This window comes from Apium graveolens, chromosome 1 (assembly GCF_009905375.1).
Source record: "Apium graveolens cultivar Ventura chromosome 1, ASM990537v1, whole genome shotgun sequence".
Lineage (NCBI taxonomy): Eukaryota > Viridiplantae > Streptophyta > Magnoliopsida > Apiales > Apiaceae > Apium > Apium graveolens.
This window is the reverse complement of record NC_133647.1, coordinates 179,923,267-179,995,355: the sequence shown is the minus strand read 5'-3', so window position 1 is coordinate 179,995,355 and position 72,089 is coordinate 179,923,267. Positions and strand designations below refer to the sequence as shown.

Below are 72,089 nucleotides of genomic sequence, written 5' to 3'. Positions count from 1 at the left end.
TATTGCAGTATCATGTATTGACTACAGTTTATTAATCATTAAACATTAACAACTACGGATCACGAGTAGATCCAATGTCTAGCAGCTAGTTAATTTGTGATAGTCCATTATGACACATCCGTGGTTTATATGCATCTACCTTTTTTAAACGGAAAAATAGAGAGAGAGGACCTTTTGTTCTTCTAGAGGAGGGAGGGGTTTTTTAGATGAGAATTACATCTAAAGGCCTAACTTTTGTAAACAAAAAAATATAGTTCAACACCGCTTGGCCTTGTATAACTCCAGTAACGTGTATAGATGTGGCAGTGACGTGCTAATGCTACAACTTGAGTGAGCTCGTAGCTAGCTGTGCTGTAAGTTCTCAAGTTTGCAGTATAATTACGGGGAATTGTGGGTTATTACAATGTCCAGGAACAAGTTAGCTTTAGTTTTTCCACGCGACACAGTTGCACTTACGCGCAACTACTTTTTTTTAAAAACCAATTTATACTTTTGTAAATAAGCTAAAATACATAACAGTGACGAAACATGCATTCTTCCATTATAACAAATCTGAAGTTTACATGCAGCTACTTTTTAAGATATACTTCTTTAGGTTCTTCTGAAAGAAGCGAGAGATTTTTGGATGAGGACTAAATTTTGAATGCCTAAAAATAGTAAAGTAGGATAACACAGTTTGGCCTGATCAACACATTGATATTGCAGCCCTAATAATTGGTCCAACATGTCAATCTTTTATAACAGCTCAAATTATGAAAACCACAAAACCTTCACGTTTTCTCAAATATAAGCATAATTGGCAGATAGTGCGTATAGCGTACCACTCCATTAAGATATTAGATTTTCTAACACTTAGAGATACTGTCCTTTGAGGGATAGCAGATAAGGCATATTTAGATATTCAGAAGGATATAGCAGTAGCCTTAACTTCATTTTTATCATTTGTCTGCTCCCTACCTGTTTTACACTATTCCAATATTACTACATATTACTGGTCTTAGTAGTCTTTACTAAATTTAGTACCCTTAATATGCAACAATTCGTGATTTAAAAAAAGCAAAAAAAAAATTATGAAAAGGTTTGTCATTAATGTTGCATGGACTAACAAGTGGCAAAGGAACTTAATTCTTAGTAAGACTATGTAAAGCCTCCTAACAGCTAGCTAATGCTACCAATGTGCCTAAAAAAATTGTGAGGTTTCTTGAGGCTTTTACAGATAGAATCCTATTCAATGATGGACCTTTTTGATACTGAGGTAGCAACAATACAAAATGACTTCAGATTTTTCACCTAAGAGCAAAATGCAAAAACATATTTTTAAAAGTCATTATGACAAGAAAAGATGGATGTTTACCTACACAAACACATATATGTAATGTAACTATGAGCTCACTAACAATTTCTCAAATATATTTAAATTAGAAAGCAAAGATAAATATTGATCAATTCTTCAGAAATTTAGGCACAAAACAATATAAAGACTCTATATTACAATCAGTAATGAGGTAATCATCGAGTCTTACATTTGTGGTGCTCTTTGGGCATAGCCAGATGTTCAACACCAGAAACCGCAGAAAAGACTACACATATAAGTAAATGAATTCAGTTTCAAACAAGAACTCAAAATTCACAAAAATAACCTCCTAAATGAAGTTGCGGATAAAGAAACTTACCAGAAATCGCCGGCGTAAGAATCCCATCTCCAATAACCATACAAGCTCCAATCAAAGCCAATATAAGCAAAATCCTCTGCAACACTCTATACTTCTCTAAAGTCGATTTTAGCCTCGACCCAAGTTTACTCGGGTCAGGATTATTACTAATTTCTTTCTTGTACGAAGATAATTCTTCATCTGCTAATTGATTATTAGGAAATGAACTCACCCTAGCATGTCTACACAAAAGTGAATAAAGTGCAAAAGTCCCTCCCTCACCATTATCATCAGCTTTCAACACTATAAACACATACTTAATCAGAGGAACTAAAGTAATTGTCCAAAACACAAACGATAAAACTCCGTAAATTTCTTCATTTGTTTCAGAATGATCAATGTCTTCAGCAAATGTACTCTTAAACACATACAAAGGAGAAGTACTCAAATCACCATAAACAATACCCAAACTTTGATAAGCCAATGTCAAAACTGTTCTCCAAGATTCTCTCTACAATAAACATAACAAAATATAAACTTCAAATAAAAAAAACATCAAATGGGATTCTTAAAAACAACCTTAAAAACACATAATTAACTTAAAACAACCTTAAAAAACATACTCAACTTGAACACACCCTTACCTTAACAAGATTCTTGTATGTCCCAGTTTCAAGATCCATGTTAGCTTGTCTTAAAACTCTTATGATCCCATTCAACAAAGACCCTCTTGCAGTCCTGCAAACTAAAGAACTTTCCAGAAAATAAATACACACAACATCAGAATATTAGACACAAAAGTCTCTATATACACAAGAAAAATGTTGAAGAATAATACTAACAGTTGAACAAACCTACTAGAAAATTAAGCAAACAAGAAAAAGCCACAGAATTTGTGTGAGAGTTACCGTGGACTAAGATTTGAACTTTGAAAAAGTGTAAAGTTACGAGTACACCAAAGTTTTTTTCTTTTTGTTCTTCTCAGTTCATATAATAAAACTGTTGTTCTTCTCGGTTCATATAATAAAATATAAACATATTTACCCAAATTTCAGAAAATATTTACAAATATACAAATCAACCTCCTATATCCCAATCTCATATGCAGCCGTTGGGATCATTATTTACCGATTTTTGCGGGGCGATGAGGATGTAACGGTGGTGACAAATGGTAACTAAATTTTCTGAAATTCAGCAAGGTTCTTAACTTGATAAGATTTATCTTAATTATTACTGTAAGTGATATCATAAACTTCTTATATGTTGTGGTCCCTATCTATACAACAACTGCTTATATTTATTTATTTCTATTATTTTTGTCAAGACTACTTACATTTATTTTAAGATAATCAAATGATTGGGACGGGAGAGTACAGTAAAATGAAATGTCAATGAATTAAACCGAAAGTCGTGGCTCCATTTATGACCAAGTCACTATTTATTAAATACTTAAACCAAGATGATAAGAAATTTGATTCTATTTAAAGTTAGGGTGTTTCTGATGTGTATCCAAGGATATATAATAATTATTAATTTAATGATTTTTATTGATAAAATTATTGTAATACAGAAATTCTTTATATTTATGATTAGAAGATTAAGAAAAATATTTTAAATTTATAAAATTTAATATTTATTGTGTGCACATATTAGAAAAAAGTTTGAATAAAAGTAATGCAAACTCATGAGTCCCTTTTTGTAATTGTCATTTTTTAGTAATTCAATTGATCAATTTTTTACCAAAAAATAAAATTACTAAGAGCGCGTTTGTGAAACTAAATATCATTTAAAATTCTGGATTTGATCAAATAAGATTTTTGAGAATTTGGATTTGGATTACATTTGAAATTCATGACATTCAAATATTAATATAAATATCAGAATTTGAAATGACAATTCTAATACTGTCATTTGAAATGAAATGTAAGTTTTCAAATATCCTCTTATGTTATACAAATAAATTGAAAATTATATATTAAAATAGATTAAATATACTTATTAATAAGGGCTTATTTTATTCAAATATAAAATATTAATAAAATTCGGTTAAATTTTGATTAACTTGACAACACAAAAGTAAGATGTGACAACTAAAAAAATTATGAAGCGTATAATTACAATTAAATTGTATTAACTATTAGGTACATGTACGAAGTAATAAAAAAAGCAAGACAAAAAATATAAAAATGTCCAAATCATCAGATTTTATCTGTTTAATGTCGGTACCAAATGACAAATTGATTTGTGTAAATTGAGTGGTTGTGTACAGAACAAAAAGACTTAATACAAGGCGGCTAATTCTAAAGTCTTGAGAAATTAACAATGTTGCTGACAAGGAGTTTATATGGCAGGGATAATCAAAGTCAAAGATCTTTTTATAAGCACTTTTTTATTGTGACGAAACGGCATCTCACCTTTCACCAAATCAAAACCCAAAACTTATATCGTTTGTCTTTTGAACCACAATGCTGCTTATCTTAACACCGCTAGTCAAACCAACGTTGGTAGAACAGCCTAAACATCGATAAAGTTTGTTCTTACAAGTATATTCGAGATTCCCAGTTTTATTTATGTTCCAAAATTATACGCTTATTCTCAACTTTTGAATTTATTTTATGTTATTTTATATTACGTTATATTTTATGTTTATATGATCGATTATGAATTTATTATTAGGAAATATAATATTTTTAAGCGATTTTAAATTCTTTGGGGTCCTCCATAAAAAAAGGATGGCTAATGATTTTGTAATTATTTTGTTTTAAACATTCCAAAATTTACAAATGACACCCCTCATGGATATGGGAGATTATTATTTTATTTTTAACATTCCAAAATTCACAAACGGCACCCCAAATAGATATGGGAGTTGATATGTGTTCATTCTTGATTTATGACTGCACACATTTTCTTCTAAATAAGATTAAAATGTCATCGCATAAAATTTTAAATTCAAATTATTTTTTTTGCAATATAAGGTTAATTTTGTTTCGATCACAATAAAGTAGGGGAGAGCGTGGGACGGGTTCGGCATAAAACCGAAATTGAATCCGCAGACCTTCGGGTTTTAAAATCTAAAACCCCAACTGTAACCGAAGTCACCTCTTCAATTTTGGTTTTAAAAATCTCGGTTCGATTTTTACCGAATCGGTTTCGGTTATCAACCGCATCCAATAAAATTAATAAAATATATACGATTAGTAAAAATTTTAAACATATAAATTATAAATATAAAATAAATTTGCTCCGAAATAAGAATACAAAATTTTTATAATTTATTATAAAAATCTAAATTAATTCTTAAATAACAAAAATTTAACATAAATTTTGACAAGTGAGCAGCAACAATACATGGCCGCCGACCACAAACCCATTGGCGGCCGTAAGTCCATTAATAAATTTCTGCAAAATGACAGCAACATTATAAACTACATAGTGTTAGTTTAAGTTGCCCAAACTATTTTTTTATTGTAATTAACCCACGACCGCTATCTTCTGGGTGTGCTATGTTAAATCTTAATTAAGATAAACCGTATTTAAATGACATATTCTGACTCATGAGATATAATTATAAATTCTCCTCCCTGAAATTCGAACATGTAAGAGGATAGTTATCCCCTGTTTAATCAACTGAGTTAACCCTTGTAATCAACTGAGTTAACCCTTGCGGGCGTAGTTATTCAGTTCATTTCATTACGTAATCAGGCAAATGGTTATGCAGTATTACAATTTGGCCTCCATTGTGTGTATTTAAATAAATGTATTTATTAATTTTTAAAAGAGTTATTTGTAAAATGCATCTCCATGATTTAGTTCAAATGCATTTTTTGCCTATATTTTATATAAGTGCACTTTGCATCCCCTAACTATTTTTGGCGTGACAAATTGCACCTTTTTCGTTAGTTTTGTTAAAATTTTCAGGGGTATTTTAGGAAATTAAAATATTTAATTGTTTTTAAATTTTTATTTAAGGTTTTAACCCTTTAAACGATACATTCTGAAAAAAATTAAAGAATGAAAGTTGTAGAAAATGAAAAGATCTTACTGAAATAAAAAGGTTCAAAACTGAAATATTTTTTATATAATTCTTTTTAATAAATTTATTAAGTATAAATTTAATTTAATTTTGGCTTCGTAAATTTTTTGATAATTTTTTAATGTTATTGTTTTAAAAAGATTTTTTTCGTTCTCTACAACTTCCATTCTTTAAATTTTTTTGAAAAGTATCATTCAGAGGGTCAAAAAGCTTAAATAATAATATAATTATAATTAAATATTTTAATTTTCTAAAATACCCCTGAGAATTTCAACAAATTTAACGCAAATGGTGCAATTTGTCGCGCCAAAAATAGTTAAAAATAGTTAGGGGATGCAAAGTGCACTTATATAAGGTATAGGTAAAAAACGCATTTTGACCAAATCAGGGGAATGCATTTTGCAAATAACTCTTTTTAAAAAATATATATATATAGAATATATTTTATTTATTTATTTATTTTTAATTATCGGTTCGAATTGGATTTTTTCAGTTTGGTTTTTACCTATAACCGAACCCGGAAAATCGATTTCCGTTTCGATTTTTAATTTTACGGTTTCAGTTTTGGATCAAATTTTTGCGGTTCAAATTTTAACGATGATTAGCGATTTTGGTTTCGGTTCTAAAATTTGCAATTTTCTATTAAGGGTTAAATTGAGGGGATACGCAGTATCAGTTCTTCTATGCGGGTGAATTCCTTGTGCGGGGTTTGTGAATAATAATTCCCTACCATATTTAGCAGCACATGGAAACGGAAACGTAGATTTAACTGAGGACACCATTTACATTTGATTTCCACTGAATTATTAAATGAAAAAGTATTTGAAAGAAAAAGACAATGCATGTACAGAACACAGTAACTATTTTAATCAAAGCCCGCACGCAATGACACATCAGGGGAGATAATTTAAGTCGATTATCCAGAAAGGGAATGGGGAGCAATAAAAAAAAGGACGATTAACAAATTAATTAGTGTCATTAGTTAGGCGACCAACCTATTAACATACAAATGATGTTTTTGACCCGAATACCGGTGTGCAACCCGGTCCTCTTGTCATCATGATTAATGGCATCATCGAAACAATATTACTACTTCCGTCCCAAAATATTAGTTCGTTTGACTTTTTACGCGTAATTTAAGGTATATAAAAGTCAAAATTCTGTATACTTTTTTTAAAAATTTCTTTTCTTGAATTTAAATTTAATATATATACTTTTATTCAGAAAAAGAAATTTTGAAAAAAAATATGGAACTATATTTTTTATTCACCTAAAAATACGCGTAAAAAGTCGAAGAGACTTGTATTTTGGAACGTAGGGAGTATTATTTTATATATCTCAGTTTCGGCGACAATATCAAATATCATGAAAAGGATTGAACGAATTCTTAAAATCTATACCTGTAATTAATTGTAATTAAGAGAAAATGTTACGTATAAATTTGAGATGTGATAACGAACGTGAATTTTTTGAAATTAAGGAGGAAGATAGTTCTTACGACATAGGTAAGTCTGTGAAAAAAATCATTAGTCAAAATATTGTCCAATTTATTTTTACTTACATTTATGTATCAATGTATCAATTTATACCGCATATAAGTCGGAGGTCTTTTGAGAAAATAACATTTTCATGATTTATAATGAGTGTAATGCTACGTACTACTATAGACGCTCTTTTAGCCAGTATATACCAGATACGATTGATTGATTCACCTACAATTTGTAAATTACTTGAATACGTGTAGTCAGAGGCGGAACCACCGGGGGGTTGGGGTCATCCGCCCACCCAAACCTTCTGTGGCGTCCTCTTATTTATAAGCAAAGTTGAAAATTTTGCTTTTTTTGATTTTTTTTGTTCACCTAAATTTTTATTGAATATTATATATTCTTATGTATATTTTTAGATACACCTTATTTTGATCTTTTAAAATTAATTGTAAATATTAATTTTGATAAATAAATGTATAATTAAAAATTTATGTCATTTTTATTAACGTAAAAAATGCAAATAATGATGAATATTTAGTTTATGTCAATTTTCAAATAAAAAATATGTGATATAACTGAAAATTGGTAAATTTAGTGGTATAGTTATTAATAAAACAAATATATATTTAATAATTATTTTATTAATTTTTTTAATAAAAGAATTGTCGTAAATTTATCCCTCCTACAGTTATGCGTGTAGTTGTATATATGTATGCATAGTGGTGCACATACGAGCTAAAAATGGTAGTTTAATGTTAATGGAGCATTGCCGAATGATTTAGAAATTGTGGGCGACTTGTACGTTATCAAGTATCAACTAGCAAGCTTGTTTCGCTTAAATTTTATCACGTTACCTCACAGTTTTACATCAACAGAGTTTATATTTGAAAACAAATTTTGTAAGCCTACAAAGAATTTTACTAATTTTGAGATATTCAAGACCAAGCGGTCATGTAAAAATATAAATTATAAAATAGAAGAATACGTCATCAAATTTTATTGTATTAAAAAAGATAAAATAAAGTTTGTTAGCAAAAGGATAGTCAAGGCATATGCTGAAAAAGGGAATCTAATAGAATTGATTAATTAGATAAAAAAAAAAAATTCCGAAATACCGCATGCTCAAGGCTCCAGCTAGCATCATCACCTAAGGTCAACCAGGACATGTGAACTATTAAATGAAGTCAAATTTCTGAAGAGGCTCTATGCGCATAAAGTATCATCTGAAAACAAAATATATACGTAAATACTAAATACCTATCATGTCATGATAATTTCCCAAACGGAGATTTTTCCAGGACTAGAATTTGTTCATCTCACATGACATGGCTGTCTACTATGGTTTATATATTTCATTAACAAGGAGGTTGTTATGCCCAAAAATTGATATAAATAATATTCAGATTAAAATTAATAAAATGAGCAGAATCGAAGGAGAAGCGCCTGAAATCTAGAAAAAATATAAGATTGACTTTCCATGAATAGAAGGCGCGCCCAAAAATCGCGCCCCATCGATTGCGTAGCTGATTAACTGTTGTGGTTATCATGTATTAAAGGCGCGCCCTCCAACATAGTAGAGGAGTCGCGCCCAATTATCGAAAAGGAGGAGAGGAATTTCTTAATTGAAACATGTTCTGTGGTGAGCCTTAGGGCACGTCCTGAGAAAGGAAGGCTCCTTGGACGGATTACTTGGACATGATTGCTTTGACAGACCTACACTTTGGCTTGGTCAGAATTAGAGCGAGCCCTAACGATGAATAATTCAGGGCGCGCCCTATGATGTAGAATGACATAGGAATAGATCAAAGGCTGATGACACAGGGCGGCGCCAACATACAGGAATGTGAGGGCGCGCCCTGAACTTCTACTTGACATATAAGTACAATCTTGACATGCTACTTGGATGAACTCTCTGGAAGATTCAAGGAAGATGGAGAATGTTATTACTGACCTATTTGATGCAGGTACTCTATTGAAGAACTCCTTCCTGTAGCATATCTACAGGAAAGGCGGTGTCCGTGGTCAGACACCTCCAGAGGTATGCCTGAATTGAAGGCCTCCTCCTGTAGTCAATGGGTGTCCTCATTGGGGATGTGGGGTGAAATCTGGTGTGTGCTTTGGGAACTCTGTCTCTGTAGTCAACGGGTGTCCTCGTTGGGAGACTTCGGAGTATCCTGCACTTTGCACCCAAAAGTTTGGGATCACTTGTCCTGTAATCTGGTAGGGGCTCCTTATCGGGGGACAAGGATGCGTCCAACATTTGGGGTGAACCACGGCTATACCTGTGTCCACGGACTAAAGAAACAGCTGGTAGCGGAGGGTTATCCTTGGTCAGGGAGATGTCTCATCCGTGAAGTCTCGAAGCCGCGGACGAGCCTTGGGCCTTTGTGGTTGGGTCTCATCGGCGGACATTCCTAAAGCTAGTAGAAGTCAGTTTCCAGTGGGTTTCCCATTGGGTCTCGGGATAAGAAATCTAAGTCCATTAGGTTTCTTGTTCCCCAAGAACTATGTGGGCTTGATCCCCTATAAATAGGGGTACGTAGGCACATTGTAAGGGGTCAGAAGCGAGAGCGCAAAGGAGCCACCACTAACCCTAAGCAATCTCAGCCCCCAATAATCACCACCACCAAACACTGTTCATCTTTTCCGACGAATACTGTTCATCGGATCCACCAGTTACTGTTCACGTTTCCGACGAAAAACCGTCATCACAGATCTTGTTTCCGGCTACTAACCTCAAGTTTTGTTGCTCTCAACTTCCTCCGTCAACAAATTGGCGCTAGAAGGAGGGGCTAATCAAGATCTACATCTGGGAGGAAGGATGTCTCAATATCATGATGGAAGTTTTTATGATGGAATTTCTGAAGAAGATGTTGATCATGGCTATGAATATGAACCCTACGTTCCGCCAATGACTGATCGTCCCACGCCGGACGTTGGAGGACATCCACCTGTGCTCATCAGCAACGCCGACTTGTTGGAACAACTGTATCGCATGGGCGATGCTTTGAATGGTTTCGATTCAAGGTTGAGCACTGTGGAACGGCGCAAGGCCAGGAGGGGTCTTCGCCACAACCGAGCGACTCATGCACCTGGAAAAGCACCCATGACTGATAGGTATGTCTCAGCCGGCCATGGCCGCACTGAAGGAGGGCGTGTGCCGATAACCCCGCGACGCCTGGACTATTCTAATGACACGTCCCCGATCATCGAGCTAGTGGAAGAAGATGCCGATGGACGGGAAATCCTGCAGACAGACACGCGGGGAGCCATCCATCCGCACCGGTCTGGACGTAGTCTCGAGGAACGCCGACAGGCAGAGTCTATACCGGAGAATCAGCAACGGGGCTTCGCAGCTTTGAAAGATCGCTTGGGAATTCGCTTGGGCGATGATGATTTGAGAATGGTGTTACTTGAATGGCAGAAATAAGCTGATCGTGGAGATGTGACGCCCCATGATCCAACGCGTGTGTCCCTGAATTCCCAGTATGACTCTCCGGAGTGCTACATGCAAGCTATGAAAGGCTTTAGAAAAGACTCCCACGCCGAAGATACTCCGTACGTAGATCGAGAGAAAAGCATTGAGCAACCAACCGAGGAAATCCGAGTCCACTATTATGTTGAGCAAGAAGATGAACCTCCCTCCGGGTTGCCCCCGACAATGTTGTACTTGGAAAACGTAATCAGAATTGAGATGTTGGAAGAAGAGGAGGCGATGGATACCATAGTCCAAACAGATTTCCATGGGGAACGTTTAGAAGGGAGATTCGATGTCTTGCAAAGCCTCGAACAGGGTGATGCCCTTCCCCCTGAAGGAGCACCTTTACCCGCAAAACATACTAAAGAAGTTGATGCCTCTACTACGCAAGGCGCACCTCCTAAAGGGGATGCACCCTCTCTACAAGACAATGAGATCTATAATTTGCCAGATCTGGATCCCCGGATACCAATGCCGACGGAAAAGATGGGGCCAGCAGAAGATACGATTGAAATCCTTGTTGATGAAAAAGACCCGAGTAAGGTTTTGAGAATAGGGTCCCAGTTGACACCGAAGTTAAAGGAAGGTATTTCAATATTTCTGTTAGCGAACCTTGATGTATTTGCATGGAGCCATTCTGATATGGTGGGAATTGATCCAGAAATAATGTGCCACCGATTGAACATCGACCCCAGGCATAAGGGGGTTCGACAAAAACGAAGGGCCGTAAGCGGAGAGAGAGCTATAGCCCTGGCAGAGGAAGTAGAGAGGCTCCTAGACGTCGGACTAATTCGGGAATCTTTCTACCTAGAATGGCTAGCAAACCCGGTGTTGGTAAAAAAGCCCAACGGCAAATGGAGAACGTGTGTGGACTTCACCGACCTGAATAAAGCATGCCCGAAAGATAGTTTTCCCCTACCAAGAATTGATCAGTTGGTCGATGCCACGGCAGGGCATGCTCTGCTCAGCTTTATGGATGCATACTCCGGGTATAACCAGATCCTTATGTATGAGCCTGACCAGGAGCACACCTCTTTCATCACTGATAGATGGCTCTACTGCTATATCGGAATGCCATTTGGTCTGATCAACGCCGGCGCCACTTATCAAAGGTTGGTAAACAAAATGTTCAAGAAACAGATTGGGAAGACTATGGAAGTGTATGTGGATGACATGCTCGTAAAATCGAAAAGGGTGGAAGATCACATCGTCGACTTAGCTGAAATGTTCCATATTCTGAGAAAATATAGGACAAATCCCTCTGGGAATCCAAGAAATCCCAAGTATTCCGGAGGTGGAGGTGCTTCAAATGCAAGAAATCCCACAAGAAAGCTGGATGACTCCCATCCATAACTATATTCAGACAGGAGCTGTACCAGAGAACAAACTACAGGCTCGACGCCTTCGGTACAAGGCCGTAAAGTACGTCGAATATGACGGGGTACTATACAAGAGGGGATTTAACCAGCCACTGTTACGTTGTGTGGACATGGAAGAAGGAAATTATATTCTCAGAGAGGTGCACGAAGGGATTTATGGCAATCACTCGGGGGTGGTTCTTTAGCATTAAAAGTGCTCAGACAAGGATACTACTGGCCGACTATGAGGGAAGTTGCTTTCAATTTTGTTCGGGCTTGTGATCGTTGCCAGCGGTTCGCCAACTATTCCAACACCCCGACATCCACCATTACCTCATTGACAAGCCCCTGGCCTTTTGCCATGTGGGGAATTGATCTCATTGGAGAGTTACCCAAAGCAAAGAGGGGTGTAAAATACGCCGTGGTGGATGTGGACTACTTCACCAAATGGGCAGAGGCTATGCCACTAGCCATAATCACGACAAAGAAGATAAGGGATTTTGTGTTCAATTCCATAGTATGCAGGTTCGGTATTCCCTACAAACTCATCTCAGACAATGGAAAGTAATTTGATAGTAAAGAGTTAAGGAAGCTTTGTGAAGACTTAAAGATTAAAAAAGACTTCGCCGCGGTTTATCATCCGCAGAGTAATGGTCAGACAGAAGCCATAAACAAAATCATAAAACATACCTTGAAGGAAAAGTTAGAAGAGAAAAAAGGGGATTGGCCAGAAGAGATGCCCATGGTCCTTTGGTCTTACAACACGACACCTAGGTCGACCACATGTGAAACCCCTTTTTTGCTGACCTATGGGTATGAGGCCATGGTTCTCGTGGAGGTAGGAGCAGGATCTCTACAGAGAGATGCGTTCGTCGAGAAAGATGCGGAAGTTAACCAGAGGCTCCACTTGGATCTGTTAGATGAAGCCCGGGCGAACGCTCAATTGAAGCTCGCTGCATATCAGCAGAGGGTCGCAAGGTATTTCAATAAAAAGGTAAAATCCGTACCGTTCAAGGTTGGAGATCTCGTGTTGCGAAAGGTTATGTGTAACACTAAGATAGCTCAGCACGGGGTGCTTGGAGCTAATTGGGAAGGACCGTACAAAGTTAAAGCTATACTCTGGAAAGGGACCTATCGCTTAGAAGATCTGGATGGTAAACTTATTCCTCGAGCATGGAATGCAGAACATTTGCGGAAGTATTATCAGTAGGGTGTGGCTGTGTCCCCCTTATTTTCTTATTTTGATTCGTATGTAATAGGCTAGTAGCAAATTGTAAGGCACATGTCATAGCCTATTTGTACATTCGAGGATTTAACTCAACTCAAATAAGAATGTAATAAGTAAATAGTGGATCTACCGTCAAAGAGATCTCGCAAAGTAATATCTGTCAAAGGATTCAGAGACAAGGTTCATCTACAGACTTGAGGAATTAATTCACTGGAAGAAGTTCAAGAAATTGATCATGCCTCAGTGATATAAATCAAGATTGTGGATTTAATCAAGTGACAGAGATCTCGTCAGGGTATCAATTAATTACAAGGATTTAGTCTGAAGAAAATCAAGAGTATCAAGGTCAAGGCTTGAAGAAACGTCATGGAAGTTAGTCACTCATGAACCAGACAGTACATCGAGTGTCAACATTGAAGTGGTGGAATTGATTCATAATTGACAGTGATTTTCAGAAGATTTTCAGAAGAATGGTTGCTGCTCAAGATTAGTATTAATTCTCTATTAATTAATTAAGTCATATAATTTAATTAAGAAAATGAATTATATCTGCAAAGATTAATTTATTGATTAATTGAATTAATTGATTAATTAATTCAGAATTAATATTAAGGATTTTCAGAATTTAAATTGGATTAAAATCTATTTAAATTCAACAAGACAATCTGATTGTACTAATATGACAATCGGTATGACAATTGATAGTCATACCGAAAGTCATGCTAGTACAAATAATTGTCTTGCCGAAAGTTACACTGGGAGGAGGATAGTCTTGCTAGTTCATTCTGATAGTCTTGCTAGTTCATTTGATAGTCCTACCGAAAGACTTGCTAGCTGTTGGGATTGTCTTGCTGAGCTCAGGATTGTCATTCCAGTTCATTCCATTCTGTTGATTGATTAAAAAGACAGAAGCAGCCATTCAACAAAAAAGAAAAAACACAACAGAACCCGAGAACAAGAAGAAAAAGAAGCAGAACAAATATTTCATCTTCTCTGCTAATTTCAAGACATAATTTCTAGTTTGTAAAGTTAAATCCAAACAACTAGAAATCTTTATCTTGTTCTTGGGTAACTATCTAGCGGATCAAAATCCCTAGAACTTAATCTCAAATTGCGTTTAGCATTTGAATCTTTTTATTACAAAAATAGAAAAAGTTCATGTTGAATTTATTCTAGATTTGTGATAATTAATTTGAGATTAATTCCTTGTAATCGATACAGTTGTTGTAACACCTTTCAAGTTTAATAATATTCTTATTTAACTTGAATTTTGTTTCAATTTTTTATTCCGCACTAAATTCTATTATTCGGTATAGTTTGTATTCAACCCCCCCTTCTACAAACACATTGGGACCTAACACAAATAAATTCCTCCTAGCCTAGGGGGTAGTACATGTGACTGCGAACCTTGGAACTAGCAGAAGGAAGAAAAAAATTTCAAATAATTTCCCCATAGAGCATAGTAGCCATGGGACTGGTGTAATTTACACACTAGAGCGCATTATCAATAAAAGAGAAAAGTTACTTCAAACTGCTTTATTTGTTTGACATAAAAAAATTTCTCATTTGAAAAACATCATAGGCGCGCCCTATGTTGAGGCGCGCCCTGCCTAGTAATTTCTGCTTCAAGATAAACATAATATTCAAGGGAGAAAGGAACAAATATACATGAACAGTAAAATTAACTAAAGCAAAAGCTAATCAAGTTAAGGCGCGCCCCTGGGCTGATAAGTAAGTAAAAAAAAATCGCAAAGGCATTTCTGATAAGAAAAAGTATGTATTGTTTGCAATATGGCGCGCCCTTATATCTAAACACTACGAAGAAAGAGACGTTAGATCTAAATGATACGATGACAACTTTGAGATCACATAAAAAGAAATTACACTCGAGAATATGTTAAAAGGCGCACCCTATAGTAACATAATCCATGGAAACATATAATAGTCAAGGGAAAAATCAAGGTGCCTTAACAAATTTTTATGCATACGAGAAAAGATAAAATTAACGCCGAGCCACACAAAAGGTCATGATGCAAAAAGGAGTAGCAGAAAAATAAGTCACACAACTTTGCACAGCATCAAAAGAGGGCTGGCTCCTCAGAAGTATCTGAAACTTAAAAACAACTAAAATAAGTCAAGGCGCGCCTTGAGACTGGCCTGTTGGAAGAATAGATTGAAGAGGGACAGTGGGGTCAACCTCAGGCGCGTCCTTGGAAACTTCCTCTTGTGGCGCGCCCTCACCTTCTTCCTCCTCCAACCCAAGTTTTATTCTCCTTGCCTTGATTTCAGCAGCATGCTCTTTCTTAAATTCCACCATCTCAGCAACGGTCTCCTCCCCAAACTTCTCAAAGGAGTAATCAGGATCATTGGCCACAAAACTAACTCTGTAGAAGTGAAAACCATTGGCAAATGCCTCATCAGATATTTCCCTCTTCTCATCAGGCCAGCCTAGTTTCTGCTGCTCCTCCAGATACTCAATCCTCAAGTTGGCTGCACCAAGCTCAGTATGGAGAGAGGTAGCCTTTTTGTTGGCAATCTCTAGCTGAGAAGTAAGATTGGCCACCTCATCCTTGAAAAAAGAGATCTCAGAGTCCTTAGCTTTAATGTCCTTGGCGCGCAGAAAGTCTTTGTCTTTGAGGGTGTTCCTCAAAATGTTGTTGTCGCCCTGCAGCCTCTCTAGGCGCGCCCCCTCTTCCAGTAGCCTGTCCACCACTTGAGTGGAGTGGATGAACAATTGGCAAGATGCCTTTATTGAAGCACGAGCGGCATTTCCAAAATCCATGGCTTGCCACTGCTCCACTTCTTCATCCGAAACATGAAGGGAACCCATGGAGCCAAGAGCATTCAAGGCAGCAGAAGAGCCAGAAGGCGCGCCCTCTGGTCTATGCCTCTTAGGCGCGCCCTGTTTCTCTGTGAGATCAATTGTGGGCCTTTTTGGAGCAGGTGCTGTTTAAGGAATGGGAACGGAAGTTGGGATGGATGTCTGTACTGCAGGAGCATCCTTCTTTGGCTTGGGCTTAGGCTTGTCACCAGGACGCGACCCGAAAGACTTGGGGATCCTTGGAGGAGCCATTTCTGCACAAAACATAGAACATGTTAGTTGAGCATGACAGTTAAGTATGTCGAATAGAGCAATAAATAAAAGCAATTGATAAAGACAATATTGATAAACATGTATGAAATGCTAGGCCTAAAGTAAAAGGGCGCGCCCTGAGAGGCGGAAAGATTAAATAAACAGAAATTTATATCCAGTATGACAATAAAAAAAAGTTAACAGAAGAGAAGTAGGACGCGCCAATAGTAGGAGGGCACGCCTTTAGATTCTACAATTAATGAACCTGAAGGATCTTGGCCTTGTAAAGAGCCCTCATCTGTCTCTTCTTCTTCTTCTTCAGCTTTTTCTTCACTGTCTAAGTCAATAACACGAGAAACAGGAGCACCCTTCATAAATTTTACATATTTGCACTTCATTCCTACTTGGTCAGAAAGAATTCCTACTCGCATCAAGTTGGTCCGGGTGACTAAGGTTTTTAAGTTCCACCTGTCAGCAGCCACTCTAAGGAGGGCTTCAGCTCATTTTTTGGGCTCGCCTTTAAGGGGTTTGGACGTTGGTCTGTCTGGAAAAGTAAAAGGGTGAGAAAAGAAAGAAAGAACATAGAAATAACACAAGGAAAAGAAATAAATGGCGCGCCCTTACTTGGTGACTTGTTAAATCTTATCCTTATTCTGGGCACGTCGTACAGGTAAAAAAAGTTTTCCTTCCACCCTTTTTCAGGCTAAGCTTGCCAGAGGAAAAACCTTTCTTGTTGTGCTGCTTGTCCACCACCAAATAATAGTACCCGTGGTCAGACTTTCTTAGATTGAAAAAATAAGCGACATCAGCCATGGATGGCTGGGGAAAACTCAAGTCTGTATAAAGGATGAACAAGGCCAGGATAAACTTGTAGCTATTGGGAGAAAGTTGGAGCGGAGCCACGTCGTATAGTTCTATCACTTCCCTAAGGTAGGGATGTAAGGGCGCGCCTATACCCAAAGATACCAGCTTTGGGCTGGTTACCATTCTAGGAATCTTAAAATTCCTCCCATAATTAAAGATATGGGGCCGCATCATGCTCAAAGGGCGCGCCCATATGCCCTCCATATCATAAAATTCCATGAGCCATCCCAGTTGCTCATCTGAACAGGCCGAGGACAGACCCACATAGAAAAGCTTCCCGTGCTCCTTCCTGAAACATTTCTTCATAGCTTCATTACATGGCTCGAATTCGTCCCAATCAAAGTCTAATTCACTATCAGAAACTTCCCAATGTTGGAAGGGAATTGGAGAAGGCTCAGGAGAGGTATAAAACTGAAAGGTCTCCTCATCAAAGAAATTTTCTTCATCACGGAGTGGTGATGTATTTGCTTCAGGCGCGCCCTCGGAAGTAGGAGAGGTAGGCGCGTCCTTTGTTTGTTGAGGAGATGGGCTTGGGAATACAACCTTTTAGGATACTTTAGAAGGTCATGCACCTACGTTGACACCCCTCTCAACGCCTCTATATCTGTCGGCATTTAAACTCTCAAACCAATCATCATCGTCTAGTTATGTACTAGTAGGGGCTGGAGACCTCTCTTTTTGGACTAGTTTCTGTTTCCCGTATCTACGAGATAAAGGGATGTTGTCCATGGACAAGCTTTCTAAAAAATCCGCCATTAAGAAACCCTTTTTAGGGTCTTGAAGAAGGCGCGCCACCCGATTCAGGAATGCGGGAGTGTGGTGAGCGTCTGGAGGCTAGGGGTCGAAGTAAGCGTTTGGGGGAGAATAGATTCCCAAATTGGTAAGGAAATCCTTGAAAGGGTGAAAAGGAGAGGAAGCGCCCTCGCCTTCCAGCTGTTAAGAAAACCAAAAGAAATTTTGAGGACGCGCCCCATATGAAAGAACGAGATACAAAAGTGTAAAGGAAATTGGAAAGATAGGCGGAAGGTGTAAGAAAAGAATACTTTCTATGATCTATGTCAACTCCCTTCTAAGATACGCCTTCTAACTAGAGGCGCGCCATCAAGAAAATCTTAGCCTATTAATAAGAGTCTATTTTATTACAACAGGCACGCCCTATTCTGGTCATGTACAGGTTATAAGCCAAAGATAGGGCGCGTCCTAAGTTGCTGGTGGATTCTAAAAGCACCGATGGTTATGTGCAAATTGTCAGTAACGATTGAAATTCTCAAAAACACAAATTTAGAAGTTAGGCCCATTGATTTTGGATCTAAAGCAACAAAACTTGAGGTTACACGTATACATACATATATACATACACCATTTTATGTACATTATCAAGAACAGAAATAGAAACATGACATGCAGAGTGATTTACTTAATGAAATTCAGAAATACGAGAAGCTAAGTATACCTTTTCGAATGGGGAAGAAGTTGGCTGGAAAAGATTTGGAGAATGGTAACAGAGAAGACTGGTTCCGAGTGGAACAATACCGTTGGGTTTTGGAGCCTTCGGGAAGAGAGAGAAAGTAAGAAAAAAGGGGGATAGTTAAAGTAAAAGAAAAATGACTGATTGAGACTGGTATTTATAGTAAAAGGATGACAGCTGTCAAAACAGTCACATTAATTATAAATTCCTAAATAATGAGGAGAACTGCTTCTAAACCGTTTAAACTTCTAGGACGCGCCCTATTCAAGGCGCGCCTTATTTGATTATTATAAAACCATTGAAATTTTAAAGGGAAAAATTGGAAGGTCCGCCCTGTTTATGGCACACCCCAACAAAAATATATATATATATATTGGAAAATTTGTTTATACGAATTTTGATAAAGATGAAGAAAAATTCCAATCCCATTTTCAATAGCATATGGAATTTGGGGGGTAGTTGTTATGCCCAAAAATTGGTATAAACAATATTCAGATTAAGATTAATAAAATGAGCAAAATCGAAGGAGAAGCGCCTGAAATCTAGGAAAAAGATAAGATTGACTTTCCATGAATAGAAGGCGCGCCCAAAAATCGCGCCCCATCGATTGAGTAGCTGATTAACTGTTGTGGTTATCATGTATTAAAGGCGCGCCCTCCAACATAGTAGAGGAGTCGCGCCCAATCATCGAAAAGGAGGAGAGGAATTTCTTAATTGAAACCTGTTCTGTGGTGAGCCTTAGGGCGCGCCCTGGGAAAGGAAGGCTCGTTGGACGGATTACTTGGACATGATTGCTTTGACAGACCTACACTTTGGCTTGGTCAGAATTAGAGCGAGCCCTAACGATGAATAATTCAGGGCGCACCCTATGATGTAGAATGACATAGGAATAGATCAAAGGCTGATGACACAGGGCGGCGCCAACATACAGGAATGTGAGGGTGCGCCCTTAACTTCTACTTGACATATAAGTACAATCTTGACATGCTACTTGGATGAACTCTCTGGAAGATTCAAGGAAGATGGAGAATGTTATTACTGACCTATTTGATACAGGTACTCTATTGAAGAACTCCTTCCTGTAGCATATCTACAGGAAAGGCGGTGTCCGTGGTCAGAGACCTCCAGGGGTATGCTTGGACTGAAGGCCTCCTCCTGTAGTCAATGGGTGTCCTCATTGGGGATGTGGGGTGAAATCTGGTGTGTGCTTTGGGAGCTCTGTCTCTGTAGTCAACGGGTGTCCTCGTTGGGAGACTTCGGAGTATCCTGCACTTTGCACCCAAAAGCTTGGGATCACTTGTCCTGTAATCTGGTAGGGGCTCCTTATCGGGGGACAATGATGCATCCAACATTTGGGGTGAACCACGGCTATACCTGCGTCCACGGACTAGAGAAACAGCTGGTAGCGGAGGGTTATCCTTGGCCAGGGAGATGCCTCATCCGTGAAGTCTCGAAGCCGCGGACGAGCCTTGGGCCTTTGTGGTTGGGCCTCATCGGCGGACATTCCTAAAGCTAGTAGAAGTCGGTTTCTAGTGGGTTTCCCATTGGGCCTCGGGATAAGAAATCTAAGCCCATTAGGTTTCTTGTTCCCCAAGAACTACGTGGGCTTGATCCCCTATAAATAGGGGTACGTAGGCACATTGTAAGGGGTCAGAAGCGAGAGCGCAAAGGAGCCACCACTAACCCTAAACAATCTCAGCCCCCAATAATCACCACCACCAAACAATGTTCATCTTTTCTGACGAATACTGTTCATCGGATCCACCAGTTACCGTTCACGTTTCCGATAAAAAACCGTCATCACAGATCTTGTTTCCGGCTCCCAAATTCCTCTGTCAACAGAGGTCTGAAAAGTCATCGCTCTTGTCATCCACTCATATTTGTGGTGTTGCTAATGTTGGCCTCGTGGTACTTTAGGAATCAGAGTTAAGACTAGGCGATGAATTGTTGTTTGGTCATGACACGATTTAAACAAACAACAAATCGTAAACGCTGATATCCAATCGGAAAATATTTATATAATTATGATAGGGCTAGGAAGGTTCTTAAAGCAAGAACGGAGCTTTAAAAAATCTAGCTCTAACTGTGGCTAAGTAAGCTTGAAGATTTTAAAATGAGGGCTTGCTGGGACAACTTATGAAATGAAGTGCATGGATAACAGAGGCCGAGGAAGGAAGGCAATATATGTGCATTCCCCTACAACCTTGGTTCTCAAACCAATTAATGTGTGTGTAAAAATTAGGAAACAACAAAGAGTTGAGAGCGACCACATTTTTACTGGAAGAGAAATGTTAGAGTTAGTCAATCTCTAGATAAGGATAAAGATGAAAACACATAATGTTATGGTTAATAGTTATCTCCTCATTGTATCAAGATATATTTGTAGCTCTAAATTTGTGGATCTCATGTATATCCAACCGGTTGTAAATTGTAATGAACTCTGCTATATATATAACTTGCAACCCTGTATTATGGGTGTGCAGAAAACACCAAATTAATATCTTACATGGTATCAGACGTCCTCACAGACTAATCGTCTTATTTTCCTTCATGGCTTCTTCTTCTCCTTTACCCTCCTTGGACACTCAAATGCAAAATAAAAATATTTTTCATATGGTCTCTCTTAAGCTTGATGGTCCGAACTATCTCCTATGGAGGGCTCAATTTCTTCCTACTTTACGTGGCTTACGACTTCTAGGCTATGTTTATGGAACATTTCCCTGTCCATCCCAATTTCTTCAAATTTCTTCTTCCTTGACATAAAAATCGGGCTCTTCTGCTTCTTCTGCTCCGCTCCACCCAAATCCGGAGTACACTGCTTGGCATGAACAAGATCAGTTGATTCTGGGTTGGCTTCTTTCTTCTCTTAAAGAAAATATTCTTGCCCAAGTAATCAGTTGTCAGACTTCTCATTCAGCCTGGACAACACTTCAAACTTTATTTGCTTCCTCTTCTCGAACAAGAATTCATGACTTGAAACATGATCTCTCTAATGTTACCAAAGGATCACTTTCTATGGCTGATTATATTAAGCAAATTAAATCTCTTTTTGATTCTCTTGCAGCAACCGGAAATGTTGTCTCATCACAGGATCTTATCGATTATACTTTAAATGGTCTTGGACCTACATATGACCCTTTTGTCATATCTGTTTACACAAAATTAGATGATCTGTCAATTGATGATGTTCACAGCTTGCTATTAAGTTATGATCGACGTCTCGAACGTCATGCACATCCTAAAATGGACCCAGTTCCGTTATCAGCAAATGTTGCATCTGTTGCCAATGTGACATCTTCTTATAATAGTGGTGGAAATACTTCTACCAAGTCTCATTATTCTGAAAGCAATCGTGGTGGTTTCTTTAATCGCAGTGGTAATTTTAATCGACGTGGTCGTAGTAACTTTAATGTTTCAAGTAATAGACCACGCACACATTCTGGTGGAACCATTCAATGTCAACTCTGTGGAATTTCAGGCCATACTGCAATCACTTGTTGTCGTCGTTTTGATATCTCTTATCAAGGAGGAAACTCACAGCCCTCTGCCTTTATTGCAGCACAATCACCAATTTATGATTCCAATTGGTATCCTGATTCTGGGGATACAAATTACCTTACTACTGATCTTAACAATCTTTCGCTGCATTCATCGTACAATGGAACGGAAAAGATAGTCGTCGGTAATGGTACAGGTTTGCCTATTCAACATATTGGTTCCACTTCTCTTTAAACATCTCATGGTCCTCTTGTTTTAAATAATGTTCTTCATGTTCCCTCCATAAAGAAAAATTTGCTTTCTGTTTCTCAGTTTTGCAAAGATCATGATAGTACTTTTAAATTCAATGCTTCTGGTTTTAATGTCCAGGACAACAGGACAGGAACTGTACTCCTCCAGGGACCGCTTAAAGATGGTCTGTATCGACTTTCAAATTCCTCTCATTGTGCTCCAAGTAATCATCATGCTCTAGTTGCTGAGCGAGCTCCAATAAATATTTGGCATCAACGTCTTGGACACCCCAGCCCTGCTATAACTCGACGTGTTTTGTCAAAATTTTCCTTACCAATATCAAATAAATCTGAAGTTTTTTGTAATTCTTGTCCACTTGGCAAAAGTCATAAATTGCCATTCTTTCCCGGTACTAGCATTGTTCAACATCCTTTAGACTTAATTTATTCAGATATTTGGGGACCTGCTCCTATTTCTTCTGTTTGTGGTGCTAATTATTATATCCATTTTATTGATGCTTTTAGTCGATATACATGGACATTTTCAATGAAATTCAAATCTGAAGTTTCAACTATTTTTTTACATTTTAAAAATAAAGTTGAAACATTTTTTGAACGTAAAATTAAATCTTTTCACTCAGATGGGGGAACTGAGTTCAAAGCACTTTCTTCTATCTTTTCAAGATCAGGAATTACACATCATCAATCATGTCCATATACACATGAGCAAAATGGATCCGCTGAACGAAAACATAAACACATCGTCGAGACTGGATTAACACTCCTTGCTAATGCTTCTGTGCCGCTTAGCTACTAGTTTGATGCTTTTGAGTCTGCCACTTTTTTAATTAATCATTTGCCATCCAAAGTCATTGGTTTTGTCTCTCGTTGGCATAAATTATTTCACTCTCCTCCAGATTATACATTTTTGAAAGTATTTGGTTGTGCTTGTTATCCTCACGTGAGACCATATAACCGATATAAATTACAATATCGTTCTGCTAAGTGTGTGTTTTTGGGTTATAGTGGTCGTCATCGTGGTTACAAATGCTTACATCTTGAATCTCGTCGCATTTATATTGCCCGCAATGTGGTATTTGATGAATCCAATTTTCCTTTTGTAGGAGATAGGTCTCTGCAATCTGTTCCCCATTCTAGTGAACCATCCATTCTTGGTCCCATTCCTATTGCGTTCCCTGGTCCCCCGATTGGCACTACTCATCAATCATTTACCGCAGACTCTACTTTTGAAAGTCATCAGACCACTTTTTAAGGACCTGGACGGAAATCCTCTCCTGCTATATCAAATCGTACTGTTTCTGTTCCAAATCAGATTTATGTTCATCATATGCAAACCAGATCCCAATTAGGTATACGCAAACCTAATCCAAAATATGATTTACTAACATCTTGTCCTGCAGAAATAGAGCCCACATCTTATACTTCTGCAGCAAAGGATCCAAGATGGCAATTAGCAATGGCAGATGAGTACAAAGCTCTCATTCAGAATAACACCTGGACATTGGTTCAACCTCCTCGAGACAAAAATATTGTTGGTAATAAATGGGTTTTCCATATCAAACGCAAATCTGATGGCTCCGTGGAAAGATTTAAGGTTCGTTTAGTGGCTAAAGGCTATAATCAACAAAATGGAGTTGATTTTGAAGAGACATTTAGTCCAGTCATTAAGCCGGTAACCATTCGTTTAATTGTCAGTCTTGCTGTTACATATAACTGGTCTATAAAGCAGTTGGATTTTTCTAATGTCTTTTTAAATGGAATTCTTCAAGAAAAAGTTTATATGAAACAACCAATTGGGTTTGTTGATCCACGCTTTCCTCATCGTGTTTGTCTCTTACACAAATCTATATATGGCTTACGACAATCACCTCGTGAATGGTTTACCAAGCTGTGTGACAGTTTACTTCAAATGGGGTTCGTGAAATCACATATTGATGTCTCTCTTTTTATTAAGCGTAACTCTTCTTCTGTTACATATGTCTTAGTTTACGTTGATGACATATTAATTACTGGCTCATCATCTGAAGATATAGAAAAGGTTATTCAAGCATTATCATTATCATTTGCGTTGAAAGATCTTGGCTCTCTTCATTTTTTCTTGGGTATTGAAGCTTCACAAACTCCTGCTGGCATGATGTTGTCCCAACAGAAATATATAAAGGATTTATTACTGAGAACCAAAATGGGAGAGTGTAAGCCCATAGCCACTCCTATGTCTGCTTCAACCCGCTTAAGTTCCCATATTGGTGAATTATTTCTAGATCCAACATTGTATCGGAGTACAATTGGTGGTCTCCAGTACTTAACTATTACGAGACCCGACATCTCTTTCGTGGTTAACAAGGTTTGTCAGTATATGCAATCTCCTACACAATTACATTGGGTGCCTGTGAAGCGTATTTTACGCTACCTGAAGGATACTATCTCTCATGGTTTGTTAATTCAGAAATGCCCTTCATTTACTCTGCAAGTGTTCTCTGATGCTGATTGGGCAGGTTGCCCCGATGATCGTAGATCTCAAGATGCATTTTGTATTTTATTGGGCCCAAATATGATCTCTTGGAGTTCTCGTAAGCAAAATACAGTATCTCGTTCGAGTACCGAATCTGAATTTCGAAGCCTTGCATGTGACACTACGGAAACTATTTGGATTCAACAATTGTTGCGTGAGCTTCACATCGGTTTACTTTCACCACCAGTCCTATGGTGTGACAATCTAGGTGCCACTTTTCTCACCAAGAATCCTGTCTTCCATGCTTGAACTAAGCACGTGGAAATTGATTTTCACTTTGTTCGAGAGAGAGTAGCTCAAAAACAACTCATTGTTCAGCATATTGACACCTCAGATCAGATTGCTGGTGCTCTTACCAAACCTTTATCTCGTGCTCGGTTCCTGCTTCTTCGTGACAAGCTCACGGTTGTTCCACATCCGCTTCGCTTGAGGGGGCCTGTTAGAGTTAGTCAATCTTTAGATAAGGATAAAGATGATAACACATAATGTTATGGTTAATAGTTATCTCCTCATTGTATCAAGATATATTTGTAGCTCTAAATTTGTGGATATCATGTATATCCAACCGGTTGTAAATTGTAATGAAATATGCTATATATATAACTTGCAACCCTGTGTTATGGGTGTGCAGAAAACACCAACTTAATATCTTACAAAGAGAAACATAAATCGACTGACTTAAAGCTTATAGTGCCTCCAAGAAGACTATATGATCATCTTCTCAAAAGGAGTTTGTGAAGTCCGTACAAGTCAATAATTAAAATCTTTCCTCCAAAATGATCTTACTCTTGTATATATTGTAAGTCTTTAGCAGGCAAATCCCTCTTATGATGATTACATTTAACAAGTATGGCAAGTACAAACAAGATATAACTATAAAAGCAGGTATAGTATGAGAAGGCTAATGACAAGTTTTCAAGTAATTAAATGCTCTCCCGAAAAACAGAGTACTTCCATAATGAATTCTGAAGATTGTTAATGCAAATTCTACATTTATAACAATTATCTGGCTGAGTACTTCTTACAGAAACAGATTAAAATCTAGCACATCACTCTGCATAAAAACATGTATAGACTGATATTTCCTGAAGGAGTGATAATGTATATATGGAACTAAATTACCAAGATCAAACCCAAAGAGACCATCCAAGGTCCAAGCCACAATTTGATAATATGCGAAAACAATGACAAGGATAGTAGGATACTAAGCAAACAATGACAATAGAAATGAACATAAATACTCTAAAAGCGGCTAAAATATTTACAGACATAAAATTTAGATCAGTCTTTGAAATGTAATGACTTGCAACAACATTGAGAGTCTAGTAAATTAGCTTAAACTAATTAGGATGAAAATACAATATATATACATATAAAAGCATGGGAGCCTGAGACGCAACTAGTACTTCTTAATGTATCTTTCTTGCTTTGCTAGCGCCCCAGCCATTTTTGTCATGTCAAGCCTTAAGATCGGCAACCCTTTCTTCCAAATCTTTCCTATACCTAAAATAAGAAAGAGATTAGAGTTTGGAATATTATAAACAGCAGGTTATATATAACATGATATAAAAAAAATGAATTAAGATTCACACGGTCCAAAGATCAACGAAAAGCGTTCGGGACCATACAATATTTGTCTTGTGCTATATTTCACCTGACTTTTTCTTGTATGATAGATAACCCTCCCACCCCCAACTCTACTTATCAAAATACAAGACAAAGCAAACAAAACACAGAACTTCTACAAACCAACTGCAATGTACAGCCCACATGTTGAATCCAAGAAAGATATGACAAAAGATGCATACTCTTTTTAGGTTCCAAATAGATGCATACTCTTTTGAATTCTGTGAGATACCAGCTCTGCAGCTCTCCATTCAGAATGAGATGATCCTCTAAATTGTTTAAGTAATAAGATCTAATCTTTGGTGACAAAGTACAGCCATGATTGCTTCTTCATTCTATTGAAGCTATTCTACTCATTGTATACCTACAAGGGATTAGCTGGCCCAAATGGGAGATCCTCAGACCAGAGTACGTTTAACTATCAACCCCGGTAAACAATCCTACCATTCTAAAAGGAAGATTTGAAAATATGTAAATACAAATTGAATGGAGCGTTACTAATTAGGAGCAATTGAAATACTTGAAGGAGTTCAAATTCACATCAATCCGAGAAACAATGATACTCAGGATCGCACAACAATTAATAATAGTGAACCGTTTAATCACAGACAGCTTATTAACCTGACCAAGCGTAGAATAACTAAAATAGTACGTATTGGGGGATATTAATATGGCTATGATTGCTTCATTCTACTAAATATAATCATCATATAATAGATATGTACCTAGCCCAAATGTAGTTACACTTGCACCTAAACCTCAACTGGTTTAGTTATGAAGGACAAACCCAATACAATGAGAATTAATGTAAGATCTGAACTTTGATCGAAGACACGAAAACTGTAGGTGAGATACTAAGCTAACGCAGTGCCAAGACTTCTACAGGTATATTACTTGAGCAATGAGAACACGATTATCATTAGTCTGAACAAATTGTGAGAGGTTAACAATACCCCTCCCACCCCCAACCCCAATTCGCATACCTGCAACATCTCACAGGGACAGTGGATCAAAAAGATTGTATGCATTTACCAAAACACAACATTACTCGAACTAAACGAACACATACTCCTAAACTATCCTACTCCTACATGAAGATAAATGCATTGGAAACAGCTTTAACAGTTATGCAGGATCAAAACAATTAACTAAGAGTTAAAGATACGAATTTGAAAGTGCTCATTTAACGAGTATAGTTAGTAAAAAACAAATATGTAACTTGCAATGACAAAGATGACGCTATGCTAAAATGGAAGTCTTAAACGTATATGAAGACCTTATTACTTCATTGTAAATGTGTTGGCATATATATCTCAAGTCTGAAACGTATATGAAGACCTTACTTATAACTTCACGTTTAGAAAATTTGTTTAGCTAGGTTGAGTGTGTGAGTATGATTTAGATTAAATTGAGGAATTCACTGTGTGTTGGTTGTTTATATATATAACTCTAGTTACTTTATTGGCTTCTATTAGTATTAGTAGACCAAGTGTGTAATTGCATTGTTTGTGTATAAACTGTGCATATCTGATTTTGTAGCTAGGGTTCCCTATTTCTTTTTAGATTTGTAGTTAGGTTTTTAGGCAGGCAATTACTGTGAGCTAAGACTTAGATTAGACCCGGCAATTTTGTACACAACACGACTTACACGACACGAAAATTTAGTGTTTGTATTTGCATTTTTAGTACACGACACGAAAATACACGAACACGAAAGTACACGGTCGAGATTTAGTGTCGGTTTTGTGTTTAACTTTCAAGTACACGACACGACACGAAGTATACGACATAAATAAATGTTATAATTAAATTTTAATATTTTTTATAAATATATGTAGAATTATAATAAATGTATGCATATTTATTTTTAAAAATTATTTAATTTCATTATATTGTATTGAATTGAGATCTAAATATATATTTTTCATATATTTTATATTTTTTTACCTAAAAATCTTATAGTTTAATTTATATTAATATTAAATTTAATATATATTAATATTCAATTAACACGACATACATGACACAAAACGACACGAAACGAAAGTACACGAACGCCAAACATGTCGGTTTTGTGTTTGGCATTCAAGTACACGAAACACGAAAATACACGACACGAAAGTATCGACACGAAAGTATACGACACGAACAAATTACCAGGTCTAACTTAGATGGAGTACTGGACTTTTAGGTATTTTCATACGTTTATAATAAAAAAGTTTCGTCACTTAATTGCATATTTGCATCAACCATGATCCGTGCTTATAACCAAGAGAGGGTACTCGTTGTTAGCAGGTTCTGTTTCCATAATCAGTATGCCTGATTAGTGAGGAAGTCGAGTAGGATGAGTATTTCTATATCCTAATCTTACTACGGATTACAGATGAATTAACATCTTCTTACTACCTTTCTTTCAGTTTAAACAGGCCAACAAAAAAGGGATGGACAAAGATCAACAAGTTCTATCATTTCTAAATGAGGTAGCTGAATTAACTTTGTAAAATTTATGAAAACCTTGATTATCAAATCTTGTCAAAAAAAATAACATTGTTCAACTGACGAAGTGATCCGGACCAAAACCATCCCAAAACAACCATTATAAGATGATACATTAATTCCTATATTGTCCATAGCAAAATTATCTCTAAACCAAACTACTAATCATGCGTAGGCTTTGAACCTTGATCCTGTATTTTCTGATATAATGATGAGCAGATTCATTAACCAAGCATGGTGAGATTTCCACAGCATAGTCCTGCATCTTCAAAACTCTAATATGTGTCTCATTTAGCTTTTCCCTCGATTACTTTCTTAGCAAAAGATGGCAAACAGAAGGCAGCCTCGTGAATCTGATCATAAGAAAAACATTAGTGGTAAACAAAGATGACGAACACGAATTTATGTCAGATACATGAATCTCAAACTCAAAAAAGAAATGGCATACTTCTGAATTGTAGAATTTCAGAGGTCGGTCCGATTTGCTGTCATCTATTGGGTTCACTGGGTGCTTAAAATCAACAGGGGTACCCTCAGTCGAACATAGCATAAAACCAATAACCCCGCTGCAAATATATCACAGAAAAAAAAAAATCTTTAAGAATACATGGAAAAACCTACAGAAAAAAAATAACAATTCCAAGTCCCAACTATCAAACTAAGTAATAATCTTTCTTTTGAAGATAAATCCTACATCTTCTGGTACTGTAAATGCAAATTGCATCGGATAGATGTGGTTACAAAGTACATGTACATTAGTTACATATGAAAAAAGAATCAAGTACACACCTCGGGTATGTAGGCACCGTAGTCCAAGCATAGTTGACCGACCCTTTAAATATATGGCGGCAGTTTGCAACAATATCTTCTATGATGTGCATGTGAAGCCAAATGCTTTCAGCCTGGGTGCACACAACTCCTCCAGGGCGAAGAGCTTTAGCTACTGACTGAAAGAAAGGCTTTTCAAAAAGTTCTTGTGCTGGACCTGAGGAATTACAAAACAATCAAACCTTAGGAATTATGATACTTCTATTAATTATTTAGATTTATATAAAATGACGGTTGTAAATTTATATAGTTAATACCATGCAATTTTATATTGCATTATTGCATATTCCTGAGAGATGTTTAGAAAAAGTAGGAGAAGTGAAAGAACTGATATGCAGGTAGCGCAATCATCATGCAGTCCTTTACCTATGGGGTCAGAAGAGTCCACTATAACTGCATCATAGGTTCCTTCAGGAACAGCCTTCAGAAATGCAACCCCTGCGGATTTGAGAAAGCCCAAAACAATGTTACAGTCCAAGGAAGAATGCTTACAATTTTAAAAAATAATAGGCAAAGGTTGTATTGAATATTACCATCACCAATATGGAGATTTACACGCGGATCTTCATATCCAACAGCTACATCAGGGAAGAACTGTTTAGAAACCTGAAAAGGCAGAATAAAATAATAAGTAAATTACTTTGATCTACTATGTGGAGATGCATAGTTTTCTCACAACAAACATCATCCAATAAACAAATCAACACAGAGAGAAAAGCTTAAGAAAGCAAAAGGACTCACATCAACAACCATCTTATCGATCTCACAAATATCTATCTGCTCGATGGTAGAATGACGAGCAACCTCACGCAGAACACCCCCATCCCCTCCTCCAATAACCAAAACCTGGACACCGAGAATGCATATAAGTAGCAAATACAAGTTACCTGCATAGTTAAATACACATGCCAGCCCAAAAAAATTGTCTGTACTTCATTTATTTGTGAACAGTAACCTACTAATACATTTATGTGTCCATTTTTCTGAAATCTTGACATGATTTAGCGGAGATTTTAGTTTTTGTGAATAACTAATGGAAAAAGAATGACGTTACGAAGAATGACCATTATCGGGACTATATTTTAAATACTTCTATTGCAAATTGATCCTAAATACGAGGATCAGAATTAATACCTTCTTTGGATTTGGAATTGAACAAAGGGGCAGATGAGTGATCATTTCTTGATAAGCACATTCATCTCTTTCTGTAAGTTGAATAACTCCATCCAATACAAGAACCTTTCCATATGTGGAAGACTGCAACAGTAATATTCAGTATCATACTTATTAGTCATACTTGTGTGCAAATTAAAGTTACAAACTGCAAACAGTTACAACAAGTATTAAGGTTGACAACTGCAAACTTGATCTTTTGAACAAGGACAAATAGTTTACAAAATCAAAAAGTAACCACGTATGTTTTATGAACAGTGAAGAATGCCTTAATACCTGAAAGACCATGACATTCTGGTAGTCAGACTTTCCCTGAAACAAGACCTTCTCTACCTTCAACGAGTGTGCTTCACCTGCAAATGTCCAAGGTCACTAATCCAAATTTTATTTTAAAGAAAAGAAATATATGAAATGCTAATAACAGATCAACAATAGGAAAATTACATAAATAGACCATTTTGTGCAAGGTCAATTAATTGAAAAGGAAGGTTGAATTGTAGAGGTTCAAATATTGGTTATAGCAGAAGATATTTTACACTAGACACATGGCTACTAGATTTAATCATATCATCTGTTATTACTTTGTTATCCAAATCAACGAATGTTGCATGTTGCAGATGACAAAATAAACAAAGTATCTTCTCATCCAATACAAAAACTTCCCATCTTTTGTTAAGTGGACTGAACAAAAAAGACAAATAAGAAGTCAACTAAAGCTATATAATTCGCTTGCTTCACTTAGGTATATGTGCACCCAATATGACACTAGTTACCAAATCACAATTCACACTGAGCATTAACCAAATACAAGCAGTCAAGCACAGCAAACATTGAACTTGATTGTATGAATATTTCATGGACCGAAGGCAGTAAATACAGTTTTTTTGTACAAAGCATCCTTTTATAAAGCCCATTACAAGATATATCACCGTCTTTATTTTTTATAAAGACCCCCATAAAGTACAGGAAAAGCCTAAAAATCTAAAATAAACCTATAATAATTAAAATGAAAAGAGAACCATACAACATTAAAGTAAGAATGTGATATTAATAAAATTAAAAGTAAGTGTGCACTTGCATAGAGAACATCGCAATTAAAATACTAAGACTAAATCATACAACTTGACTCCCCTTTAACCGATAGCAATTAGACACTACTTCTAGAACAATACTAGATACAAAGGTTCTGTTTCCCTCTCCTTCCTAAAAATTAATTTAAATATGACAATGGACTATGCCCTCTTTTCTGATCCCCCGCATTCCATTTATTTTATACCTTCAACTTCTGGATTCATTTAGATCTTTTATGATTAAAACTAAAACTCGCAGACAAACCAGCAGTGCAGTAACCCGAAACAAAAAAATTAACTGGTACACGGGGAAGATACTCTACATACATATAAGAGTGTTTATATCAGGCAGCCTGCATTAATAATAAGAAATCACAACAAAATATTGAAGAAGCTAATATTTTTACAGGACAGATAAACATCAAATTCACATATTTATGTGTTTTTGCGGCTCTGTGTGTGTTATCCTACAATTCTTCCATACAAAACACCAACCTCTAGCGCAAAATTCATAATCATCCCCAAACTAATTTAACTATGCAATAAAAAATCATAATTAATTTAACTATGCACTTAAAATTAGTAACTCAACCAAGGAATTCAAGAAATACCCAATAAAGAATCCACCATTATAACAACCCAAATCTACCCCAATAAAAAAAATTCATCACTTCAACGGTTCCAACCCATAATTTCAAGCAACACCCAGAAAAAAAAACACCTTTAGCAGTCCAAAGCAACCGCAACTATGAAAAATCATGACTTCAAAGAGCAACCCAAATTTACCCAATAAAGAATCCACCTTTTTAACAATCCAAAGCTAAACCAATAACCTCAAAAAGCAACCCATAATTTCAAGAAAAAACCCAATAAAAACACCTTTATAACAATCTAGAGCCACCCCAATAAAAAAGTTATTACTTCAATGAGCAACACATGGTGGCTTCAATGAGCAACACCTTTATAACAATCAAAAGCCACCCCAATCACTCCTAAATCATCACTTCATAAAACAACCCATAAATCAAGAAATACCCAATAAAGAACCCACATTTACATCAATCCAAAGCCACCCCATTACAAAAATATCATATCACATATAATTCGAAAAAAAAACAATAAAGAATCAACTTCTACAACAATCCAAACCCACCTCAGCAATCAAAAAACAAAACAAAAAAATCACTTCACAGAGCAAACATAATTCCAAACATAAAATAAATCAAAACTTCAAACAGCAAGCAGCAACCCAAAATCTCAAAAAAGACTCAATATTTACACAATCCAAACCCACAAAACCTATCCACACAAACAAAGATACAAAACCAATCATAAAAACATCAAAAAAAGATTAAAAAGAGTGGTAAGAAAAGAAACAAACCAGGCCACATTGGACTAATCTCAGAAAACCAGCCAGGAATAACAGAAGAGATATTAAACTCTGCATCTTTTTCATTGTTGTTGCCATCTTCTAAAACAACCACTATTTCTTCACCTTCTCTAGGCCTCTTAACAGGCATATCTTTGGGAACTGAGATGATAATGCTCTCTTCTGCCATTTTTAACAAAACCCTTGTTGCACAAAGCCTAAATAATAGATACAGAGGCTGTGAGGAGTGAGAGACCACACAATGGTACTCTACACGTTATTATATATAACAGAAGTGTAGAATGTAGATACGTGTTTTTGTGTGTGTTTGAAAAGTAAAAATAAAAGAAAGTGAAAAAAAATATGTTTTTTTTGGGAAATAAAGAAAGTGTAAAGGAATAAATTTTTGAGAAAAAAAAGTGATAAAGAAAAGGAGAGGGATCGTGTTCCGTTGACCAACTGTTGTGGAAAATAATATTTTGAGGAATTTTTCTCATGGGAACATTATTCTAAAGTTTTAAGTTTTCGGGGGAACAAGTGGGATTTTTATTATATATATTGACCTTTTGTTAAGAAAACTCTCTAGAATAGTAGAAAAGCTTAATTCTATTATATAATTTCATCAAATTCGTTGTTAATGTATAATAATAATTATATTTATATATAATAAAATATTTAGCAATTGAAATTTAAAAAAAAAAAATCAAATTTGATTCTACTGTGAAATAATTTGGGATAAGTATGATTTTATTGTGATTCTACTACAGAACCACTATAAACTATTTCATCAAATTTTAATGATTTTTTAAATAAAAACATGTACAACTTTGTTTTTAATTTGATAATTAAAATTTGTAATTATATATGATAAAAAGTTAAGAAAATTATGTATTTATATTTTTTAAATAATAGTTATCTACGGACCACTATGGAAGGGGTCCTCCATAGATTGACACCCTATATATATATATTAGATTTATATTTTAAAATAAAAATACAGATCATAAGATTAAATTGAAAATAATTTTTCCGAGATAATGAGAAATACATGTAAAAGTATAGATGTGACGACCTCAGCCCCGGGGTCAGGAGTTGACGTCACCAACAACAATAACAATAAACATAATATAATCCAAATCACTAATTATACATAACCACGACCCCTTTTACCAAGACATTTTCCAGACTAAAGTATGATTTAGGTTACAATTATTACAAAACCGACTTACAACAAACTATCCTAACGCAATTAACTTAATACAACAACTCAATAGACCATCTTGGGTCCAACACAACTGTCTCAGAGGAGCTTGACACGGAAATAACTGGAACTCTGCCCCGACCACTGCGGAAGAATCTCCCAAGCATCTACAATACATATTTAAAATATTCTGCAAGGGTGAGCAATCAATTGCTCAGCAGTACCACTATATGAATAACAAGTAAAATAATTTATGATAAAACATTGATAGGAACAAAAATTATAGCTCGTTCACAAAAGTAGAGTAACATTCATAAACCGGATATTCAAAACTAGCATGCTCTGAAAAACAACAATATCAGTCGTGTGCTATGTATAATTACCAGAATTAAATCTTAGTATGCTATTTCATTTTCAAATCATTTGTCTCAACAAGTTGATTTGTTAATCAATTTCAAAACCGAATCAATCAATTCTATTGGACGTTCAACGGGTGAAGATAGCTGATCAGTCTACTCTCACCGGACAGCGACTAGCGGCCATCCAGAATAAAGAATCTGTTCCGGAACTTGGGAAAAGACTAGCTAGGTCTTTTCCCCAATGTTGGACTAATCGGTTAAACAGAGCATCCAACTGAATTAGCCTCTTACGCCACCACCTGCTGGGCCGTTACCGAATAACGGGGCTCTTACGCAACTCCAATAGATTTACTGAATCCATTTTTGCCTCTTTCCAAAATTCCACGACATAGGTGGATCAAAACATTCCACGACATAGGTGAATCAAAACACCTCTCTTTATCCAGTTTCCAAAATCACTATCACCTATATCTTTTTAAAATCATTCTATCACAACACACTATTCAAAACTTTTTTTCATTTAAATCACGCTTAGAGATAGGTGCTTTCAGAAGTTACTTTTCCCCAAAAATATTTTAAACAACATTTTCAAATACAGGGGATACGTAACTTAAAAAGTTTATGTTCCATTACGAGATTAAAACATTAGCTATTCACATATACTGAACCATAAAAGGATGGTCAGGGGTACTTGTCTTGCAGAGCTTACGACTATTCCTGATTAACCTTGGACTGACTTGGACACTCGGCTTTATCGCCTTACTATCAGACTATCCTCGATCTGACTTCCACGATCGAGTCCTTTGCTTGGAACCTTGCTCCGCTTGTCGACTGATCACTAGGTTATCTTTAGACCGATATTAATTCTTGAATCCTTCGATTATAACCTACAGGGTCGAAATACCCTACGTTAGACGACCGGGTATGCTTGACATATCATCACTAACAACCTACCCATACGATAACACATCCTGACTCGTGATTACTCATATTATAATAACACACACAACAATTAGGGTTCACGTTCCCGGAAATCGGTTCGGTGTTCGTTTTTAGAAAATACGTATACTTGTAATTTTACGAAATCAGGGTTATTGATTTTAGCAAATTATTTCATCAGATCGTGCAATCAAGTTTCGTATAAAACACATATGTATTTATTTAGCCATTCGACGTCCCGATAATCGCCGGGTACGCTCCAGTATTTCCGTAGGTAAATTTCCCAAAAATCGGACAGCGTCTCCTTTGTTTATCGGACTACCCGTCGAAGCAATTCGACGTCAATACATAACAATTACTACAATAATCCACAATCCAACCGATAACGCAACCAATCAATCAATACAATTTTAGTCTCAACCAAACACACCACCCAACAATCTCGAAACCAAATATTTAACTATTACTTTTATTTCGAATATTCTAAAAATAAATTTACAAACTGATATTAGGCTCAAGAATCATTATTGCCATTTATCCGTCAGCTCAACGAGTTCATCGCTGACGGCGGCATAACTCCGACGGTACTCGTACGGGCGTCCTGTCAGAGTTTCGCCAAAATTTCTCAAACCCGAGTAATTTAATCATTTTATAATTCATAAAATCATAAAAGTAGTCATATGAATTAAGTTAACCGGAATCACAAAGCAAGTCTTCGAATTACACAGTTACCGTAACATTACCACAAACGAGAACAACACAGGACACGACCGACAACATGCCGGAAAACACAGAACAACAACATCACAAATTACAGTGAGCAGAACACACGCGCCTATGCGCTGCTACTAAAGCCGCCACACCTCTCGGAAATCCGAGAGGCGGCAACCAAAAACAAAGGCAACATAGACATACATAAATTATGTATGTATATATATGTATATACCGAAGCTACCACCAAACGGGGAAACTCACCGGAGATAAACCGGAAACGGTGAACACGACGATGACCGGCAACAAGGGAAAAAGAAGAAATAGAGCACAGCTATGACAGAGAGAAATGAGATTAATCGAGTAGGGAGAAAAAGGAATAGCAGAGAGAGATCAGATATACAAGGGAACAGGGGATGGATTTGAGAAAATAAAAAGAATGAATTGGTTTCTATTTTTTTTCTCAGCAAAACTCTGTGCAACACGTTTATAACCATTCTTTGACAATTTGACATGTATCAAATGAATAGATACGTGTCCCGGATTTCGATCACAGGCCCAAAATTCGAAATTAACGGGTCAAGGTGCATAATAAAAAATTTCAGAAAATTACAAGTATACTTTTAAAATGTTATAAATATCCTGAAGTTTATAAAAACATGAATTTTGTAATTTCAAAATAATTTCTGAAACGCAATTTATACCCGCATTTATCAAGTAAACGAATAAATGTGCGAGTGAAATTACTCCCAAAAATTTCCAAAATAATTTTAAAATTCTCGGAATATTCCAAACTTAAATAAATATGAGTTTCATAATTTTTGAAGAATTCTGGAATTAAATACGGATTTTACGAGTAAATGCAATTACAAAATCATACAGGGCTAAAAAATTGATGATATTGATTTTTAAATTTTATAAAATCCCAAAAATAATTATTGTAATTATAAAACCATAAAAACAATTTTAGAGACAATCCAAATATTTATGAAAGATAAAACTATAATAAAATCACTTTTTAAAAGCGTAACAAAATCATACAACCTAATAATTAATCATGCAATTCAATCCCATATACTAGTAATCACATATACATAATAATAAAGCAATAACCCACTGACAGAACTCATACACATATTATATTCATTAATTATTTAATAATTACATATTTAAATAATAAAATATACGAGTCGTTATATCCTTCCCCCCTTAAAAAGATTTTGTCCTCAGAATCTGACCCAACTACACAAGTGAGGATAATTGTCAAGCATATCTGACTCTAACTCCGAAGTAGACTCTTCTACTCGAGGATTATTCAAACGTACTCACTATAGATAGAAATTAATTTATGAGGACTCGGTCTTAACGATCAAGAATTTGGATCGATCACTCTATGCAGAACAAATTTGGATAAGAGCCCATTGGCCCTAATCAATGACTTGATTCGAATCAGATACTTATCGCCTTAACATTGACACGTTGAATGCTGAATATATATACTGCAACTGCGGCGACAACATCAATTTATGGACAAATTTACCTATATTTATCAATACCTTGAACGATTCACTATATTTAGGACGCAACTTGTCCCCTCTATTCAACTCAACCAATTTCTTTCATGGTGAAACATTTGTCAATACCAACGATCCTATTTCTATACCCATATTCGAAATTCTTTGTTAATCTCAACTAAAATTCATACTTGAAAACTTAACATATAGTTACCTCCTATCTAATCTTCGTGGGGAAATCCTTGGCCGTTCTACACAAACTTTCTTAATCCTTGAATAGCTGAGGATGTTATCAATAAATATAATTTGCTTATCCCGGTACTCCTTATACATCATGTTCCTTAAATCCTTAGAGACGACTGAAACACTTGTTAATCCAAATAACATCAACAAACTTGTAACATGTACATCTTATTCCAAACAAGGTCTTTAGTATGACTTCAGGCTTAACCTTCAACTGACTGTAACCTGCTCCGGGTCACCCTTCAAGAACCAACACGCTCTTTTAATTGAGTCTATAAATAATCAATTTCATACGGGGTTATGTATTCCTGTTTATCAATTTTTTTAACTTTCGATGGTCAACACGCAACTTCATATACCCATTCTTATTTTCTATAAACCACATTAGTGCACAATATTGAATACAACTTGTCTCATTATTCCACCACCCCACAATCTTAAAGTGTCCTTAACTAATTATTGATTTCTAATGGATCATACGATGCGGGCTTTTGACATCAGCCTGACTCTATACAGTAGCCAATGAGAGATTATATCTCATGCTTTGACGTAATCCTGGTAAGGCATCCGGTAAAACCCTTGGGACTTCACTTGTTATCTGGATTTCTTCCAACTTAGGTGCTTCCTTCTTAATATCCCTTACATGTGCTAGTTATGCCTTATCTTCTTGCTTATGCCCTTGAATACTTATCCTAATATTAGCTTCTGTAGATATTATTATTTGCTTCTTCTGGTAATCAATCATTGCCCTGGTTCCTTATCAGGGTCTTGAGCAGCTAAACTCTTTATTACAAGTCTTAGCCTTGGTTGTACTGGATGTCAAACCTTTTGATGCACTACCTCTCATGCTATCTCGGGAAGCACTTCTACAGTTCCTGGCAACATCCCCACTTTGCCACAGTTGTAACAAGTGACTCCTGGATTTTCTACCTTACATTATGACGCGTAGTGTCCTTTCTGTCCATACCTGAAACATTCGGTATTTTCCTTAAACCTCCCATCATGCCTTTTACCACATTGCATACACTCCGTTATAGATGACTTAACCGGCTTGGCTTGATTAGAGCTGGTTGAGGTGTTACAAATCTTGTTTAAAGAAAGACTCTGCCTTCCAAGTTCTTTATTCTTATTTCTACCAACCTTTTCCTGAGACTTCTAGCTAGATCCTTCTTGACCTGATGCTTCTTCCACATCATTTATTTTTTGCTTCTTATCTTCTTTTTCTCTAGCGGCTAACTTCTGATCAAATTCAATTACTAAGGCGGCCTGAACTACGGAAGGATACGTCTTGAGTTGCAATGCAACAACTCCACTACGGATTTCAGGCTTCAATCCTTGTTGAAACCTCCTTGCCTTCTGAGCTTCAGAGCGTACATAATCTGGTACAAACCTAGCCAACTCTGTAAACTTAGCCTCATACTCAGCTACACTTCTATCACCTTGCTTCAGTTCTAGGAACTCAATCTCCATTTGGTTCCGTACACAGTCAGGAAAATACTTTTCCAAAAACAATTAGGTAAACCTAGCCCATGGAACAAGGCCTTCTCCTTCTAACGCTCTGGTTGACTCCCACCGGTAATTCGTTCCATCCTTTAAGAAGTAACTTGCATAATCAGTCTTACGATTCTCACTTACTTGGACAAGATTGAAAGCTTTCTCCATTTCTTTTTACCATGCTCCAGCAGCTACTGGATTAGGTTCACCTTTAAACTCAAGAGGGTTAACATTCTGAAAAGATTTGAAATTAGCACTGTGGTTCACTCCTTGTTGTTGCTGCTGCAATAGTAGTTGCTGTTGTTCAACCTGTTGGATTAGCTGCAGCTGTTGTTGCTGCTGCTGGCGCAACAAGTCTAGAATTTCATTTATAGTTGGACCCTCCGCAAAACTACTACTATTTTCTTTAGACTGGGTAGCTTTCTTGGGTGGCATCTTCCTGAAATATATAAACGAGTTTATTCAAAATATAACAAAAATATTTGATCAAAGATATCACCGTTTAGACGGTGCACCTGTATCAGGAAAATGCTGCCCCACCACAGTACCCATGTCTTTAATATCGGGGTCCATTTACAAAAGAAATCTAGATTAACAACACTAGCGATCATAGCAACAATGACAGTAGCAGAATCAACAACAGTTCTGGGAAAACTAAAATACAAAGAAATTAAACATCGTAGCACGGTTCCTCAATATAACAACAACTGACCAACTTCCCATCACTACTCAAGTACAACAACTCAACTGATCTGATAACAAAAGTTGACTGGCTATATCAGTCACACACTATGTAGAACAAACCGATAAATCAAGTTAAGCTTAAGGAACACTGACTCTACTAAGCACCGTAGTCCATATTTCAACCAACCATCCCTCTAAGGGTGATTTCTTATCACTTACACGTAATCCACCAACCGCTGAATTGCCTTTCCCGAGGCTAGAACTCCGCCAATAGATTTTGAACCTTCGATGTTACCCTTATTCTTAAATATCACCCTGATATAAGACTTTCGTTCTTCCTGACAGTCACTCTTATTTGCTTTCAATAACGAGGACCATCTAATCGCGGAAATTCATTATCATAGAATATTAAATGAAATTTCAAACTCAAGGGAATCGAATAAGAGGAAACATTGAAGAAGATGTAGGTATGATTGAGAAAAACCATACATGTACATAAGATGACCAGTCTTAGTACCGCACAGTTCACAACACATAACTCAGTGGCGTCCCACCAGACCCTTTGTCACACAGACAAATAGTCGAATCATATGCATTGTTTTGCCCCAATCAATCGAAATAATCACCGAGGAAAGAAACAATATTTAGATAGAAAATTCACAAATAAGAAGGGAAGAATCTGATTTGTAATGAGATCAACAAGACCCTAAGTTGCTTACTTCACGCTCTTATCTTGCCCACAGGATAAATAGGCAACTTATGGGATATCAAACAATTATTCTGGAAACAAAATTACATCTCCGGAAAGAAATAATAGGGTTCAGGATATAAACCACAATACTAATCTCCATTTACTACGAGACTTGGTTGTCTTAACAGTCATTGACTATTATCATTTCATCTGAATTCACCGAGGTCGCACACTTGGTCCATCAACATTCCTTGACGTCGAAAATGCTATATTTAGGGGTATTACGGGTGTCTCTATAGCCGACACACCAAGGATCCGCGCAAAAGCTGAATTCTCACGATCAGACTCGTATTTCTCGAGAGGGAACTAGAAATCTCTATCGAAGCTTACCAATAATACGTATACAGAGGAGACATACTCAAAACTAGGGCAGCTTCAGTCAATCCTCAATAAACGTCAGGGTTTCGTCTTAGAAACCCTCGACTGAACTCTCATACTCGCTCCTCTGATTGAGTTGCTGACTCACATCTATATATATAAACCTCCTTGCACTCTTTCGACTCTACTCCTAACCTAAATCAGGGACTCAAACCTGTAGCTATGATACCAACTGTGACGGCCTCAACCCCGGGGTCAGGAGTTGACGTCACCAACAACAATAACAATAAACATTATACAATCCAAATCACTAATTATACATAACCACGACCCCTTTTACCAAGACCTTTTTCAGGTTTAAGTATGATTTAGGTTACAACGATTACAAAACCGACTTACAACAAACTATCCTGACACAATTAACTTAATACAGCAACTCAATAGACCATCTTTGGTCCAACACAACTATCTCAGAGGAGCTTGACACGGAAATAACTGGAACTCTGCCCCGACCACTGCGGAAGAATCTCCCAAGCATCTACAATACATATTTAAAATATTCTGCAAGGGTGAGCAATCAATTGCTCAGCAATACCACTATATGAATAACAAGTAAAATATTTTATGATAAAACATTGATAGTAACATATATTATAGCTCGTTCACAAAAGTAGAGTAACATTCATAAACTGGATATTCAAAACTAGCATGCTCTGAAAAATAACAATATCAGTCGTGTGCTATGTATAATTACCAGAATTAAATCTTAGCATGCTATTTCATTTTCAAATCATCTGTCTCAACAAGTTGATTTGTTAATCAATTTCAAAACTAAATCAATCCTATCTATTGGACGTTCAACGAGTGAAGATAGCTGATCAGTCTACCCTCATCGGACAGCGACTAACGGCCATCCAGAATAAAGAATATGTTCCGGAACTTGGGAAAAGACTAGCTAGGTCTTTACCCCAACACTAAACTAATCGGTTAAACAGAATGTCCAACTGAATTAACCTCTTACGCCACCACCTGCTGGGCTGTTACCGAATAACGGGCCTCTTACGCAACTCCAATAGATTAACTGAATTCAATTTTTGCCTCTTTCCAAAATTCCACGACATAGGTGGATCAAAACATTCCACGACGTAGGTGGATCAAAACCTTCCACGACATAGGTGGATCAAAACATTCCACGACATAGGTGGATCAAATCTCCTCTCTTTATTCAGTTTCCAAAATCACTATCACCTATCTCTTTTTAAAATCATTCTATCACAACACACTATTCAAAACTTCTTTTCATTTAAATCACACGTAGAGATAGGTGCTTCCAGAAGTTACTTTTCCCCAAAAACATTTTAAACAACATTTTCAAATACAGGGGATACGTAACTTAAAACGTTTCTGTGCCATTACGAGATTAAAACATTAGCTATTCACATATACTGAACCAAAAAAGAATTGTTAGGGGTACTTGCCTTGCAGAGCTTACGACTATCCCTGATTGACCTTGGACTGACTTGGACACTCGGCTTTATCGCCTTACTATCAGACTATCCTGGATCTGACTCCCACGTTCGGATCCTTCGCTTGGAACCTCGCTGCGCTTGTCGACAGATCACTAGGTTATCTTTAGACCAATATTAATTCTTGAATCCTTCGACTAGAACCTGCAGAGTCGAAATACCCTACGTTAGACGACCAAGTATGCTTGACATATCCTCACTAACAACCGACTGATACGATAACACATCCCGAATCGTGATTACTCATATTATAATAACACACACAACAATTAGGGTTCACGTTCCCGGAAATCGGTTCAGTGTTCGTTTTCAGAAAATACGTATACTTGAAATTTTACGAAATTAGGGTTATTGATTTTAGCAAATTATTTCATCAGATCGTGCAATCAAGTTTCGTATAAAACACATATGTGTTTATATAGCCACTCGACGTCTCGATAATCGCCGGGTACGCTCCCGTATTTCCTTAGGTAAATTTCCTGGAAATCGGACAGCGTCTCCTTTGTTTATCGGACTCCCCGTCAAAGCAATTCGACGTCAATACATAACAATTACTACAATAATCCACAATCCAACCGATAACGCAACCAATCAATCAATACAATTTTAGTCCCAACCAAACACACCACCCAACAATCTCGAAACCAAATATTTAACTATTACTTTTATTTCGAATATTCTAAAAATAAATTTACAAACTGATATTAGGCTCAAGAATCATCATTGCCATTTATCCGTCAGCTCAACGAGTTCATCGCTGACGGCAACATAACTCCGACGGTACTCGTACGGGCGTCTTATCAGAGTTTCGCCAAAATTTCTCAAACCCGAGTAATTTAATCATTTTATAATTCATAAAATCACAAAAGAAGTCATATGAATTAAGTTAACCGGAATCACAAAGCAAGCCTTCGAATTACACAGTTACTGTAACATCACCACAAACGAGAACAACACAGGACACGATCGACCAGGCCGGAAAACACAGAACAACAACATCACAAATTACAGCCAGCAGAACACACGCGCCTACGCGCTGCTACTAAAGCCGCCACACCTCTCGGAAATCCGAGAGGCGGCAACCAAAAACACTGGCAACATAGACATACATAGATTATGTATGTATATATATGTATATACCGATGCTACCAACAAACAGGGCAACTCACCGGAGATAAACCGAAAATGGTGAACACGACGATGACCGACAACAAGGGAAAAAGAAGAAACAGAGCACCGCTATGACAGAGAGAAAAGAGATTAATCGAGTAGAGAGAAAGATGAATAACAGAGAGAGATGAAATACACAAGGGAACAGGGGATGGATTTGAGAAAACAAAAAGAATGAATTGATTTCTATTTTTTTTTCCAGCAAAACTCTGTGCAACACGTGTATAACCATTATGTGACAATTTGACACGTATCAAATGAATAGATACGTGTCCCGGATTTCGATCACAAGCCCGAAATTCGAAATTAGCGGGTGCACAATAAACACTTTCAGAAAATTACAAGTATAGTTTTAAAATGTTACAAATACCCCGAAGTTTATAAAAACATGAATTTTGTTATTTTAAAATAATTTCTGAAACACAATATATACCCGCTTTTATCAAGTAAACGAATCAACGCGCGGGTGAAATTACTCCAAAAAATTTCCAAAATAATTTTAAAATTCTCGGAGTATTCCAAACTTCAATAAGTATGAGTTTCATAATTTTTAAAATTCTGGAGTTTCATAATAAAATACTCTCGAGCTCTTATTATATACACGTGTTTTATCTTAGAGACTCTATAGTTTGAGTTGTAATCACTTATCATTCGATTTGTATTGTTCAATTTGTATTGATTAGTTGCTGGATAGTTGGCTAAGGAAAATAAGGGTTTGGTGAACTAGTGCTAGAGAAGGTTGTACTACGGGGTAGTATAGTACTTAGAGGGCAGGTTCAGAAACAGGGTTTCAACAAGTAATTATCAGCAGTCGGGATAAAGGAAGATATATTATTGTATCTTGTAATTGTAAACTTATTGTAATTCAATAATATATTTTCTTACCAAGTTGGTAAGAGACCAAGACGTAGACTATAGGGGATTAGGTGTCGAATATAGCTAAAATTCTTGTGTGTTCTTATTATTTTTCTGCATACTATTTTCTACAATGCATTTAGTCATCTCAGCTTACTATTATTGTCAGATTATTGAACTGTTTATAAAATCTCAACAAACTATTATCGGGTAAATTTAAAATTAATCTTAATTAGCCATAATCACCTATTCACCCCCCTTTAGGTGTATTTTGAAAAATAATATACCGGTAGGGGTAGTGGTTACAATTTTGAATTTCAAGTCGTGTTTGTATTTATAAACGGTCAATTTTGAATTAAGTTAAAATTATCTATTAATTAAATGAAAATGAAAATAAATAATTGAATGAAAAGAAATGAAATTCTCAATATTTTCGAGTTGTACATTTATTTTCCAGTTTTTTCTAATAATAAATCGAATTATAAATTAAATCGGGTCCGAATCAAATTTTGGGTCTATGTCTGAGATTGGCGCCGTGGCGGGAGTAACATGTGGTTGTGGAAAACAGATTAAGGGGGAGCATGGACTGGGAGAATAAAAAATGATAAGGTACTCAAGTGGCGAATTGCTTGGTTTTGACAACCACTAAGGCTCATTTGTTAAATCTGAACAGTATTATCTGAAAGATTAAAATTCTGAACCAATGACTAATCTGATGCTGGACGACTAACGGGTGTTTGTTAGAGTAATTTTCAAATTCCCGAATGATAGAATTTGCACATTTTTCGTTATTTAATTATATTGTACTATAACTTAAAATATATTTATTTGTTTAATATATAATTTCTATAAAACTTAACAGTTAATTTTATGCGATCATGTAACTTAAAATTGTCAAAAGGTCAATTTTAATGAAAGAGTACATGTATTTTTTAGTAAAAAAATGTGATATGTAATAAAATAATTTTTAGCTACTAATTTAATATTATAATAAAAATAATTAAATAATAATTACTTATACTATATTATAATAGACGAAATATAAAAATGATAAAATAAAAAATATATAAAACAACCGTGTATGGCACGGGTTTTAAACTAGTAATTATAATATATAATAATATGATAATGTAGCAAGGCAGAGACCAGAGCAACATCATTTATATGGATGGTTGAGGTAGATTTTTTTTGCCGACTCGTCCAGAGGAAATATGGATTCATCCAGGAAAATATATTTTATACAAACAACCTGAATGATATAATAACGACTCATTCAGTTCAATCCTCTTCATTCCTTTATTAACAAATGAGGCCTAAGCCTATTTTATTGTACTCTGGACTACTAAAGTTGTGTAATACTCCTCCATACTTTTTGTTTTTCTGCTCAAAAATATTTTATTGGGAGGCACATTTCACAAAGATTTGTACAACAGCTCCCCGTGAATCCAACAGCCACCAAACCAGTATTTCATTTTTTCTCATCTTGAAATGGGAAAGAAACAACCTCTAATTAAACATTACTTTCAATTTATTTTTATTTAAATTAAACGAATCCGTTGCATCATTTAATTATACAAAAGAAATATCACTCATTCCACCGTGAAGAATTAAAAGGTCAATAGTTCAAATTTTGTTGAAAAACCTCGTCAATAAAAGCACGCTCTCACTTAGAAGAATGTAAATGACAACGTAGAAAATGACCCATGAAATCTCCAATAGACAAAGGCAAAAGTTACAACATATTCGTGTTGTAAATTTGTGATGAAGAAGCTGTTTTACGATAAATAGTACTCCCTCCGTACCAGCCAATTCTTTACGTTTGGTTTGGGCACGGAGGTTAAGAAATATGTATAAAGTAGTGAAAAAGAGAAAGAAAAGTGGGGGAAGTGGTGGGACCTATTATATTTTAATATATAAAAAGAATATAGTGGGGTTAAAAGTAGTATGAAAAGGGAGAAAAATTGAGAAAGTGGTGGGACCCGTTGCCTATTTTTGATAAGTTTTGAAATATAAAGAATTGAATGAGATATTAAAAAAAAAACAGTAAAAAAATGGTTGGGACAATCATGCAATTGGGCATGTCACATGTAGGAGTGAGTTCTCAATTATTCCACTGTCATGCAACAACGTACTGTACATTGATGTTCTCTTTTTGTCATTCTCACTACTTTAATTTACGACTCATCATTCATCAACGGGGTATCTTTTTAGCTTTTTCATCGTATACTTTTGCTTGCTTTCCGTCTTTTCAGTCTACCGACCAAATTTTTAGCTTCGCTTCAATCAATATCGTAACAACGTGGCAATAAATATATATATGGTATTTATTTTTAGGATTTGTCTACTTATATATAAGCATACAAATTTATTAAATTCGAAATATTTTGATTGGTGTATTTGTTACAGGATCTATAATTATTAAAAAGTATTGATCAATCAAAATAAATTAAAATTTTAGAAGTTTGTGTTTAGTACATATGAGCTAACCACAACAAAACCGTTTTTTTTTATATATTTTTCTTTATTCAACATCTCATTCAATTTTATAAATATGAAAATTATGAAAAATAATAAAATTTTATAATATAAAAATTAGTTACATTTACTACTTTACCCATTTTTGTTATATTTTTTTCTTAACATGCGTGTCATTTCATTCCTGTAGAAAATGGGACGGTGGGAGAAATCTAACACGAGGACATAACACAAATCATTTCACTGACATTTAAATTTTATTTTCTTTTAACATTTAAAATTTAGGAGATATATAATTTTAAAATATTTTATTAAACTTTATTCTAAAAAATTTCAATCTGTAACTAATTAACTGATCATAATACTTGCAAAAGGTATGAATTCTCTATATGTGCATATACATGTGTAATTGTAAATTAAAATTTGTATATTCATACTTCAGATATTTTTTTAAAAAAATTTGGAATCCTTGTGATAACTAGCAATTTGTTTGGGATGAATTCCCTATTTTAAATTAATTTAATTACCCATTTAATAATCTACAATAGAATACAAATTTTATATGGGTCAGTTTTCAGATTTTAAAATAATTGACTTGAACAATGAAAAAAACCTCATTAATGGGCCTTTAAACCAATTAATTGGTCTGGGCCACAAAAGTATAAATCAAACAAAATCCAAGTATATACACATCCTTCTCAATTTTAATCGCGAAGCTCTTCAATTCGTTTCAGGTAGGGTTGCACATGGGCTGGGTGGGGTGGGTTTCGACAATTTACTGACCCAACCCATTTAGTTCGGGTTTGAAAATTTTCAATCCATTAATATCAAAAAAAAAAATTATAATCCAACCCTATTATATGAGTGATGGGTTGAGTCGGGTAAGATTGGGTTGAATGGGTGAATAAGAATAATAGTAGACAATAAAAAAATGCTACATACAAGAAATAAATGATCGTTCAAATTATTACAAGTATATTAAAACAAGTATAAAGATATTTTATACCACAAATGTAAAATTAAAGACAAACACAACTCTCGGAAAAATACGTGGAAAGTTAAAGATACAATCTTGATTCAAGAGATATAAATTCTTAATTTCACAATCTATCAAAATTTACTTTTGCTCTGCATAAATATATGATAAGCATAAATACTATAAACAATCAAATTGGTTTAACATAATAGTTTGTGAAAGCCCCTTGTTATAGTGCAGCTCATTGTCCGTTTCATATTACCCGAGTTCAATTCAATTTAAAAAGTTTAACCAAAATTACGATCAAATTCAAAATATATTATTGTTATTACTTCATTTGTCTACTGCATAGTGCATAGTCGGTTATGGGTAAAAGCAAATGTATCAGGCTGTATCTGAAATAAAAATGGGCTGGGAGTTAGTAATATATAATGGAAATGAGTTGAGACTTAACAATTAGACCGGGTTGGGTTGAGTTAGGGTTTTAAAAAGTTAAAATCCGAACCAACCCAATATAATCGGTCCAACAAAAATTTAACTCAACTAACCCATGAGTTTGGATGGTTCGGTTTGGTCGGCCCAAATAAGGGTTGGTTTGGGTTGGTTTTAACGGGTTTGCTAACCCATGAGCTACCCATGTCTCAGTTATGTCCCTAATTTAGGGTTCGCTTTCGTATTCAATTTGTATACACGCACACACATATATTTGTTTTTGTTTAATTTGTATTCAATTATAGTTTTCGATTGAATTGAGAGCGTAATCACACCACATTGCATGTATATGTTTCTGCTGATTTTATGACGCTGATGTAATTTATGTAATCATGATTAATGACGCAAAGTGTATTTATCGAAACCGAGCTCGTGTTCCTGTAGGTGCTTTGGCTTGATTTTATCTGGATACTGACATTCTAATTGATCATAGTTGTGTGTGTGTAGGTTTGTGTTTTGCGCAAAACTGTCGAGTTTCGGGTAATTTGGAGAGGAAGCCAATACGATAATGGTTAGTTTCTCGCGTAATTGCTTGTTTTATTTTTATACTGTATTTTAATCTAGAAGATTTATTAATGTTTATTTAGGTTTGATTTTCATATAAGTAGTTATTTAATTGTTTAAGTGGTGGCTTATGTATCCGGGTGAATTGCAAGTGATGATGTAATAGGCAACATATTTTTGAAAATTTTCAGGTAACTGTTGCTGATTTTTTCTTGGCTGATGTCTACGAACTTTCGGACAATGAGGATGATATTCTTGTGAGTCATTTAGCAAGCCTTATCATATATACTAGTTATTTTATAATATATGTATATTTTTTAAACTATACATTGATAGCTCTATGAGAAAATATTAAACTAATTAAGTTACTATCAGGATGAAGACAATGTCGAGGCTGATAACATTGAAGAAGATGTAGATGGGGAGCTTGCTGACATTGAAGCCTTTAACTATGATGATCTGGATAATGTATCCAAGCTGCAGATAACCCAACGTTATATCGATATTATGCAGGTTCGTGTTTGTATATACTACATGCTTCAGTTTTAAAAGATATACTCTTATATCGTATGTTTTGGTAAATTCTAACTAAAGGTATATTATGCAATTCTAGCTGTCAATTAGATGAATTACATGTAGATGCCTGCATTTATTGTCTACAGTTTGCTGATCCTTTTAATTGTTGAAATCGGCACAAAAATGTTAATTTTGTAGGTGTAGTTTGTTATTTACTGTATCTAGTTATGTACAAGTGTCATATGATTACCATTTAAATGGCTGTATCTGTTTTGCTGCTTATTTAATACATAAAATTTCATTCTGTATTGCCCTATGCTGGTAGAGTCCTTTACCTTGTCAATAACTGAATACAGTATTTGACAAATCCTTAAGTGCTGCGACATTGGACCATAAACTATAGTTTAGCCCAAAAATTTGCTTACTAGCTGAGGTTTCAAATTTTCAGTATAATTGAATCCAAAAAAGCTTATAGTTAGAGTTCCGGAACAACAAATAGATTAAATGTCTTAAGATAAGAATTGTAAAAAAATTAGTGGAAGTAAGGAGTAGCGTTCATTTTAGAATCGAAGTAACACACCCTAGTTTAAACGTAAAGAATTAAATGAATATGGAATAATTATTTAACCATGCATAACCAAAGTTAAGTCCAATTTTTTTTCCATCCATTTAAGTGTCTACAACCTTAAGTGTCTACACTGGATAGTTTGGAATACTTGTACAAATTTAAACTAGAGAAATATAGATAACATAAAGAGTGGATAGAATTACTATGGTTACTTTAGTAGCTCATAACATGTATGACTGTTAAGCTAATTTCCTTGTGTACAGAGGCAGACATACAGTTGGTATAGATAAACTGGTCCTATTCTCTTCCGTGTATAAATTGAAATACAGATCTTCTGATGTTCTTATTATAATTTAATAAGAGATTTCTTCTGGCTCTTGCCTCAGTCTAAAGAAAAGATAAAACTACGATTCTTAATGATTTATTAATCTTCGTATGCGGTTCTAAAACTCTTAATTTATATTTTTCTATTTGAAGTCAGTAACTCCTACGTTGGATTCAGCAAAGAAAAAGATTCTTGATTTTGTAGAGGGTAGAATGGGATGTATTGCTCCAAACCTTTCTGCTATAGTTGGTAGTGCTGTCGCTGCGAAATTGATGGGCACCGCTGGTGGTTTATCGGCCCTGGCTAAGATGCCAGCATGCAATGTTCAGCTTCTGGGTGCCAAGAGAAAGAATTTGGCAGGATTCTCAAGTGCGACTTCTCAGTTTCGTGTAGGATACATTGAGCAAACAGAAATTTTCCAGAGCACACCGCCTGCTTTAAGAATGCGTGCTGGTCGTCTGTTGGCTTCAAAATCTACACTTGCTGCACGTGTGGATTCTACTGGAGGAGATGAAACTGGGGGAGTTGGAAGGGCTTTCCGCGAGGAGATCCGTGAGAAGATTGATAAATGGCAAGAACCGCCTCCTGCAAAGCAACCGAAACCACTTCCGGTTCTGTGAGGAGTTACGTAAGAAGATCAAGAATTCAAAATTTGTCAAAAAAATCTCGTCAACAAAAGTACACTATCACTTAAAAGAATGTAAATGACAACGTAAAATATGCACCATGAGATCTCCAATAGGCAAAGGCAAAAGTTACAACATAGCCTTCTATAAATTTGTGATGAGGAAGCTGTTTTCCAATAGCATATCAAAGGTTTCAATCATGCAATTGGGGATGTCACATGTGGGAGACTGGGAGTGAGTTCTCAATTATTAGACTGTCATGGAACAACGTACATTTGTTTTCTTTTAGTCATTCTCACTACTTTATTTTACGACTCAGCATTCATCAATTATCTTTAGTTTTTTAATCGTATATACTTGCTTGCTTTCCGTCTTTTTGGATTTTAGCTTGGCTTCAATTAATCTCGTAACAATATGGCCAAAAAAATAAATCTCGGACTTCATTAGACAACACTAATCATTTCATATATATCTACTTTTTTTCACAGGATTAACACGTAAAAATTTGGAGGGATATAGTCTAAAAGACTGTTCAATATGATAAAATTTGTCCAACATTAGGTGACAATTAACCAGTCATAAGAATTACTTGATGCAAATGATCTATTATATTGAGGAAATCGACCTTTTCCCAAAAATTGTGATCTCATCGTTAACCGGTGAGGGCACTTATAAAAAGAGAGCTCATATGCGCACACTGTTTGATATATAGGTGCACGCCCTTTTATTGAGATCAAGACTATAATACCCTCGTGCACATAACTTCAACCTCTTTTAATGTTAAATAAAGATAATTTAGACCTAATTTCAATAAAAGGGTGTGTACGTATAAATGGAGGGTGTGGATTTCATCTATATACATAAAAAGTTTTTGAAGTCTCTGTGGCAACTAGCAATTTATTTGGGACGAATTTCGTATTTTAAAATTATTTTAGGAGTAGATTACAAATTTTAAATGGGCCTGTTTTGGTCGACTGGTCAACCCTAAATATGGCTCTAAGCATATGGGCCACAATTTTTAGATAGAACGGACTAAGACAATACAAAAAACTGCTGAATGGGCCTTTAAAACAATTAATGGACTGGGCTAAAAAAGTCACTATTATAAATATAAAAAAAGTCCAATTATATATTCATACAGCCTTCTCAAGTTTCTGGTCTTTTCTAATTTGCATCTGCGAAGCTCTTCAATTCGTTTCAGGTATGTCTCTAATTTAGGGTTCATAATCTGCGCTTCTGTATTCAATTTGTTTACACGCACAACATATATATGTTTTTATTTAATTTGTATTCAAGTATAGTTTTCGATTGAATTGAGTGCGTAATCGCACGTTTTATGTATGTATTTCTGCTGATTTTGTTATGTTGATATGAATTATGTAATTATAATTATTTACGCAAAGTGTATTTATCATAACCTAGCTTGTGTTAGTGTAGGTGTTTTGGCTTGATTTTTACTGGATACTAACTATACTAATTGATTATATTTGTGTGTATATGTAGGTTTGTGTTTTGCGGAAAATTATCGAGGTTGCGGTAATTTCGAGAGGAAGAGACTACGATAATGGTGAGTTAATTGCTTGTTTTTGTGTACTGTTTCTAATCTGGAATATTTGTTAATGTTTATAAATGTTTGAGTTTCGTTTATTGTATAAGTAGCTTTTGATTGTCTAAGTTAGAGCTTATGTATTCTGTTAAATTGCGTGTTATGATGTTATAGGCAACATTTGGTTTGTATTATTGAAATTTGAAATACGTGGTTTTGTGTGTCAGGCGACTGTTGCTGATTCTTTCCTGGCTGATCTTGACGAACTTTCGGACAATGAGGAAGATATTCTTGTGAGTGTTTTAGCTATTTATATCTTTTTCTTTTGAAAGTTTAATTTAGCATAGCTCCTTGCAAGGCTTATCATCTACATAAGATATATATTTAATGATATATGAATATATATAATAAAGTCTTGCAGTGATTTACTTTAAAACATTGATAGCTCTGCAAAAAAATATTGAACTAATTAAGTTACCATCAGGATGAAGACAATGTCGAGGCTGATAACATGGAAGAAGATGTAGATGGGGAGCTTGCTGACATTGAAGCCCTTAACTATGATGATCTGGATAATGTATCCAAGCTGCAGAAAACCCAGCGTTACATCGATATCATGCAGGTTCGTGTTTGTATATAATACATGCTTTAGTTTTTATGGATATAATCTTATATCATATGTTTTGATAAATGCTAACTGAAGGTATATTATGCAATTCTAGCTGTCAGTTAAATAATTTACGTGTGGATACCTGCATTTATTGTCTATAGTTTGCTGATCCTTCCTTTTAAATGTGAAAATCTGCACAGAACTTTGGGGGCATAGTTGTTTGTTTACTGTATCTTGTTATGTACGATTGTCATATAGTTACCATTTAAATTGGTGTATCTGTTTTGTTGCTTATTTAATACATAAAATTTCATTGTGTATTGCCCTCTGCTGGTAGGGTTCGATACCTTGTCAATTGTTGAGTATTTGACAATATACATCTTTAAGTGCAGCGATATTGAACCGTAAATATATAATTTAGCCCAAAAAATTGTTTACTAGCCGTGGTTTCAAATTTTCAGTATATATGAATCCAAAAAAGCATATAATTAGAGTACCAGAACAACAAATAGATTGCTCAATTACAGAATCTTTTAAATGTTCATCTCTCTATCTCTCTGTAAAGAAGTAATAATTATGTCAAATTGAATGTCTGGGGGGTGCAATGAAATCATATAAAGAAAATAAGAGGTTTAAGTGAAGGATGTAGGGGTGAGAGTGAAAAATATAAGTATAATTTAAATGTCTTATGAGAAGAATTATTATTTTTTTGTGGAAGGAGTAGCGTTCATTTTAGACTGGAAAGAATGAACCATAATTTTAACGTAAAAAAATGAAATGAAGATGGAATAATTATTTAATCATACATAACCGAAGTTAAGTCCAGATTTTAATATATCCGTTTGAGTGTGTACAACCTTAAATGTCTACACTGTATAGAGTGGAATACTTGTACATTTTTAACTAAAGTAATGTGGAGAACATAAAGGGTGGAAAGCATTACTATGGTTACTTTTATCATCAGTCATAAGATGTACGACTTTTAAGTTAATATTTCTTGTTTACAGAGGCAGAAATACAACGATTGGTATAGAATCTATAGATAAACCTCAAAACCCTATTTCGGGTCCTATTGTCTTCTGTTTATAACTTGGAATCCAGATCTTCCGATGTTCTTATCAATAATTTAAAAATAGATTTCTTCTGGTTCTTGCCCCTTAGTCTAAAGAAAAGATAAAACTATGATTTTTTACTTATTTAATCTGCAGTTCGAAAACTCTTAATTGATATTTTTCTTTTTGATAATCAGTAGCTGATTTATTTTTGTTGAGTATATTTAATTATATGTACTATTTTTTGGATAGAGAAAATGACGCACTACCTGTTATGGTATTCATAGCTATATTGTAGGTTGAGATGATAACTAATAACTGTTAACAGCAGTGTGCTTTATGTTACAGAAAGTTGAAAGTGCACTGGAGAAGGGATCTGAAGTCTCAATGCAGGGCGTTGTTTTGGAGGATGATCCAGAATACCAGCTGATCGTGGACTGTAATGCGTTGTCAGTTGATATTGAAAATGAAATAATTATCATCCATAATTTTATTCGTGACAAGTACCGCCTGAAATTTCCAGAGCTTGAATCACTTGTTCATCATCCGATTGATTACGCTCGTGTTGTGAAGAAAATTGGAAATGAAGTTGATCTAACCCTTGTTGATCTAGAAGGACTATTGCCCTCAGCTATCATTATGGTTGTTTCAGTTACGGCGTCAACCACAAGTGGAAAGCCACTGCTAGCTGAAGATCTCCAGAAGACTGTTGAGGCTTGTGACAGGGCTCTTACATTGGATTCAGCAAAGAAAAAGGTTCTTGATTTTGTAGAGGGTAGAATGGGATGTATTGCTCCAAACCTTTCTGCTATAGTTGGTAGTGCTGTCGCTGCGAAATTGATGGGCACCGCTGGTGGTTTATCGGCACTGGCTAAGATGCCAGCATGCAATGTTCAGCTTCTGGGTGCCAAGAGAAAGAATTTAGCAGGATTCTCAAGTGCGACTTCTCAGTTTCGTGTAGGATACATTGAGCAAACAGAAATTTTTCAGGGCACGCCCCCTGCTTTAAGAATGCGTGCCTGTCGTCTTTTGGCTTCAAAATCTACACTTGCGGCACGTGTGGATTCTACTGGAGGAGATGCAACTGGGGGAGTTGGAAGGGCTTTCCGCGAGGAGATACGTAAGAAGATCGATAAGTGGCAAGAACCTCCTCCTGCAAAGCAACCAAAACCACTTCCAGTTCCTGATTCTGAGCCGAAAAAGAAGAGAGGTGGTCGTAGATTAAGGAAAATGAAAGAAAGGTAACTTTATATCTCAATATCTTACGCTCAACAGCTTATTTTGTTTAATTATGCTCTTCGTTTATAGTGATTTGGTTACCAAATTGGATGCAGATATGCTATAACAGACATGCGCAAGCTAGCAAACAGGATGCAGTTTGGGATACCAGAAGAGAGCTCTTTGGGTATGTAAATCAACTCCATATCCTCTCTTCCTACGTTTTTAGTGTGATTTTAGTTTGTGGAGTGCTCAATTTTTTTTTCTTATTACGTGTTATTTTGAAATAGGGGATGGTCTTGGGGAAGGATATGGAATGCTTGGTCAGGCTGGAAGTGGGAAGTTGCGTGTATCAGTTGGTCAGAACAAGCTTGCTGCTAAAGTTGCCAAAAAGTATGTTATCGATTACTATCCTTTCGTTTCTGTGTTGCTTTTCCTCACTACAGTTGTGAATTTGGTTGCATGTAGGTGTACAATTTATTCGGATATAGATTGAACTTTAAAAGCTATTTTGATGACACTGTCACTTGCTTCATGGTACTTACAAGCTTTGAAATCTCCTGCAGGTTTAAGGAGAGGAGCTTTGGTGGCGGCGCTACCTCAGGACTGACTTCGAGTTTGGCCTTCACACCTGTTCAGGTTTGTTATCTTCTGCTACCAGTTACTTATATGATGTTGCATTCAAATCAAACTTTTTAGCAATGCCTACCATGCTTGTGCCTTGTCAAACATTGGTCTCAAACTTTAGGTAGCGCAGGGAGCCAGGGACATATACAATGTAATCATATTACCAATATTTCAACCCAAGTAATCTAGTCAGGCCTTGGTTAAAAAAACAATCTCCTTTATTATTATTGTGTGAAACTGCGACGTAATGCAAATTTTTGGCATACAAAATGTTATGTAACTCCTAGTACCTCTACCTTTTTGCAGGGAATTGAGCTCTCTAATCCACAGGCTCTAGCTAATCAGCTGGGTAGTGGAACACAAAGCACCTACTTCTCTGAAACAGGAACTTTTTCGAAGATAAAGAGACCTTGATTATATAACTTTTTCGAAGATAATCATGTTATGTACTTCATTGAAAGAACATAATATGGATATTGGATGCTCTAAGTTAGCTATAGCAAGTGCTTTAAATTGTTTTTAAGATGTGAGATTGTGAGCTGATAATATGAAGAAGATAATTGTACCTTCATAAATGTTATTGGGCACGTACGAAACATTTTATTTAACGCCAATATAATGTAAAATATTGATTAAGGTGGACTTGACGATGACTTGTTCCGAAACCTTATGCTGAAAACAAAGTGTTGACGAATTTTCAGGCATATAATAGCTTGTATATTGTTCTTTGTTAGTTTTGATTTTTGAAGCTGGGTCAATGTTTTATTGTAACTAGCATATAATAACCCGTACAGGGGTTATTTTCTAGAGTTTTTTCATGCATGCAATTATAATGTTTTTAGTTATATTCTTTTTTGTAAATGTTGTATAATGTCTAACATATTTATCTATATATCATTTTAAAACAGGGTAGTCGTTTAAAATTAAACAAATAAATTTAATATGTAGAATGTCGTTGGTATGTTTACAAAGAAAAAGTTAAAAATTAACATATATGTTGACCAAAATTTTTAAATTTTATTTAAATAAACTATATAACTGGTCTATATTATTACTGAGTTATCTACTAACTTACAATTAACTTACTCAATTTAAAAAAATAAAAAAATGAATAACTGAATTCAGAATTACTTGCAATCATAATATAAAATAATATAAAATTTTATAAAAGTTGATTTTAATGAAAAATGTTAGTTTTTGAAATTTAACGTATGTATGTTTGGAAAAATGTTAGTTTTTTACACTACTCTTAGCAAAATAAGATTAAGTTATATCTGTCTATATTAGCATGTGAATTATCGTATGTTACATTTCTTAGATATTACTATGGTTTCAATTATTTATATCCTAAATATCTGATTTATGTACATATATAATCATTATTAATATCTAGTGAAACAATTGATTACTTAAATAACATGTATTTATAATTATTCAAAAATTAAAATTATGTAATAAATAAATTGCAATAATTTATATATGGTATTCACATTATTACTAACAAACAATCCATATCTGTTTTTTACGCGATCGAGTATCAATCATGTAACATAAAAATAAATTATATATTGTAAGACTTATTATTGATATTCATTATTTTTTTCAAGAATTTGACGGAAAAATTGTAATTATATTATTATTTAAACTATTTTTAAGTTTCTTTTATTACAACTCTAATATTTCTTCATATAATAATTTGATAATATTGTATACTATTCTCCTAAAATTAAATATTTTTCAATTCGATAAAGTTTTATAAATATTAGTTGAACTGGTTAATTCCTTCAAATTATTGAAATATATATATATATATATTTTTTAAATATTGAATCAAATGTTACAATATGGTATAAATATAACTTTTATTTGAATAATTCAAAATATTTGTACAATATTATCTTGATCAATAAATATTGTTTATCTAAAAGAATTCTTTTTAAAATGCTAGTTTTTTTAAAGTGAAATATAAAAAATAAATCGATTTAATATATCATCGTAGTTTTAACAAATCTCGTGAGATCTCATATCAAATTTCAAATATTTTTAAAATCGGGACAAGTCCCAAAACACTATTGGCTACCAGTGAAGTTAGTAATTTTAATACAAATAATCAATTGACTTGATCCTATATATACCTCAAACATATTAATTTATATTAATATAAGATATCAAAAAATTTCACATTATTGATAAGATATTCTCGTCGACTTGTAATTTAAATTTACTAAACGTAGAATGTGACAATGTTTTTCGGCTAGTCATGTAGTCAAATTTCGAGTATTTTTTGAACAATGGGCCAAATTCTGATTTCAAATTCAAAATAAACTAAAATGCATTGACTCATTATAATTCGAACTTATCTAAATATTTAATACCGATCTAGATTATTTATATATAGACGATTCTATTTTCAATATTTTCTTTAAAAATTATATATGTACATTTTAATTACTTTTTATAATAAAAAATATATGAGATATATTTTCAAACTAAATAATAATAAATAAGATAGTAATTCATTTATGTAGTATGCCTAACTTTATATCTGGAATTAAGTTTTTAAAATTAATTGTACAAATATTCAAGTAACTATCATTTTTTTTGCGGAATTCAAGTAGCTATATTTAAGGTTAAATAAAATATTCTTTAACAAACTTACATATTATGTGTATGATAAAAAGTATATGTTATAATATGGTGTAGTGGTATGAGGTTGTATAAAAGAATGAAGCAACTTGAGTTCGATTCTCACAAAACACAACTTTTATATAAATATTAAAAACAGGGGTAGTTTAGTCTTTTCAATGAGACTTTTTAATCTCAAAATATTATCCCCATGTGTGCTATTATATATAGAAGAGATACTTATTCCGTTTTAAATTAGCAGGAAAGTTTGACTTTTTTTTTGGTCAAGTTGATCGATATTTGAACGAAAAATAATTAAATAAATTAATAATTTTAAGAAACTGGAGTATGTTTTGATGGAGCCGGGTACTTACTGCTGGGATGAGGAAATATTACAGGATATCTTTAATGAGAGAGATGTCCAGTTAATCAGAAGTATACCAAATCCATTGCAGCGTAATGAGGACTCTTGGTTCTGGATAATGGAGGAATCTGGTTTGTTTTCTGTAAAAAGTTGTAGACGTATTCAAGGCCAACAAAATTGGGTACATACGGATTTCTGGAAGAAAGTGTGGTCGTTAGAGTTGCCAGGAAAGGTCATCAACTTCATATGGCGAGTGTGTAAGTCTTGCTTGCCAACGGTGGCTCATGTTGTATTTGATTGCTTATTTGCAAGATCGGTCTGGGCAAGGGTAGGAATGATGGAGGTGAAGTGTGATGGGTACGAAGAAAATGCCATTGATATTCTCCAGCAACTGGTCAGTGCTTGTTCACGAGAAAAGTTAGCTTTAATTAGTATGGTTTGTTGGAACCTTTGGAATCACAGGAACAAATGGGTATGAGATAAGGTGGGTATATAGGATTTTGGGGGACACGCAACGACGCTGAATATGATGTATGAATGGAAGCAAAACTGCCTGGAGAAGTTTAAGCAGAAAGTTGTGAGTAATGTAAGTGCCAGGAAATGGTACGTACCTCAGCAAGGGTGGATGAAAGTAAACGTTGATGCTGCTGTGTTTATGGAGCAAGGATACACTGGGATAGGAAGTGTCATCCGTAATGAGCATGGTGAGTTTGTTCGAGCAAGAAACCAGAGATTGGAAGTACTGTAACAGCCTGCGCATTCTAACAATAAAAAAGCCCTATGCGAATTTATAAATATAGGCCCCACAATATAAAAATAAATAAATTATTACATAAGAGTAATTAAGGTGCTTTTTTAAAAATAGATCTTCATGCATTCCCGGATGCAAACTCATCCATTAAAGGGAGGACTCTCTTTAGGTGTTTCAACTCCAAAAATAAATCATTTCCATCAAAAGTGAATTAAAAAGTCTTTCACCTGAAGTATCATCCACCTTTATAATAACTATAAAGTTAATCAAAACTTAATTCTATAAAGTTGACCAAATTAAACAACTAAAATAATATACTTTAAACCCTAAATTATTTATATATTGAAACTGATAAATGAGAATTAAGATATGAAGAGATTAAAATGCATACCTTGATTAGTTATTGATATTTGTAAGTGTCTAAGTGAATGTCTAAGAAAGTCATCGGAACCTGAGAGTTATAGGCTGAGAACCACAATTGTATTATTGGGTGTCTTTTTTTGAAAAGCAGGGGAAGGGGAGAAGGTCACGGGACTCAAAAAAAAAGAAAAAAAGTATTTTACTTTTCAATCTATTATATATATATTATAGTTTAATTTTTTTTATATATATATATAGGTATATGTATTTTTTCTCAAAATTTAGGCCTCCTAAAAAGCAGGACCCATGTCATTGCATGGGCTGCATAGGGTTAAAGCCGGCCCTGATACCAGCGAGTTTGAAAGAAGGCTTCTCCTGGGTGAAAGACCCGGGATATAAGAGGTGCGTATTTGATACTGATAACAGCAAGTCCAGCACAAGTTGCAAAATAGCTATAGTTATTACTATAATTTGGCATCAAAAAGTGTCTTTTGATGTTAAATAAAACTTCAATTCCAATACTAGATGCATTTTTAAACCAAATATTTCCTAACCTAAATTTTATCACTTTATCCTAAGTTTCATTTAAAGCACACAACAACATTCATCTCATTTGTAGTAGTTTGATGATGTGGCTAGATGCATAAATGCATCCAAGTATAGAACTCCTTTGCAGTTGAAATTTTTGACATTTGGTTTCAAATTATAGAAATGACAACATTTATAGCATTGCATTGGATTTGCTCTTAACAAGGCACCGACGGATGCATGCAAGAATATTCAGGGATGTGCGTATTTTCATTCGATTGTTCTAAGTTGTGTTGAATTATTTAAGCACTGTGACAAAAACTATGACAGAGTGTTAGTCGAATTTGTTTATAGATCTGCGAATGAAGTGATTCGTAGATTGACAAGCGCTACTCATCCTATGTTAGGACTATCGCTCCAGATTTTATCTCGCAAGTTATTGATTTAATCTAAATACAAGCAAGTATGTATAATTCAAAAAAAAATTACTCATGATTTATATAAATTTTAGTTAAAATTTGATCAATTTACTTGCAAAAAAATATATTGAAATAACAGTTATTTGGACCGAGGTCGAAGTAATCCTTTTTTTAAATGTGTTATGTAATTAATATTTTCTTTAACGTGAAAAACCGGGCATGCTCAAAACTCGGTACCAGCCTTGAGCGGAAGAAGGAAAATTAATCATGGTAGATTACGGCCTTTACAAGAAGAACTCAAATTATTACATAAGAATCAATACTTGTTTACTGTTTTTATATTCCTAGCTAGGCCGGTTAGTGAAGTGAAAATTCGATCCGACCCGATCTAATCTGAGACAATGTTAGCGGATATGGATTAACCTAGTAAAATCTGATCCGGGATCTGAATATCTGATCGTATTAAAAAATTCTGATTATAAATGGAGCGAATATGAATTTAGGTTGATCCGATCCATTAATGACCCGATCTGATTTATATTTATTTATTTATAAAATTATGTATTTATATAATAAAAATATTTTTTAATATTTCTAATTTATAAGTCTTATCCCCATCTTATCCCTGTCAAGTTTTCTATACTTCATCGATCCAATTTCTAGAATTCACTCCACACACACACACACACACACATATATATATATATATATATATATATATATTCTTTTATCAAGAAGCACTTTCACGTGAATGAATTGTATCAAAATACAATGCCCGCTGCGAACGAGATTATTTCATTCAAAAAATTTTATTATCTAACCGAAGAGCATGTAAAATGTCCCGGAAGTTTAGATAATAAAACATTCTTCTCCGAAAAGTAGAATGAAGTAGAAATCCGATAAAACTAACAATAAAATTAGTCGAGCAATAGTCTGCAAAAACTAAATACAAAATAAAAGATCTCAATGTAACAAATAATAAAAATATTGTCAAAAACGTTAAAATATAACATCTAACCAAAGGAAATATCATTTGGTTAAAACCAGACTACCATATAATATTTAATTAATAATATATAAAAATATAAATATCATATATATATATATATACACACCAACGTATAATATTTTAGTACACAAACGTATAACATTTTTGGTATATACCAACGCATATAAAATTAAATTGGAATACTTCAAACGCCATCAATGGTATTTAATTACCTATAAAAATTTATAAAAATAACATCGAAATAAAGGGGCTTTGAAACTTTTTCTTCCCACTATGGGTCTCAATAAAAGGCATAAAACTAAAATATTAAGAATCAATAATCATTACAGTGCTATAAATTAGAGAAACCTTAAAAATAGCCTAACTTATGCCCTCAATTATGATTGTCAATAAATATTATGATCAAAATTAAAGCTATAAATTCTTTTAACTTTTCAAAACAACATATCACCTCAATCCAATTCAAATAATAATTTCACATTATTACATCAATTTTTTCCATTGTTAGAATCAAATACTCTACAATCCAATAGTATATTTAATTTTTGCTATGTTATCAATTTATAATAGCCTCTGTAATAAGTTACGTTAAAAAATAAATATACATAAATGTAACAGATATCCGAATCAAAATCCGTGATTTGAACATATTCAGATATAGATCGGCCTATAAAAAATTCAGGACCGATTCAATCTGAATCTAAATATGAATAAATAAATAAATATAAATATGAATTACGGTCAATTCAATTTTTAAACTCGATCCATCAACATGCATATTCCTAGCGATATCTTCCTAAGTCTTTTAAACCCGGCAAGCTTTATGTTTCTTTTTTTTATCACCTAGCGTTATGTTTCTTGGGTTCTTTTTATGTCCCTTTACGCATAGAGCATCTATTTCTCTTATAAATAATATACTCCCTCCGAACCATTAGATAGTATACATAAGGTTCGACACGGAGGTTAAGCAAAAATCTATTAAACATGAAATAATGAAAGTTTGGTTAATCGTCGGTCTGGTCATCGTAATTATAGTAATATTTAAAATAAAATACTCTCATAAGTAGATTAGTATTCACAATATCATTATATAAACACAAATAGAATTAAATATATGTCTAATGGTTTTAGTTTAAATAAAATAATATATAATATTCACCTGGACCGGGCTAAACAAAATTAGACTATTGATCGAGTCTTAAAATTAAAAATAAAAATAAACTACATACAGTTAGTTGGATTTGTAGCCTCGGGATAAAACAAAACAATGAAGACTAAAAAAATTTGAATGAAAATTCATTTGATCAATATAATGTCATTAGGTTAAAGTAAAATAAATTTTAAGGAAATTCGTTTGGCCGATTTTATGTCATCAGGCTAAAATAAAATTATATATATTATCAATTCTGTCTAAAATTAAAATAAAAATAAACAAAGAACTAAACATAATTATCTGCATTTGTTTGATATAACGGGTTTGAGGCTAAAACCAAGATTTGTTATTTTGTGCTATGTTAAAAAAAATAGTAAATACTACCCAGATACCTAAAAACATATTTTTATTGAACCGAGCTAAAAAAATTGAAACGTAATACGTTGGTCGACATAATGTCATCAGGATAAAATAAAATATATTATCTATTTGTTTTAAAACAAAATAATATTCATCCAGAGCTAAAATAATATTAAAAACAAACTAAATGTAATTAGCTGGTTGATATAACATGTTTGATGCTAAAATAAAATAATATATATTATTAATCTACGCTAAAACTAATATTAAATTCAAACTTAAGATAATTTTTAATATTATTGACATGTGTTAAAATAAAATTAAAGTCTACATAATTTTTTGGTAGATATAACGTAACCTTACAAAAGTGGGATAGCCTGGATCCGACCGTAATAGCTAGCTGAAATATTAAAATTTGATAGTAGATATGTATACTTTCTGAAATTCAACTATGTATTCTTTCTGAAAAATAAATACCCCAAAAATCAATTAAGTGTGTTTTAATCCCTTAATTAAAATAATTAGGCACAAAAATAATAATTATGGGGAATAATTTTTTATCGAATAAATATAAAATTTATGTCAAAATTTCCCAAAAATTATGAATAATCCAAAAATTCAAAATTAATGGATCTTTGAAATATGCATGATTTTAAAAAAAATAAAAATATGAATTTTGTGGCCTTTGACGTCCCGGTGGGGTCCAGTCCGTTGATTTTTAAGAAACCGAAACATTTCCTAAATTAACAGAAAACCCCGAAAACACATATAATATATGCAAACGCCCGCAAAACGAGATAAACAAGTACCTCGATTAAAACGTACTTTAACACGCGTCCAGATTGCGGGTAATCTCATACAAATGTATTTTAAACACGTATTGAGTATCCGAAAAATATTCTGGTCTTTACAGGACCACATACAGATCCATCTCATGATAAATCATGGCCAAACATATTTTAAATAATATTAAACATATTATTATTCATTTAACACGTAACAAAATAGTTGTAAAAAATTATTTTTAAATGTTTTTAAACCTCAACCTATGCCCGGGTGAACACGGTTAAAATACCAAATAATGTTTCTGACACATATAAAATATTGAGGCGAGTAAAATATTCACTCGATCCCAAAAACTGGAAACTACACTCAGTTTTACCGATATCGATAAAACAATCAACTTTCAGATAAAATTTTGAAATAGTAAAAGTATTTAAATATTTTCACAATAACTGACAGAAATTGACACCAACTATCAATTAGCACATTAAGCCATTTAAAGACACGAACCCACGAAACAGGAATACAATATCCAACATTTTATTCCTTCTAAATCTAGAAAAGCACATAAACATATTCAAATAATAGTAATAATAATTTTGCAAAATACGAAACATCACAATATACCCCGTTATCAGGATTCCGTCATCAGAATCAGCAGAAGAGAGTACTAGGGATCTTCTGACCAACTTTTCCAATCTCGAATACTTAACTTTTCTCAAAATTTCAAATAACACTAAAATTCCTTATACCAAACAGTTATCAAGGGAGCTTCACTCCGCACCATTGTTCCTACCACATACAATTTGACCAATTCCTCAATAAAATCACTTTTACTGATAGAGAGAAAGAAGAATAGAGAGAAAGATAAAGAGAAAAAAGAAAGAAAGAGAGATAGATAGAGATAAATATAGAGAGAAATAAAGAAACAGGCTGGCCACAATATACACCACTGATATTTTAATTACATTGCAATCCACTGTTGATATTGGTAATCCCATCACATAGCCTTACTTTGATTTGACCAGGATAACTTAGCTCAACTCGATTGGCATACCTTTATATATTTGAGATGATAAAATCATAAAATTTCAAAGAGAAAAGAATTTTATATCATAACGGGTGTCCCACCATTGTGGTTATCAAAAACTGAATTTAGGAGAAAGTATTGTTGAAATGAAAAAATAACCGAGAGATCAATATGATCAAACGAACTTGGTGTTGCGTGCAAAAATCAAGACACTACTAAAGGTTGTTAACCTTCCTGTAGTCACAACACACACACACAAGTGATGGCGTACAATCCAACTCGTATCACACATACAGGTATACCTTGTGTCCCCTATAATTAGGGTTGTTCATCTCAGTCAGAATAAAATAATATCAAAGGAATTGAAAATCAAATAAAAAAACTGACAGCATTTCAAAGCTGATATTTCTGAAGGAAATGAAATTCAGAAAACAAAATTTTGGCACAAAATGGCCAAGTGGTGTCATCTCACCAATAAAACTATCCACCATATCACAACTTGACAGAGCTATCGAAATCTGAAAATAGGCTTCATGACAGCCTATGGACATTTAAAAACATAAACATGTTTGAAAACAAATATTAGGGAATATATTCTCTAAGTGATACCTCTTTTTGAGAGATGTCAAAAGAATTTATAGAAAGAGAAGGTATTGCCAAGGTCTTAATACTTATCTTCTATTTGAACTATTATGTTGACTCGTCATCCGATTCTAGACAATTCCTCATATTCTAAGGATATCGATAATATTCATCATCGTCGAATCATAGTAGCCTCGGAAGATTCCACAATAGGACTTTGCAATTGCCAGGAGTTTTTCCCAGCTCAACACAACCATCTCAAATGAATGCGCCTATCTTAACTTACTCGTTGGTACTATATCACATAGTCCAACATGAACTCGATATGAGCTCAAGCGTCCTCACATCGATACACACACTCCTACACACTCTCGTTTCTAATTTACTATAACTTCGGCTCTGATACTAACCTGTAATGCCCCCAAATCCGGGGTCAGGGGATTTGGTCGTCACTATAAAACCTCAATCCAAAATAACCTGTTAAATCAATAAACAAATGCCAACAATTGAAATATAACATATGTGACCCCAAACTACACCAAGATCTTTTTAGGTTACAGTTCTAGAAATGAGAATTCCAAATTTCACAAATAAATTTTTCTCTTTCTTTTTAAAACTCTTTTCAACAAATTCGCAAACTCAAAACTTAACCCACTAGTATAACTTCGAAAAGAAGTATACTAGGCCCAAATATAAGATAACATAACTAATATATATATACACATACAACTTTATACAATAGAACTTACACTAGTCCGCAAACCCTGGTCCAACCACCTTCCCAGAAGTTTATTCTTTTCTTTCTCGAATTACGCGGCTAAACAGTACCAGCTAATCCTCACTGGAAGGTTAAATTTTAAAACAGGTAAGTATGAGCGAAGAAAATGCTCAGCAAGTTCAGTATGATATATAAATGGTCTTTTGATATAAAAACTGACATCAACAATGGAGCAAAATATTTAAACTCATAATTGCTAAATTAGAAAATTTAGTTAAGGAATCCCAGAATTGGTTCCTCATTTGTATTCAAAACCCTTTTTATTTTTTTGAGCAAAAATGATTCAGCAATACCTTGAATCTTGAAGAGAATAAAGCTCGTAAAATAATGTTTACGGAAATATCGTAAACAACAATATGAAAGAGTGATTATAGACGGAATCATAAACTTTACATCCAATTTATTCAAAACCCCAATCATGATATCAATACTTATTTTGACGTCATATCAAATTAGATATCAATACTAACTTAAATGCTCATAACTAACCAGTACTAAAGTATTAAAGTCAACATCAATCATATATATCAATACCACTTTTGATATTAACATCAAATTAAATATCAACATCAATCATAAATTGAATCTCACCTTTTTATCCAAAACATATACACTTGATAAATCATTTATTATATGATTATCAAAAACAATTTGAGCAACTTATATTGGAACCAATTATGCACTATAATATTCCTGATGATCAGTCACAAAACAGCATCGGTATTCCGCAGCCATACCGTAAATATAGGCATCGGTATCCCGCAGCCATACCGTACCTATAGGATATCCTCAAAAAGGCATATATTCTACTTGCAAGATATTACACTTCCGTATAATAGCTCGCACTGAACCGATGCCTCGGCCAATTACACTGTAAGTAGTAACCATCTAAACTTAAAATCTTTTATTGAAAAGGAGCCAAATCAGTCGACAATCTAAATAATTTTATTTTCCCCATTCACTTGGGCAGGAATAATCATAACAAAATTATTTTCTCAAGGTATAAAATATTTATAAATCCAATATATGGATAAGTAAAAACAGTAAACTATTTTGAACTTAGAATAATATAGGGTACTTGCATGATAAATATTTAACTCAGCGATATGTAAAATATTTATCTATTCTGAACTGAAAATAGAAAAGTAATACTTGCATAATCATAAACAGTGGATATTTAAAATATTGAACTATTCTGGAATTAGAATAACGTAAAAAACTTGCCTTTGGTTTTTAGCAGTTAGGCACACTCGTAACAACGCAATTATCTCAGTCTGGCATTTCAAGACATCACCATCTTTCATTCCAACAATTCACTGATATGCTGCTCCCGCGATTGCTAGAAGCTGAATATAAAATACCATTCCATTTCATTCCTTCCAATGTTTGGTCCCGACCAACTCGAATTATCCTTATCTATAATTAAAAGGTAACACTTTAATCGTCTAAACGATAGTTATTCGACGAACTACGCGTCAAAACCCTATCGTCTACCCATAAGATAGCCCACACGTAAATAAAACAGTCAAACACAAGACTCTTGAACCACGTACACACGTAATTCATATATCATGTACACACACAATCCACGTATCACATAATTCATATAACATATGACTCGGTTCGCCAAAACATTTGACTCAGTACGTTTAAAACTGAAATCGAGTCAAAATATGATTTTTCAATAAATAAGCGACTCAGAACTGACTTGCAAAACAAGTGAACTTTTGAAATAAAAGGATTTGTGTCTCGAAAGTATTTTTAATAAAAGAGGAATATTTTTCCTGAGTCTAGACGTGTTCGTTTCGTATTAAACGGATTAACGGTCTATTTATTATGAATAAAATAAGAATAAATCAATTAATAATAATATTAATTAATTTTTAAATACTCAAATATATTTTTAAAAGTTCAAAATAATTTTTAGAAATCATTTGGTTTAATTATAAATAATTAAATTTTATTTAACTATTTATAAATGAAATTAATTGATTAAATGAATTAATTGATCAATTAAATGAATAAATAAATAATCAAAATAAATTATAAATAATTAAATCAAATTTAGATTTCCCAAAATAATAAAAGAAGCTAATATATGGAATTAAATAATTTATTTAATTATTTAAAATAATTACTATCTTGATTTTGAATTTAAAAGAGAAATTTTTGAATTTTTGATAAAATAGAAAATCTAGAAACGCTTTCTAACAAAAGGTGTTGGGGGGTTTTTGGATCAAAGAGGATATAAGAGGAGGAAGATGATCGTAGTTACTCAAGAACACGCCGGAATTTGGAAACAATCCGGCCACCTCCGATGAAAGCAAAACAACCCCGATTGGGGTCTAAATCAACTCCAATTAACCGGGTTTCAGTCCGAAATAAACCCAACAAGAACAATAACCCAACAACCATCTCATATCAACCCCGTAACTCAAAATTCGGCCAAAATCACCATCAAATCAGACGAAGAACTCAAGGAATCCGTAAAAATCACAAAACTAGTCAAAACTCAACCAAACCTTGTGATTAATATATAAAAACGAAGATAATAACATATAAAATCGATTCAGATAATCAAAATCAATACCCACAACATATATAATCCGGAAAATTGAAAAAAAAATGGTTGAAACCATAAACTCGTCTTAATCAATCCCGAACTATAACACATGATTTAATAGCACAAATCGACTCAAATCATCATGTTAAAGCTAACTATAATATCAACAACAATAAAAAATCATCAGAAACGAAGAACACGAATTCGACCAAAATGAACAACATCGTTTTTTGATAATTACTCAACCTTAGTTGATGATTCTGGTATCAAAAGAACGGGCTCGAAGAGAGCTTCAATTCGATTACTAGATCGTCAAAAACGGAGCAACGGATTTCCAGATATCGCAAGATTAAGATCAAGAATATATTAAAACCTCTAAGAACAATTTTGAGGATTTTTCTATTTTTCTGAAAAATAAAAATAAAAATCTAGTTTTTTTAGATAATTATTAAAACTAAAATAGAAATTCAACTATTTATACATTCTGAAAAATAAATACCCCAAAAATCAATTAAGGGTGTTTTAATCCCTTAATTAAAATAATTAGGACTAAAAATAATAATTATAGGGAATAATTTTTAATCGAATAAATATAAAATTTATGTCAAAATTCCACAAATATTATGAATAATCCAAAAATGAAAAAATAATGGATCTTTGAAATATGCGTGATTTTATAAAAATAAAAATATAAATTTTGTAGCCTTTGACGTCCCGGTGGGGTTCCGGTCCGTTGATCTTTGAGAAACCGAAATATTTCCTAAATTAATAGAAAATCTCAAAAAAATATATAATATATGCAAATGCCTGCAAAACGAGATAAACAAGTACCTCGATAAAAGCGTACTTTAACACGCGTCCTGATTGCGGGTAATTTCATACAAATGCATTTTAAACACGTATTGAGTATCCGAAAAATACTCTGGTCCTTACAGGACCCCACATACAAATCCATCACATGATAAATCATGGCCAAACATATTTTAAATAATATTAAACATATTATTATTCATTTAACACATAACAAAATAGTTGTAAAATATTATTTTTAAATGTTTTTAACCCTCAACCTATGCCCGAGTGAACACTGTTAAAATACTAAATAATATTTCTAACATAGATAAAATATTGAGGCGAGTAAAATATTTACTCGATCCCAAAAACTGGAAAATACACTCAATTTTACCGATATCGATAAAACAATCGGTTTTTAGATAAAATTTTAAAATAGTAAAAGTATTTAAATACTTTCACAATAACTGACAGAATTTGACACCAACTATCAATTAGCACATTAAGCTATTTAAAGATACGGACCCACGAAACATGAATAAAATATCCACCATTTTATTTCTTCTAAATCAGAAAAGTACATAAACATATTCAAATACTAGTAATAATAATTCCGCAAAATACGGAATATCACAGTTACCAAAGTAATTTGTGTATTATATAAACTCGGGTACGGTAACCGGTTATCAAACTTTTAATGTTTCAGTGTGCAATGCGTATTTTTTTTATTTAAAACCGTAATTAATTTGAAATAGTTAAAAAAGAATTAAACTTAAGTTTAAATAAATTAAAAAATTACCAAGTTTCGTTTTATTTTATTTTGCCTCTATCTTGAGTTCTATAATTCAGATTTTGACGATTTGATGGCGCACATGAAACTTACAAAATAATGTTTTATTCAGTGATGGTTTAAAGATTTTATCCAACAAATATTATTTAGGAATTGAAGAAATTTTTTTTGGAATTTTGCGTTATAATTCTATTAAATTTAGGATTCCTCATTTTTTTTAATTTAAATCATTGAAAATGAAGGATATTCTATCCAATATAGAATATCTAATTATCGTTATTTTAGAATATTTCTTTATTTTAGATCCAACATCTGTAATCAAATTATTTAAGGATCTAACGGTCCTTGTTAATTTGATAGTACGAGGTTCATAACTACCAAAAATTTAGATAAGATACCCCTATTGCGTATTATATGATAAAAATATAATTTATA

The 72,089-nt window shown here is 34.3% G+C and overlaps 5 protein-coding genes across 10 annotated transcripts in view; 3 read left to right on the top strand and 2 right to left on the bottom strand.

Moving 5' to 3' along the window:
* The window catches only part of LOC141672434 (potassium transporter 6-like), a 6,865-nt gene extending 3,999 nt beyond the window's left edge, over nt 1–2,866 (bottom strand). Inside the window, exons 1-4 of one of the 3 annotated variants that reach the window (XM_074479041.1) lie at nt 2,561–2,866; nt 2,297–2,405; nt 1,674–2,163; nt 1,524–1,580 (exon numbers count right to left, since the gene is read on the bottom strand). In XM_074479041.1, the coding sequence (XP_074335142.1) occupies nt 1,524–1,580; nt 1,674–2,163; nt 2,297–2,335 (586 nt within the window). In that variant the 5' untranslated portion in view covers nt 2,336–2,405; nt 2,561–2,866. Of the gene's footprint in view, nt 1–1,523; nt 1,581–1,673; nt 2,164–2,296; nt 2,406–2,510; nt 2,530–2,560 lie in introns of those variants that run through there. The other 2 variants (XM_074479054.1, XM_074479048.1) reach the window with 2 other exon arrangements.
* Nucleotides 2,867–29,020: 26,154 nt separating this feature from the next.
* LOC141672424 (spermidine synthase 1) lies at nt 29,021–33,734 on the bottom strand. Its single transcript, XM_074479036.1, has 9 exons — nt 33,480–33,734; nt 31,305–31,381; nt 30,990–31,112; nt 30,597–30,701; nt 30,389–30,461; nt 30,222–30,293; nt 29,817–30,012; nt 29,476–29,593; nt 29,021–29,380 (listed from the first exon to the last, which is right to left on the bottom strand). The coding sequence occupies exons 1-9, from the start codon at nt 33,655–33,657 to the stop codon at nt 29,315–29,317; spliced, it is 1,008 nt and encodes a 335-aa protein (XP_074335137.1). The 5' UTR covers nt 33,658–33,734; the 3' UTR covers nt 29,021–29,314.
* A 15,559-nt stretch (nt 33,735–49,293) lies between these two features.
* On the top strand, nt 49,294–52,083 carry LOC141672408 (U4/U6 small nuclear ribonucleoprotein Prp31 homolog). Of its 4 annotated transcripts, none has more exons than XM_074479009.1 (5): nt 49,294–49,327; nt 49,623–49,686; nt 49,871–49,936; nt 50,055–50,192; nt 51,241–52,083. In XM_074479009.1, exons 2-5 carry the CDS (start codon nt 49,684–49,686, stop codon nt 51,706–51,708), a joined length of 675 nt encoding a protein of 224 aa, XP_074335110.1. In that variant the 5' UTR covers nt 49,294–49,327; nt 49,623–49,683; the 3' UTR covers nt 51,709–52,083. The 4 variants fall into 4 exon arrangements, with proteins under 4 accessions (XP_074335110.1, XP_074335123.1, XP_074335104.1 ...); XM_074479022.1 differs by lacking the exon at nt 49,294–49,327 and adding an exon at nt 49,328–49,346; XM_074479003.1 differs by lacking the exon at nt 49,294–49,327 and adding an exon at nt 49,353–49,526.
* Nucleotides 52,084–52,844: 761 nt separating this feature from the next.
* On the top strand, nt 52,845–57,409 carry LOC141672401 (U4/U6 small nuclear ribonucleoprotein Prp31 homolog). Its single transcript, XM_074478990.1, has 9 exons — nt 52,845–52,915; nt 53,218–53,281; nt 53,488–53,553; nt 53,745–53,882; nt 55,271–56,163; nt 56,257–56,327; nt 56,431–56,533; nt 56,707–56,779; nt 57,074–57,409. The coding sequence occupies exons 2-9, from the start codon at nt 53,279–53,281 to the stop codon at nt 57,179–57,181; spliced, it is 1,455 nt and encodes a 484-aa protein (XP_074335091.1). The 5' UTR covers nt 52,845–52,915; nt 53,218–53,278; the 3' UTR covers nt 57,182–57,409.
* Nucleotides 57,410–59,748: 2,339 nt separating this feature from the next.
* LOC141712407 (uncharacterized) lies at nt 59,749–60,504 on the top strand. The gene is made up of 2 exons (XM_074515336.1): nt 59,749–60,150; nt 60,253–60,504. Exons 1-2 carry the CDS (start codon nt 59,749–59,751, stop codon nt 60,502–60,504), a joined length of 654 nt encoding a protein of 217 aa, XP_074371437.1.
* Nucleotides 60,505–72,089: the final 11,585 nt, after the last annotated feature.

Excerpts from the sequence above, each read along its gene's own strand:
- LOC141672424 (XM_074479036.1), bottom strand. The coding sequence starts at position 33,657 with ATGGCAGAAGAGAGCATTATCATCTCAGTTCCCAAAGATATGCCTGTT. Across the intron at positions 29,594-29,816 it reads ACGGTGCCTACATACCCGAG|CGGGGTTATTGGTTTTATGC; the intron begins GTGTGTACTTGA and ends ATATATTTGCAG. Across the intron at positions 29,381-29,475 it reads TGAAATTCTACAATTCAGAA|ATTCACGAGGCTGCCTTCTG; the intron begins GTATGCCATTTC and ends TCTTATGATCAG.
- LOC141672408 (XM_074479009.1), top strand. Across the intron at positions 49,937-50,054 it reads ACAATGAGGATGATATTCTT|GATGAAGACAATGTCGAGGC; the intron begins GTGAGTCATTTA and ends AGTTACTATCAG. Across the intron at positions 50,193-51,240 it reads GTTATATCGATATTATGCAG|TCAGTAACTCCTACGTTGGA; the intron begins GTTCGTGTTTGT and ends TTCTATTTGAAG.
- LOC141672401 (XM_074478990.1), top strand. Across the intron at positions 53,883-55,270 it reads GTTACATCGATATCATGCAG|AAAGTTGAAAGTGCACTGGA; the intron begins GTTCGTGTTTGT and ends TTTATGTTACAG. Across the intron at positions 56,164-56,256 it reads TTAAGGAAAATGAAAGAAAG|ATATGCTATAACAGACATGC; the intron begins GTAACTTTATAT and ends AATTGGATGCAG.
- LOC141712407 (XM_074515336.1), top strand. The coding sequence starts at position 59,749 with ATGGAGCCGGGTACTTACTGCTGGGATGAGGAAATATTACAGGATATC. Across the intron at positions 60,151-60,252 it reads TTGATATTCTCCAGCAACTG|GATTTTGGGGGACACGCAAC; the intron begins GTCAGTGCTTGT and ends GTGGGTATATAG.